The sequence below is a fragment of the Odocoileus virginianus genome, chromosome 14 (assembly GCF_023699985.2).
Source record: "Odocoileus virginianus isolate 20LAN1187 ecotype Illinois chromosome 14, Ovbor_1.2, whole genome shotgun sequence".
Classification (NCBI taxonomy): Eukaryota; Metazoa; Chordata; class Mammalia; order Artiodactyla; family Cervidae; genus Odocoileus; species Odocoileus virginianus.
Window position 1 is genome coordinate 6,990,344 of NC_069687.1, and position 72,089 is coordinate 7,062,432.

The 72,089-nt window shown below is 39.6% G+C and overlaps 1 non-coding gene across 1 annotated transcript; it reads left to right on the forward strand.

Moving 5' to 3' along the window:
* The first annotated feature begins 22,970 nt into the window (after positions 1-22,970).
* LOC139038311 (small nucleolar RNA U3) lies at positions 22,971-23,184 on the forward strand. Its single transcript, XR_011491308.1, has one exon. It is a non-coding gene; the product is annotated as a small nucleolar RNA U3 (small nucleolar RNA).
* Positions 23,185-72,089: the final 48,905 nt, after the last annotated feature.

The following is a 72,089-nucleotide window of genomic DNA, read 5'->3' on the forward strand; positions in this document are numbered from 1 at the left end:
ATACCTTTTAAGGCACTTCTGCTGTTTAGTAACTAAGTCATGTCTGACTCCTCGAGACCCCATGGACTGTACCACGCCAGGCTTCCCTGTCCATCACCATCTCCTGGGATCTGAATACAAGTTATGCTTGGATTAGTTTGAAGGAGCACCGAGAAGAGCAGGATATTTGCTGGAGATGGAGAAGGGCCAGATCTTGCCTCTCTTCTGATGGTCTGCGAGCACAGGATTCTCACAATCGGCTCTGGAAGATCTCAGAAAAGATGTCATTGCATCTTTCTTTCCTTCTAGAAGGTTTTTTCTTCTATTCCACTATAGGCTTATTCAAAGTTTCTGTCATAAGTATCAATTGTTTTCTTTGTGTTCAAGCTTATTTCTCTGGAAGTTTTTTTCTTGGAGAACTAAACTGCAATTTTTTTTCAAAAGCTGGGAAGTAACATATAATTGGAACATTGTCTATTTGTCCCTTCCATGGCAAATGGTCATGGTGGGGCAGGCTAGATCAGAGACGACCATGAGCACCAAGACCAGGGCTGGTCAGGGACAAGGTGGGTAGCCAGAGAGTTCCCAGGAGCCAGTAGTGGGGAAGACTGCTTAGGAGGAGCATAGAGGTGCCTCAGGCAAAGGAGAGGATGTGTCTTAGTATTTACTTTTATTTTGCATATAGGTAAAGGTTCTATGATGAGAACTGGACCCAGGAATAAGGCAGGAGACCCCTAATCTGTTGCAAAAGTCAACATAATAATATTGAACGCACTGTTCTTTCTCTTCATCAGGCTATGTATCTTACCAGATCTCCCTGTCTCTCTCCTGACAATGTAAAGCTTCCTTCTCAAATATTCTCTCTGACTTTACCAATCTCTCTGAGATGAATGAGTGTAATGAAAGAGGGGACTCTAATGATCATACTCAGAATTGAATGATTGTCTCTCACAAATCATGCAAAATAGACAGTAGTTCCTAGTCAAAAAGACAGTGGCAAACATAGCACAAAGCTCTGTGTGTCTTAGAATCTATTCCTTTCCATGATAGTGGCAAAGACCCAACACTAGCATTTTGTTACACATTAAGTGTCAAAACATAGCAGTTTGGGGCATCTTACATGACAAGCAGCATGGCAAACACCAACTGATATGCTGTGACTTGACAGGTTTTCAGCGTGAAAGTTGTTACCAGCATTAGCTCACTGCTGGAAAACGTGCCAATCCTGCAATAATCTGCCAACTAAATACAGGTTTTGCATTAGAAACAAATGACCTCCTACCTTCAAAGCTCTTTTGCTTAGAAGACTGCATGCGCAGAGTAGAAAAGGGTATGTCCTGCTTCTTACCCAACTTTATAGTGATTACGTAGAAGACAGGATGGATCAGGTGTGTGTGACTGGACAGCCAGTTAAAGTTGGACTGCATGGAATCAGATTCACTTCCAATAACTTTTCCCCAATGGTCAAAAGGCTTTCTCTTCTCACACATACTGATGTGACGTGTTCACTTTCATCTGGGCATTTCTTCCCCATCAGTTCATCTTTTGTCTCAAAAGAAGGTTTTTGTGTTTGTTTTTTTTAATCAAACAAGTAAAAGCATGAAGAAGACAACAAAATACCTCATACTCCCTTTTGTAGTGTGACTGTGAAGTTAGCCTCAGCTTGAAAGGTTGCCCCACCCAAAGGTGTTTTTCAGACTTCTCCACATCAGCCCTTAAGACACATACGTAAACCAACAAGCAAAATATCTCAGAAGTTCTAGCCTGAACTGAAGATTTAAGTTGAAATAACAAAGACGGACAAACTAAACATTTTTATGTTTCAAAACCTTGGATGCAAGTCTTTTGAACTTCCTGGCAAAGACAAAACACAATGTTTCCAGGAAGATGCATGAGCTACACCTGGGCTTAGAAGGAGATACACCCTTTCCTATAAATTTGGGTATGAAAATTGAAATGATAGGTACTTATTTAGATGAGAGGGTCAAACATTCATACACAGAAACACAGACACACAGAATTGTGCTGGAGAAGACTCTTGAGAGTCCCTTGGACAGCAAGGATAGCAAACCAGTCAATCCTAAAGGAAATCAACCCTGAATATTCATTGGAAGGACTGATGCTGGAGCTGAAGCTCCAGTACTTTGGCCACCTGATGCAAAGAGCTGACTCTGAAAAGACCCTAATGTTGGGAAAGATTGAAGGCAGGAGGAGAAGGGGATGACAGAGGATGAGATGGTTGGATGGCATCACCGACTCAAGGGACATGAGTTTGAGCAAACTCCTGGAGATAGTGAAGGACAGGGAAGCCTGGTGTGCTGCAGTCCATGAAGTCACAAAGAGTTGAACATGACTTAGTGACTGAACAGCAACAACTACAACAAAGAAAACTGAAATAATGTGCATTTATCTAGATGAAGGTCAAACATTCATACACAAACACAGACACACACAGACTGATACTCTTTTAGCTGATGCACTGAATGGAGTGAAATAAAACCAAGTTTTGATTGTAGATTCAAATGTGAAATTAGGTAAATTTTTTCTGACATTAACTTTTTAATGTTGAACTATTTGACAGCCCAATAATAATTACTTTCAGGAAGAGTTTTATTCACAAAAATTATCATAAATTATAAGCAATAAAAACAGGTAGCTGTAATAACTGTAATTTTGATCAAAAATATATTTTAAAAGACTTTCCAAATCAAGTATATTTTGTGGTTGCAAAAATTCATGATATCTATTCCACATCTTTCTAACTGTTGAACTCAGAAAGGATAACGGCTCACATTATTTTAAATTTTCCTCTATGAGAATTCAACTGTGTCTCTCTGTATATATAAAGACTACTTACACTCTCTGTATAGTTTATAAAAATTTACCAGTCACCTTCCTTTCTCCAGAATTCAGATATCTTGCAATATTTTTGGCAAAATGCTTTCACAAATAAGGAAAAAGAAATACACTTTGGAGGAATCATTGGAGAAACTTCTATTCTGACACAGAGAACTCAGCAAGAATATTGAGCTGTACTCGTTTTCAAATTTTCAAGGTTTTTCAAAGATGACAGGATCTCTGTAAATGAAGCTGATAGAGTTTCACTTGCCATTGTTCAGAACATAAACATTATGTACAATCATACAGCAAATAATTCTTCTTAGTCTTCATTGGCACATGATTCATCTTATGGGCCGGAGATCCAAAAGGAAAGTGATATTAAAAAATTTAATGCACTCCCACATTAACAAATCAGCTAGTAAAATCACTTCTGCAAAGGCAATCAACAACCCTCTAAAACCTAATCCTCCATATGAGCAATAAGACACTGGCAAAAATTGCCAGCACCAACATTTTCAAACTTCTGGAAAGTAACCAAGCTTTTTAAAAATTTAAGGAGTGTTTATTCTAGATAATAGCTGAATATTGGTGAAAGGGCTTCCTTGGTGGCTCAGTGGTAAAGAATCTGCCTGCAATGCAGGAGGCACAGGAGACATGGGTTCAATCCTTGGTTTGGGAAGATCCCCTGGAGGAGGAGGGAAACAGCAACCCGCCCCAGTATTCTCACCTGGGAAATCCCACAGACAGAGACAGAGGAGCCTGGCGGGCTACAGTGCCCAGGGCCACAAAGAGTAGGCCAAAGACTGAGCAGAAACACGCCTTAGTAAAAACAGTGATGTCTTAAGGTAATGCAACTTGACCCATTCCTATCACCCTCCTTAATAGCCTTAAAAATCAGCATTTTGGCAATGAAAAACAGCATTCTAGAAGTCACAGAAAGGAGCAGAACAGGTTGGAAATCCCCAAAATGCCATCCTAGAGAACCTAGATACCTCATCTCATCGGCCTCCTTATAACCCAGAGTTCATTTAGTGTGAACAGTCTTTTCCTCAGGATAGATTCTTAAAAACAATTAGCAATTGTTGTTTAACATTGCAGCTGCCTAAGGCCAACCAGTTAAAACAAACAAGAAGTTGACTAAAGAATTTAAAAGGAAAATCTCTAATCTGTCACCCATGGCTGGCCTTAACGCTCTACATAAACAAGAATCAAAAGGTAAAATCAATTTAGAAATTAAAGCATGTGCCAATATGCACACAGAACCTCTAGCAAATGTTTGGAGACTTACTGGTTTAAGTCATTTTGGAAAATGTCTGTCAAATAGTTAGGTGGCCACCAAGCTTACTGAGCAGAGACTGGTTGTTACACAATATAAAGAATATGGACTTCAGTGAATTCGTGCAGGAAAGTAAGTAAATAAGCAAAGAGACATAATAACAAAAATCCCTGAGAAGGGGGTGAATCTGATTTGCTTAATTACCACATTATGTTATTTTAAATATCCAGTTTTCAAAAATAAAGATAATATATTCAAAGAAACTGAAAAGGAAGACTCCTGAAGATGGGCAGAAACAGTAATGAACACTGCCCGAGCCAGCCCAGATGGTAGACTTACTATGCAAAATCTTTAATAAACTATCCTGTATGCAAAGAACTAGAGGGAGTGGTACCTAAAGAACTGAAGGAAAATGCAAACAATGTCTCACCAACTAGAAAATATAAATGAATCAATGGAATTTGGGGGAAGAGGGTTAGTGGAAAAACCTGGTAGAATTCTATATTTGAAAGTACACTAACTAAAACTAATAAGCGTATTTGAGGGGAAAGATAACAGAACCTGTAAATTTAAGACAGGACAATTTAGATCAATTCAGATGATCTAGTCTGAGGAACAGAAAGAAAAGAATAAAGAAAAAAAGCACCTCAGATACTGGCAAAACATCAATAAGAATGTACATATATGCATAATGGAAGCCCCAGGAGAAAAGGTAGAGAAAAGCATAGTGACATATACTAAATCGCTTCAGTGGACTGTGGACTGCAGACCGCCAGGCTCCTCTGTCCATGGGATTCTCCAGGCAAGAATCCTGGAGTGGCTGCCATTTCCTCCTCCAGGGGACCTTCCCGACCCAGGGATGGAACCTGGATCTCTTATGTCTCCTGCCTTGGCAGGCGGGTTCTTTACCACTAGCACCACAGGGGCGTCACATACACACAAGTAGCAGAGGGAAAACTGAAAATACCAATGACCTCCAATTTCACAGATGTGAAGACAACTCACATCTCACTGGAAACCATAGTGATCAGAAAGCACAAGAATGACTTATTTAATGTGCTGAAAGATTGTCAGCCAGTTCTATGTAAAACAAACAGAAACCTGCTTCCGCATAACTGAACATCCGCAGACAAACCAAAAAGAGGAGAATTAGTTATTAAGAGTCACGTCCTACTAATAATACTACACTGAGTCGTTCAGGGCCTTGACCTGTCTCCCTAAGTCCCTGATCATGACCTGACTCCTGGGCACAGCAGCTCCAGTGAGAGTATGTTCCTGCAGGTGGCCTGTCTTTTTAAGGAAAGTAGGGGAGACCTGAGATGCTGCAGTAGGTCTGTGGGTTGCATTTTTGAGATGAAGGTGGAGCCCAGAAGAAGGGGGAGTTTTGCCCAACAGACCAACGTCCTGGGCTTTCAAGATACGGCACAACTTCCCAGGCGGTAATGCCTTAACCAGTTACAGGGTCTGTCTTTTCTAGTTCCTGGAGTCCCTGAGATATTTTGTTCCTATAAAGCCGATGAAGCTCTTGAAAAGTAAGTGATTAAATCCTGAAAAACAAAAAGCAAATAAAGACTCTTTCTCTGTCTCCCCCCGATTCACCCATCTCTCTCCCTACACTGTCTCTCACCTTCTTACCTCCTGTTTCACTGATTTCAACTCTCTCACTTCTGGTTGCCCACCAGAACATGTAAAATGACAGTCTTTTACTCAATGAGAGGAAGGTACAGTTTAGATCCAAGATGGTTATCTCAGAATTTGCTTTGTTTGTGTGTGTATTGCTCATTGTAGCTGCGAAAATTACTTTATGTTTTGTGGGGTTTTTTTTCCTAATAATAACAGTGCTTTCATTCTCCACAATATGGATTAACTGACAGGACCTCCTGATGATTCTTGTATTCAGTTATTAGGTGGAGGTTTAGCTCCTAAGATACCCGATTCCTCATCTCTCTCTCCAGGCTTCATTACATGTATGCACAGCTCTCCAGGAAGATTTAGAATATAATCACATCATCTTTATTTAAAATATATGGTGCTGTTAAAACATACCTAAATGTTTATCATAAATAAGCTATTAGGTGACTATAGTGCCTTCTAAATTTGTTTTTAAGATAGCTATATCTATGTCTATTCTCTGGCTGGGAAAAAAAATAGCTAAGAATGTGCTTGGCTATTTTTTTCCCAGCCAGAGAATTGTAAGAGGCTTGAAAATGATAGCTGGAATTCCATGTCTAATTCATGAGAATGTAAAAAGGAGGAGAAAAGGCTTCAGTAATTAAATCCCCCGTGAATCCTATGAATGGAGGCAGTGATGCTATCCACAGCCTATCTGCATCCCAGCTGCCTGCTGCTACCAACACACCTGTCACACCTCCATGACACAGCACTTCTTTGCCACCACCTCTTTACTTGAAGAAAATCTGTGCTCTGAGTGACAGTTGCTCATAGGAAGCTGGGAACTGTCAGTCACCGCTTTGAAATGCTTTGGTGGTGGTTGGTCATCTGTGGTTTAATAGTAAGTTGTGTCCGACTCTTTGCAGCCTGATGGATGGTAGCCCGCCAGGCTCCTCTGGTCCATGGGATTCTCCAGGCAAGAATACTGGAACCAGTTGCTATTTCCTCCTCCAGGGGATCTTCCTGACCCAGGGACTGAACCCTCATCTTCTAAATCTCTAGCATTGGCAGGTGGATTCTTCACTGTGGAGCCACCTAGAAAGGCCTTGAAATGCTGTGAGTTTCTTCGAACTCATGTATGTCCATGATTAACTCACTTTGTATGTTTGTTGTTGTCATTGGGTGTTTCTCTTTTCATTTTTTCTTTGGTCTTTGAAATTTGATTTCCTAAGACAGAAAAGAGGGGCATCCACTATACGTACAACTTACAACTTCTGACTAGTTTAATGCAGTGGCTGAATGGGTGGACGCTGTGTACTGACTGGCTTCAAAATATGACTCTGGCACTTCCTAGCTGTGCAGCATTGGGAAAGTTACTTAACCTCTCTGTGGCTGACAGCTAATGTTATGCAACAACCTGGCTGGCTGCAGTGCCAAGTTGTTTGGTAAAACATCAGTCTAGATGTTATTGTGAAGCTGATTCTTAGATGTGACTGCCATTTAGATCCCTAGACTTTGAGTAATACAGGTTACCCTCATCATTATCCTATCAATTGAGGTTCCTAAGAGCACGGATTGAGGTTTCCCAAAGAGGAAATTCTACCTCAAGAATGAACAGATAAATCCTACCCGAGCTTCCCCCTTCTGTCCTGCAGAATTTCTATTCAAGACAGTAATGTCAAGTCTTCCCTGAATTCCCTGCCTGCCAGCCTGCCCTATAGATGTCAAAGGGAATGGCCAAACACTCCAGTATTCCTTCCTGGAGAATTCCATGGACAGAGGAGCCTGGAAGGCTACAGTCCATGGGGTCCCAACAAGTCAGACACAACTGAGTGACTAACACTTCACTTTCACAGTCGGATGAGCCAACCTCTTATAACTCTCCTCCCCTCTCTCTAGTCCCCTCGCCTAAAACTCAGACATTATCCCACAGAAGCAACGTAATGATATGTTGCCCTCATTTACATTTTTAATTTTTTGTTTATGCATGAAAAAAGCATTTCTTGGAACTAGAGTAGGGTTGTAGAAATTCAGGATCTAATTCAACAGGAGTGAACATAACACTACTTGTGAAACCTGGAAATAGACAAGATTTATGGATTATAATTAAGGCTACTGTGGTAGAAGAAGTCTTATCTCCCATTCCTCTCCCACATTCTGCAGATAAATTGGGCTTGATCATTGAGCTGATGGACACAGAAATCATTTGTGCAAATGTCTTTGAAGAGAAAGGTACAAAGAATCACTGCAGGTGAATTTTACAAGGGCAGAGTATGGTGCAGAGTGAGCTGTAGGAGGGACTAGGCACCAAATGTGCATGAAGTTTGCCAGTGCATCATATCCATGGGAATGTTTATGCTGCTGTTCAAGGTTAGACAGAACTGTAAACCTTAGTCCCCAAGGCAGGAAGTCTGTACTGGATCCAAACTTGTCCTGAGAGTCTAGAGTTTATCAATTGAATTTATATGGAAATGTAAAACATTGGCTATTTTATTGATTAACATGAAGATCATATAAAGAAGTTACAATGATGTTTGTTCAGACTCTTTGTCATTACTGTCTTATCTTACTCTTACTTCAAACCACACACAAAAATTTATGAGTCCCCCACCTACTTGCTCTACTTACCTACTAGACCCTGAACACAGCTTTGAAAATACAGCAGCTGAGATCTGATTTTGTTTCTTAGACTCATTGAAACTGAAGTTTTAGCAAATCAGCAGAACTCTCTAAGAGAGCCTTCTTCACTTATAGGCTCAGAGTTTAGTGGCTTTGCTGTTGCATCAAGAATTCAGCGTTTGTAATTTCTCCAGACTCAGTCATTCTGCACTTCCAAGCTGATATTTCCTTCTACCCTCTTGAGATTGATCCTAGTGAAAGACATATACTGTTTCAATGATAATTATACAATAGCCCTCAGTCATAAGAACTGATCTCCCAAGTGGAATGGAGTTGTTTTTAATAGGTAAGGGTTTGCCCATCTTTTATGGTAAATTCAAACTTTTCAGGGATGGAAGCTTACATTGCATGACTCCCAAGAAAACTTTATCAGAGGATCCAGGGGCACCCTCTTAGGAGTCAACACCTTCCCAAGTCTCGGGTGGAGTTGGAGTGGGGACAAGGGATCTTTTATTAGATCCCCCAGGGCCAGGAGGATTTGCTTGGATAATACTTATATCCAGCCTTTTTGTTATTGTTGTCCAAGTTATTTGTTGTGTTGGAAGGAACAAAACTTGGGCATCAGACCGATCTTTAGTTTGAGTTTTAGTTTCACCAATTACAATTTGTATAATTTTTAGAAAATTACTTATATATGGTAATCCTCAGCTCTTGCAGTATAAAGTGGCAATGAAAATATCTTCCTTGAAATACTTCGGTGATTAAATTATGGGTCAAGAACTGTAATGGTAATACCATGATCCAAGCTTGCACATATGCTGGGAACAGAAATGATCCACTTGGTGAATGGGTTTCAGAAGCTTCAGACGTGGGTTTGAGAGTTGGTGGCGAGACTGAGGCAGAAATATAAAACTGGAGGCTTCAGCATGTAGGTGAGAAGAGAAGACAGAGAGGAAATAAGAGATGAATCTGAAACCTTAACGGGCCCCAAAAGGAGAGAACGCAGGAGAAGTGGAAACCAGGCAGTGATAGTTTAAGACAGTGATCAAATCGAGGAAAAGTCTGCCAAGTACAGACAAAAATGTTCAACTAAAATACCCTTCAAGTTCTACCCACAATAAACTTTCACTACACAAATGGGGAAATATACAAGGGAAAAGTCACCTTAGATGTTTAGCTTTGGCCATTATAGCAACAATGTTATGTGAACATGTTGGCATTATTGATTTGATCCTTCAGAGCAGAGCATAAGATAGTTTATCAAAGCTATGATGAACTGGATTAAAGGATGAGATAATATAGAAATTCCACATTTCAATGGTCTATCCACTTCACTTATTTCAGTACAGTAGTCCAAGGCAGTAAAATGTAAGCAGTATGTATTAATTTTATAAAAACACTAGACAAGTACATTAGCAGCACAAACTCACATGTTTCACTGTTTTAATATGTATTTTGGCAAATAGAATATTTTCCAGGGGTGTAAAAATAATAGCAATAATTACTACAGCAATGTTAATTCACATTAAAGCTGTGAAAATTAAAATGCAGTAAAATAGTATCTTTTAAAAGTGATGGGCATTACCATACAAGCTAACCATTTTATTAAAGAATAATTTTTATTTGAAGATGTGTGCTGTGCTAAGTCACTTCAGTCGTGTCCGACTCTTTGTGATCCCATGGACTGTAGCCTGCCAGCCTCCATTATCCATGGATTTTCCAGGCAAGAATACCAGAGTGGATTGCCATTCCATTCTCCAGGACATTTTTCCGACCCAGGAATCAAATTTGAATCTCTTGAGCCTCCTTATTTGAAGATGCTTCAGTGATATTAGTAATAATATGACAATATGTTCCAAAATTCACTATTTATATCAAATTCCACTGGCTAGTTTGAGACTAATTATGAGTGCAAATATTCTAATTTTTCTCAGATAAATTTGGTACACAATTTCCTACCGAATGCAACATTTCATAGAATTTTTGTTGCTATTTTGAAAGAGTGAATATGGCCACAAATTCAAGATCTCTGTTACCAAGTTTAAACATGAGATTAAATAGTGATGAAATTGAAACATGAAATTTCCACTTAAGAATTAAAATATTGAAAAATAGAATATTTTTAAACTTGGACTGCTCATTAAAAATATCAAGCACTTGGCATCTAATAATTAAAAAAATAATTTTGTTAAATATTTTTTTGAAACTAGAGAGTCTATAATAATTTATTTTAATGTAATTTCATCATAGTTCTTATGAATGCAATCTATTACAAATATGATTAAAGCATATTTTTAAAACAAGCTGATAATTTTTGGAAAGATTTACAATGTGTATATTCTGTGGGCCAGTGATTACATTAGCAGATAAACTTTAGTTCATTTTATCAGAAGTTAAGAATATCAAGAAACTGTTCATAAGGGCAAACCATCCAGATGGCAATAGGAAAAATAGATTCACACCATAGAATATTAAACAGTCCTAAAAAGGAATTTACCACAGCTAAAACAGTGGCTTGAGTTAAATTTTGTGACATCCAGAAAAGAAAAAATCATACAAGGAAGCTTTTTGCTGTTTTTTAAGTTTAGTCGTTAAATTGTGTCCAACTCTGCAACTCCATGGATTATAGCCCATCAGGTTCCTTTGTCTGTGGAATTTCCCAGGCATGAATACTAGAGTGGGTTGCTGTTTCCTTCTCCAGGGGATCTTCCTGTCCTAGGGATTGAACTCACATCTCCTTCATTAGCAGGCATTGGCAGCCAAATTCTTCACTGCCAAGCCAAATAAAGACTAGATTCAGTAAATTTGCCTTGGATTAAAATTAAACTAAGTGGTAACAAAATAAAATGATATTCTTTTTGGTATATACATATATGTGGTCAGATGTTAATAATACACAGGTTTTAATGTTTGCTCTTGGAAGAGGTGACATATTTATGACATTCGTATTGTATCCCCTAATTTATCAGTACAACTTTGGTTGTAGCCATATCTGTTTGAACTAAGCCACCTGGCATTTAGGGAACAAAAACAGAGTTTCTGCATGCTTCTCAGTCATTCCTTGTGTAATCAAGTCCCTGTGACCTACAGCAGTGACCTTGGAAATCCACCCTTTAAGATTGTCCACTTTAGGGAGATTGGCATGGGTTAGGAATGGAAGGGGAAGGCGCTAATGTTAAAGAACCTGCCTGTCAATGCAGAAGACATAAGAGACACAAGTTTAAACCCTGGGTCAGGAAGATCCTCTGGAGTAGGGCATAGCAACCCACTCCAGTACTCTTGCCTGGAGAATCCCACGGACAGAGGAGCCTGGAGAATTCCACGGACAGAGGAGCCTGGAGGGCTGCAGTCCATAGGGTCTAAAAGAGTCAGATGCAACTGAAGCCACTTAGCATGCAGTTTTCTAGTGGAATAACCATTTAGATATCATAGAAATTAAAAAAAAAAACAGCTCTGAAAACAATTGATACCAAAAACAGTCTACAAAATATCTAAACTGAAAGAAAGCTGAGCACTGAATAATTCTTGAGAGTCCCTTGGACAGTAAGGAGATAAAATCAGTCAACCCTAAAGGAAATCAACCCTGGATAGTCATTAGAAGGGCTGATGCTGAAACTGAAGCTCCAATACTTTGGCCACCTGATGCAAAAAGCCGACTCATTGGGAAAGACTGATGCTGCAAAAGACTGAAAGCAGGAGGAGAAGGGAATGAGAGAGGACTGGGTGGTTTATGGCATCACCAATTCAATGGACATGAATTTGAGCAAACTCTGGAAGACAGTGGAGGACAGAGGAGCCTGGCAAGCTGCAGCCCATGGGTTGCAAAGAGTTAGATGCAACTTAGCTACTGAACAACAACAAAACTCTAGCAAGGAATGTTGAAAGCCTTTTGTTAACAAATATAAAACTATATAAAACTTATCTGCACCCTGAATACTTGAGAGATATGCAGTTTTCCCATTTGGGCAGACTCAAGAGTGAATAAAGAACAACCCTACCATAATTATAACATAAAATCAAATCAGCAAATTCTGATAAAATTGTTTTTTCCGCATGATCTAACAGAGGCATGCTTATTTACTAGTTAATATGGTTATTGACTCATACTGCTTATTTGCTTCATAATACGATCATTAAACTTTTCATTATACTTTAATAACAATAAAAATATTGGCCCGGAAATTCTTCTTGTGTGGAAATATATTTATTTATTCAACTTTAACCCTGAGCACAAAATCTTTGTTTTTGTGAGTTCATTTTATTCTGTGTGACTTTAATAAACTCCATGTTAATGAGCCTCACGGTCAGAACATCACACACTGCTTTGAATAGTGAGGGGCAAAGGTGGAAAATAATTAGTAACTGTTTTAGGCCTCAAGGTCTTTCAGTGACAATAGGCAGAGGAGAGGGCAACACAGAATAATGAGGAAAGAACTTTCCCCAGCAGGACACAGGCAAAATTAATTTGTTGTTGCTGTTCAGTTGGCAAGTTGTGTCTGCCTCTTGGTGACCTCATAAACAAGCGCAGGCCAGACTGCTCTGTCCTAGGCTATCTCTCAGAGTTTTCTCAAATTCATGTCCATTGAGTCAGTGGTGCTATCTAACCATCTCATCTTCTGCTGTCCCCTTCTCCTCCTGCCCTCAATCTTTCTCAGCATCAGTGTCTTTTCCAACAAGTCAGGGTCTTTTCCAATAAGTCAGTTCTTTGCATCAGGTGGCCAAAGTATTGGAGCCTCAACTTCAGCATCAGTCCTTCTAATGAATATTCAGAGTTGATTTCCTTTAGGGTTGACTGGTTTGATCTCCTTGCAATCCAGGGACTCTCAAGAGTCTCCTCCAACACCACAGTTCAAAAGCATCAGTTCTTTAGCACTCAGCCTTCTTTATGGTTCTATGAAGACTTACAAGACCTTCTAGAACTAACACCCAAAAAAGATGTCCTTTTCATTATAGGGAACTGGAATGCAAAAGTAAGAAGTCAAGAGATACCTGGAGTAACAGGCAAATTTGGCTTGGAGTACAAAATGAATCAGGACAAAGGCTAACAGAGTGTTGCCAAGAGAACGCACTGGTCATAGCAAACACCCTCTTCCAACAACACAAGAGAAGACTCTACACATGGACATCACCAGATGGTGGATACCGAAATCAGATTGATTATATTCTTTGCAGTCAAAGATGGAGACGCTCTATACAATCATCAGAAACAAGACCAGGAGCTGACTATGGCTCAGATCATGAGCTCCTTATTGCCAAATTCAGACTTAAATTGAAGAAAGTAGAGAAAACACTAGACCATTCAGGTATGACTTAAATCAAATCCCTTACGCTTATACAGTGGAAGTGACAAATAGATTCAAGGGATTAGATCAAATGGACAGCATAAGGTTCATGACCTTCTACAGAAGGCAGTGATCAATACCATCCCCAAGAAAAAGAAATGCAAAAAGGCAAAATGGTTGTCCAAGGAGTCCTTAGAAATAGCTGAGAAAAGAAGAGAAGCTAAAGGTAAAGGAGAAAAGGAAAGATTTACCCATTTGAATGCAGAGTTCCAAAGAATAGCAAGGAGAAATAAGAAAACCTTCCTTAGTGATCAGTGCAAAGAAATAGAAGAAAACAATAGAATGGGAAAGACTAGCCATCTCTTCAAGAAAATTAGAAGTACCAAGGGAATATATCATGCAAAATGGGCACAATAAAGGACAGAAATGATATGAACCTAACGGAAGCAGAGGATATTAAGAAGAGGTGGCAAGAATACACAGAAGAATACACACAAAAAAAGATCTTCATGACCCAGATAACCACTATGATGTGATCTCTCACCTAATGCCAGACATCCTGGAATGTGAAATCAAGTGGACCTTAGGAAGCATCACTACAAACAAAGTTAGTGGATGTGGTGGAATTCCAGTTGAGCTCTTTCAAATCCTAAAAGATTATGCTGTGAAAGTGCTGCACTCAACATGCCAGCAAATTTGGAAAATTCAGCAGTGGTCACAGGACTGGAAAAGGTCAGTTTTCATTCTAATTGCAAAGCAAGGCAATGCCCAAGAGTGTTCAAACTACCACACAATTGCACTCATCTCACACGTTAGCACAGTAATGCTCAAAATTCTCCAAGCCAGGCTTCAAGAGTATGTGCACCATGAACTTCCAGATGTTCAAGCTGGAATGTCTGTTGGATCATAGAAAAAGCAAGAGAATTCCAGAAAGACATCTATTTCTGCTTTCTTAATTACGCCAAAGCCTTTGACTATAGATCACAACAAACCATGGGAAATTCTTCAAGAGATGGGAATACCAGACAACCTTACCTGACTCCTGAGAAATCTGTATCCAGGTCAGGAAGCAACCCTTAGACCTGGACATTGAACAGCAGACTAGTTCTAAATTGGGAAAGGAGTGCGTCAAGGCTGTATATTGTCACCCTGCTTATTTAACTTCCATGCAGAGTGAAGGTGAAGGTGAAGTCGCTCGGTCATGTCTGACTCTTTGCGACCCCATGGACTGTAGCCTACCAAAGAGTGTATCATGTGAAATGCCAGGCTGGGTGAAGCACAAGTTGGAGTCGAGATTGCTAAGAGAACTATAAATAATCTCAGATACACCTACAATACCACCCTTATGGCAGAAAGCGACGAGGAACTAAAGAGCCTCTTGATGAAAATGAAAGAGGAGAGTGAAAAAGTTGGCTTAAAACTCAACATTCAATAAACTAAGACCATGGCATCAGGTCCCATCACTCCATGGCAAATAGATGGGGAAACAACGGAAGCAGTGACAGGCTTTATTTTCTTGGGCTCAAAAATCACTGCAGATGATGACTGCAGCCATGAAATAATAAGACGCTTGCTCCTTGGAAGAAAAGCTATGACAAACCTAGACAGCTTATTAAAAAGCAAAGTAATTAGCCTCCAACTAACAAAAATAAATGGAATAAAAAAAATAAATAAATAAAATAAAATGTGTCAAGCCACAAAAAAAAAAAAAAAAAAGGCAAAGACATTACTTTACTGACAAAGGTCTGTCTAATCCAAGCTACGGTTTTTCTGGTAGTCATGTATGGATATAAGAGTTGGACTATAAAGAAAGCTGAGTGCCGAAGAACTGTGGTGTTGGAGAAGACTCTTGAGAGTCTCTTGGACTGTAAGAAGATCCAAGCAGTCAATCCTAAAGGAAATAAGTCCTGAATATTCACTGGAAAGACTAATGCTGAAGCTGAAACTCCAATACTTTGGCCACTTGATGTGAAGAACTGACTCACTGGAAAAGACCCTGATGCTAGGAAAGATTGAAGGCAGGAGGAGAAAGGGCCGACAGTGGATGAGATGGTTTGATGGCATCACTGACTCAATAGACTTGAGTTTGAGTAAGCTCCAGGAGTTGGCGATGGACAGGAAAGCCTGCCATGCTGCAGTCCATGGGGCCACAAAGATTCAGACACAACTGAGCAACTGAACTGAACTGCACTTCTTTATGGTCCAGCTCTCACATCTGTACCTGACTGCTAGAAAAACCATAGTTTTGACTAGATGGATCTTTGTTGGCAAAGTAATGTCTCCGCTTTTTATGTGCTGTCTAGGGTTGTCATAGCTTTCCTTCCAAGAAGCAAGTGTCTTTTAATTTCATGACTGCAGTACTTAATTTACCCCCAAGTTAATCTGAAAACAGTGTAAAATCGACTCAAGATGCTCAAACTTGCATGCATATATTTTTTAATTGCTAAGCTTTTTATCAGAAATTTTGCTTTTTCCCAGTAAAGAAGTCTACTTACTTTTACAAAGATACACTATAAACCTGAACCAGAAAAAGAAACATTATCATTTAATCATTTTAATCCATTCATTCTTTTTTTAGCCAAATGATAAACATTAATAGTAAAGGCATAAAATATGAAATAAAATGGAAGGGAAATACTTCTAAATAAATATTGTTCCATGCAGTCACTTTCTACACGGTTTGTCAAGATGCTTCTTATGTGAATTTTCAGCTATACTTATTTTTAACTAGTATTTTGTGATATTTTCAGTTAGGGCCATGAAGCAGATGCAAGTTCCTATGTACATTTCTCTTGAGTGGTCAGGAGAAATTAGGGAGTACTTTACTAGTTCCAAAGAGGAGAAAATGTGAGTAGCATATGAGCATTACAAAGAGACTTGCTATTGGATTTGTAGATTTTTTCCAAGAAACCTTTCTGATAAAATTGCAACTCAAGACAATATCAAAGTGAAGAGGTAAATTAATTTTTCCTAATATGTCATTGAAAGAGACTCTGTGAAATCAAAGACTTCTCAAGGTCTCTTTTCACCTCAGTGCCTCACCTGGACACTTCACCAGAGCCCCTTGTTGTCTGTAGATCTCTTTATAAAGAATATGTACACATATACAAATGGTGCAGCAACATACAACAAGATAGTCCATGACCCATTGTATGGGTGTGTGATGGGTGACTATGATGCTGAACCAAACAGCAAGAGACTCACAATCACAGAGACTCGCTTTTTCAACTGTGTCCTTTTAGAAAGAGCTGTGACTTTCCTGGTATCATTTCTTCAATGGTAAAATAAACATTATTAGTCCCACTTTATCAGATTTTTAGTAAATAGGATCTTTTCTTGGAAAACTTTGCTTGTTATGATAGTACTAACTTTAATTAGATTACATCAAGCATTTCCTAAATTCCCATCTCACGGTACTGCCACTGATACCCTAGCGTGATGACGCTAATCACTTCTCACAAAGGACGTGCTACTGGATCGTATTCTGGGCATAAATCCGAGGATACACAGCTGTGCCTGTGGACTCCTGTGGATGGATGTATATTTAGAAAGGAGGGCAGTGTACTGCAGACCAGGAAAATGGTATCTCTATTTCCTTTCAGATATGAGATCATTGTGGATTCACATGAGAGTTAGGGCTGCTATAACAAAACATCATGGGTGGCTTAGACAACAAGCTCTCACTTCTCATACTTCTGGAGTCTGAGAAGTCTACTATCAAGATGCTGGCAGATGCAGTGTCTGGTTAGGACTCTTCCTGGTTCATGGATGACCATTTTCTCACTGTGACCTCACATGGCAGATCGAGAGAGAGGACGGGGGAGATTGAGAGAGACCACTAGCACTTGTTTCATCATAAATAAATTTCATTTATCTTCTTTATTTTCTTCTCAACTGCTGAACAGTGATAACTACCATCCAATTCTTTCATCATCTGATTACCAGCTTTTACTAAGATAAAGGCTCCTCTACCCATAGCATCAATTTTGGGCCAGGATGTTGCCATCTACCTTCCTGAATGCCCCTACATGACATCAGAGCTTCTGATAAACCTCACTGCTTACGACCCCTCACTTCTGCAGAGAAGGTTATCTACACTATACTTAATGAGCAGTGATCGCTGGGCTGACCTGGGAATGATTTTTCATCAGATCACGCTGGAAGCTGCCTTCAGATGGAATTTTTCTCATCACCATTAAAACCATCACCCCATTAAAGCCAGAACTCTAGGGCTTCCCTGATAGCTCCACTGGTAAAGAATCCTGCAATGCAGGAGACCCCAGTTCTATTCCTGGGTCAGGAAGATCCACTGGAGAAGAGATAGGTTACCCACTCCAGTATCCTTGGTCTTCCCTTGTAACTCAGCTGGTAAAGAATTGGCCTGCAATGTGGGAGACCTGGGTTTGATCGTTGGGCTGGGAAGATCCCCTGGAGAAGGGAAAGGCTACCCACTCCAGTATTCTGGCCTGGAGAATTCCATGAACTGTATAGTCCATGGGGTCACAGAGAATCCGACACGACTGAGCTACTTTCACTTCCACTTAGAGATGAAATGTCCTGAGTCCCATTATCCGTTCCTACTTCAGATATAAACTCTGAAATTTGAAGGCTCTTCATGTGGCTTCTAAGCTTAATGATGCCATCAGTATCTCCTACCTGAATAAAGGCTGTGCTAATTATGGTACTGAGAGGCACAACTCTGTTTAAGTTAATTGAGTTCACTGACTAGTTTGAAAAAAAAAACAACACACAATTAGAAAAGAAATTGTGCATGTGGTATTTTTTGCAGGTCAACTTTGAAATGATAACAGTTTGATCTGCTCTAAATAAAATGAGGAAAACTGTCCAAGTTGAACTATTCACAGGCTGAGGTGATGAACATATGTTTCTAATTTGAGCTAGGATAATAGCAAAAATACACAATTTTAGCAAATCTTAGTTCTTGACAAACCACTTGCAATCTATTTCAGCTAAGAAATGAGCATATGGTTCAAGGAATAAAGAAACTAGCTGGCTTGGTGTGGAAATGGAATTCCTAGGCTCAGAGTTTCATGATTGCTGTTTCTCTCTCTCCCTCTCCCTCTGTGTGTGTGTGTGTGTGTGTGTGTGTGTGTTAGCACCTTGCAGCAAGCAGGATCTTACTTCCCTGACCAGGGATAAAACTGTACCCCGTGCAGAAGAAGTGGAAGCACTGAGTATTAACCACTGGACCACTCTAGTGGAACCCCAGGGAATCCCGGCTCCAAGTTGCATGGCTGCTATAGTCTCATTTTTTTCCTGAGTTTGGGTCTTCAATATTTTCTGTGAATTTTCCCATCAGGAGAAAGATGCTCTTGATCCAGGCAGGTACAGGTGAGTACAGTGGGGATGACATGGATGCTGTCACTATTTTACATTACACTTGATGCGGGGCGAGTTTCACAAGGAGGTTATCAGGTCTGTTCAGCGTTGCCACATCTGGATGTGATCACGGAGCTTGATTTCCTTCAGGCAAGTGTGAAGTGTGATGGGAGGGGCTGTCGGCTGCCCTCTGAAAGGAAATACAGCTCGGAGTGGAGGAGGAGCTGGCACCAAGGTGCTAGGCTTCTTTTCTAGCTAGAATTGCTTTGTTCCAGTCAACTTATTTTATTTTTGACACATCTGTTATTTTCTTAATTCCTGACCTAGGTATGGGCTTCCCTGGTGGCTCAGTGGTTAAAAAGAAAAAAAAAGAAAAAGAAAAACAGTTACCAATGCAGGAGACCCAGGTTCGATCCCTGGATTGGTAAGATACCCCGGAGGAGGAAATGGCCACCCTCTCCAGTATTTTTGCCTAGGAAATCCCATGGACACAGGAACCTGGCGGGCTCCAGTCCCTGGGGTTGCAAAGAGTCAGACAGGACTGAGCACACACGCATGCACTTCCTCTTTAGTTGCAAGAGGACCTTTGTCTGGGGCTTGTCTTCTTCCCTGGACTGCTCACCAGAATTCAGGGCAGATTCTCTGTTCCCAGGACCTGGTTCTTAAAGAAGGTTCTGTAGTGTCTTCCCCTGGGGCCTGGAGGTAGAGGACAGATTCTCCAAAATGATTTTGATCTAACTCCTATCTTCTCCAAAACTATTTCTCTCTAAAACCTTCAACTCCATCAGGCAGAAGCCCCATTCTGTCTGCCTGGATTCCCCTCTAAGACCCTTCCATCCTCTCCAGGGTACAGCAAGTCCCCTACATGTGAATGAGTTCTGTTCCGAGAGCATATTGTGTAGGTCCGATTTGTCATAAGTCCAACAAAGTTAGCCCAGGCACCCGACAAGCACAATCAGCTGTGTGGTACTGAACTCTCATAGGTTTATAACACTTCTCATGCAGATAATACACAAAAAACACACACACAAAATAAACATATTTTAAAGATCTTACAGTATAGTACCTTGAAAGGTTCAGTAGTTCAGTGTGACAACTGGCATACAGGGGCTGGCATCAAGTGAACAGGCAAAAAGAGGTACTGACTGGGGAGAGAGAGGAGGTGGGAGATGGTAGAGCTGGAGACCCGTCAGTAACAGGAGACCGAAGGCAAGCTGCAACTTCACTCACACCTGTCCGTTAACATCTCTGAAAGTTCACACCCTGAAGATTCTTACGAAGCAGACTTACTGTATATACTAGCTTAAAGTGCTCTCACTCTTGAGCTGGAGATGAAGGGTCATCTCTGCCTCTCACCTGCACTGAGGTGGTCATGAAAGAAAAGAAACAAACATGTGGGCTATTTTCTCAAAGTTTCTCTCTCAAAGGAAGATTAAAGCATCTGACATGAGGGGTCCTGCCATATACAAAATAAATTTGCCAACTCTCTTATATAGATCCTCACTTTAAAGAGATCAGCACATGTGGGGTTTTAAAGAAATGGTTCCAGATACAGGATGAGAAGAAGCTCAGAAGAAAGACAAGACCAAAGAGTTGATGGCATTCACCAAGATCTGGGTCCGCATCTGCCCACAGGTACAACATAAGTGGGTTACTTGTGATAAATACAGCAAGTTAGTGTGGGTGAGGCTAATTGTGAGGCTCATTCCAATTGTGTACTAGCTTACTTATGTCATAGTAACCTTTGAGCAGCTGTTGTTGTTCAATCACTAAGTTGTGTCTGATTCTGCGACCCCCATGGACTGCAGCATGCCAGGCTTCCCCATTATTCACTATCTCCCAGAGTTTGCTCACATTCTTGTCTATTGAGTTGGTAATGCCAACCATCTCATCCTCTGCCATCCCCTTCTCCTCCTACCTTCAGTCTTTCCCATCATCAGGATCTTTTCCAGTGAGTCAGCTCTTCACAACAGGTGGCCAAAGTATTGGAGCTTCAACTTCAGCATCAGTCTTTCCAAGGAATATTCAGGATTGGTTTCCTTTAGGACTGACTTGTTTGATCTCCTTGTAGTCCAAGGGACTCTCAAGAGTCTTTTCCAGCACCACAATTCAAAGCATCAGTTCTTCAGGGCTTAGCCTTCTTTATGACGAAGTCCAACTTTCATATCCATATATGACCACCAGAAAAACCATAGCTTTGACAATAGCTACCTTTGGTGGCAAAGTGATATCTCTATGTTTTAATACGTTGTCTAAGTTTGTCATAGCTTTTCTTCTAAGAAGCAAGCATCTTTTAATTTCAAGGCTGCAGTCACCACCTGCAGTGATTTGGGAGTCCCCAAAAATAAAATCTGTCACAGCTTCCACTTTTTGTTTGTTTTTTTTTTTTTTTTAGCAGAGAGTTCCTCTACAGAGAAATTGCAATCCAAAAGATACTTAGTTTTCTATTGTTTTTCAGTCCTTAAAGTGAAGAGTGGTCTACTATCAGACTTTGCACACAGGCTTAACTCCCGACACCACACAGCACACCTGCTCACCAGGCCCTGAGGTTTGTTTGGGCAGGCGCGTCCAGGCCCTGAGGTTGGTTTGGGCAGGCGTGTGAAGCCCAGCTCCTGCGGGGAGTGTGGCATGCACCGGCTCTGGTGTCATACACGATGGGTTCCCCTCAGGGCTCAGACAAGGGTGGAGACCTCACTAGTAAGCAGCACTAGCCTTGCACTTCCTCAGAGGGGAGATCTTATCTCTGGATTTTTCCCTTCATCCCCTGCAAGGACGTTAGAGAGGACTCACTTCCCCTCATGTCTTCAATTAAAAAATACTACAGTAGGAAGGGTCAATCATCATCTCAACCTGTACCATAACTAACCCTTCCATACGAGGTGAGGAATTTGATCCATGAGCATTCCATAAACACATTTCCTTGCATAAAGCCGGACTCCTGGTGTGTAGTGACCAAGGGACTTTGTCTCACCCACGAGTAGAACTGGAGTAGTTTATGTTCTTGGATGGACGTCCCCAGGCTGTGCTCTCGAGGACATTTCTCTGAAGTGCCCACCCCCTAGACTGTACACGCATAGTGTAAATCTTTTCTCATCTGTGCCCAGAACCGTCTTCCCACCTGTGCTATAAATCTCCTATATGCTGAATTATTTATCATAATATGATGAGCAAAATCCCCATAAACCAAATTTGCTAGAATGACCTTCCCATCCATCAACCTGGCCCAACAGATTATCACAGTTAAATGTCTGGACAAAGTTTCTTGGAAACTCTAACATTATCTTCAGAGTATGTCCCTTGAAAATGAAGCAAGTTAGAACTTCTACAGGAAATCGGTATTTAAAGGGAATTAGGTGTGTAGATGTCACCAAGAATCAGGGACCACTGAGCACATAGCTAGTGGTAAAGAATCCATCCAGAGATGTAAGAGATGAGGGTTCCATCCCTGGGTCGGTAAGACTCCCTGGAGCAGGAAGCGTCACCTGTCCCCCCAACCCCCACCACCTCAGTATTCTTGCCTAGAGAATCCCGTGGACAGAGGAGCTTGGTGGGCTACTGTCCATAGAATCATAAAGAGTTATACACAACTGAGCAACTGAGCACACTCCCATGAGATGCATAGATTGTTTGAAGCCCATCCCTGAGGATAAAAATGACTTGTGATCTGTCACCTTCGTTTCACAGACAGGAGACTGGGGCTCATAAAGGCAAAATGAGGTGCTCAGAGGCTCATGAGAGTGTAAAAGTATGCTGGTCTCTAAATCAGTTACTGCTGGAAAGACGCGGTGCATTTGAAAATGACAAGAGCTGATGATTACCAGCATCCTGGATCACTTATTATTCCACTAAAACTTATGATTGTATAATCAAGCCATCTTTTAAGCCATTGAAAATGTATCACCTCTTGCTACAAAGCCAGAATAAAGTTTCTAGGAAAATACTTTTGTTTTTTAAAATCCCTGGTGATTCTGGAAGCAAAAATGAATTTCCACTTCACATTTTGTATTTAAAATGCATATACCTTGTATACTTTCAGGGATCATTTCTATAGTTCATTATTAGAGAGGTTTCTCTGATCATGTAGAGCACCTGAAACCACAAGGAGGAGATGCAGCGTTCTCTCCTGAGCGTGAAGTCGGCTTCCGGTGTTGCTTCTGCAGCTGTCATTAGCCACTGATGATCGTTCTTTTTTTCCTTTTTAGAGACAAAGAGGGAAGAGAATGTAGTCTGAGTGGCAAAAAAAAAAAAAAAAAAAAAAGAAAGAAAGAAAAGAAAAGAAATGTAAGCTATCCTTATACAAGGATATATATATAATATATATATATATATGTATCATATATAACTTACTCCTTAAGTTATTTGTATTATAAAATGGACTTTTAACATCTACTTCTATATTTCTTTATTGCAAGTGGGTAAATTTCTTAAATTTTGATTTAAAAAATTACTGTGGAGTCTTTGTGGGTCCTGGCTACCCACTCCAATATTCTTGCCAGGAGAATTCCATGGACAGAGGAGCCTGGTGGGCTATAGTCCATGGTGTCACAAAGAGTCAGACATGACTGAGTGACTGACACATTTATGGTATGTGAATTTATGGACTAGCTTCCTTTAGCGATGTGTCTTGATTTCAGTTATTTTGTAGGGTGTTATTTTAAGGATGCATGATATATTATTTTTATTTGGTTGTAAGATTATTGCCTCAAAGTTTCATCCTTAAACTACCTTTAATGCAGAGGTTCCTTTGTCATATTTTAGAATAACAGTATTAATAGATAGTCTTAATAGTATGATAGTCTTAATAGAACTTGGTAGTTGAGAAGGGAAAATATACTTTAGTGCAATCTATCTGAGGTTAAAGTTTGTGTAAGTGATTATAATAACAGGTCTTGTGAAAGCAGTTAAAAGATCAGGGAAAAATTAGTACATTCATCGGCAGTAGTAAATCAGTTAAGTTAGTAATATATTCAATAAATAGTTTGGGTTTCAATTATGTTTTCTCTCTTGTGCTCACTGCTGGATATAAAAACCTGGAGGTCACAATCTGTGCCCTTCTAAAGCTTTTAATTTAGTACGTGCCTGGGTCCTCATTTGCTTTGTCGTGTCCGACTCTTTGCCACTTCATGGACTGTAGCTCACCAGCCTCCTCTGTCCATGAGATATCCCAGGCAAGAATAGTGGAGTGGGTTGCCATTTCCTTCGCCAGGGAATTTTCTTGACCCAGGGATCAAACCTGCATCTCCTGCATTGACAGATGGATTCTTTACCATTGAGACACTTGGGAAGTCCCTTTAGTCCAATAGAGAGTTTCCCAAACTCGACACGATTGAGATTTTGATCTGGATGACTCTGTTGCAGTGGAGAGTGCTGTGTACACTGTAGAATATGTAACAGCATTACTGACCTCCACCCACTAGATGGCAGTAGAATTGCCTCCCCTACTTGTGACAGCCAAACAGGCCTTCAGTTCAGTTCAGTTCGGTCACTCAGTCTTGTCCAACTCTTTGCAACCCCATGGGCTGCAGCACGCCAGACTTCCCTGTCCATCACCAACTCCCAGAGCTTGCTCAAACTTATGTCCATCGAGTCAGTGATGCCATCCAACAATCTCATCATCTGTCTTGTCCCCTTCTCCTCCCACCTTCAGTTTTTCTCAGCATCAGAATCTTTTCCAATCAGCCAGTTTTTCGCATCAGGTGGCCAAAGTATTGGAGCTTCAGCATCAGTCCTTCTAATGAATATTCAGGACTAATGTCCTTTAGGATGGACTGGTTGGATCTCCTTGCAGTCCAAAGGACTTCAAAAGTCTTCTCCAATACCACAGTTCAAAAGCATCAATTCTTCAGTGCTCAGCTTTCTTTATGGTCTAACTTTAACATACATATATGACTACTGGGAAAACAATTATCTTTGACAAGAGGGGATTTTGTCAGTAAAGTAATGTCTCTGCTTTTTAATATACTGTCTAGGTTGGTCATAGCTTTTCTTCCAAGAAACATGTGTCTTTTAATTTCATAGCTGCAGTCACCATCTGCAGTGATTTTGGAGCCCAAGAAAACAAAGTCTGTCACTGTTTCCACTGTTTCCCCATCCATTTGCCGTGAAGTGATGGGACCAGATGCCATTATCTTTGTTATTTGAATGTTGAGCTTTAAGCCAGCTTTTTCATTCTCCTCTTTCACTTTCATCAGGAGGCTCTTTAGTTCCCCTTCACTTTCTGCCATAAACAGGTCTTCAGAGATTGTCAACTGTCACCTCGGAGACACAATCATGGGTGAGAAGCACTGTCCTAGTTGGACACAGAGTTTGATAAAGTCAAGGATATGTGATAAGTTTTGGAAGACCACAGGATTCCTAAAAAAGCTGTGAGCTGCCCCAAGCCATGGCTAAGAGAGGAAGAGTGACCTTGATGGTTCTGTTTGTTTGTAATTCAGTTTTATTTTGGGCCGTGCTGGGTGTTCATTGTGGTGCAGCTGCTTTCTCTAGTTGTGGAGCATGAGCTTCTTTCCTTGGGCTTATTTTCTCTGCAGCATGTGGGATCTTAGTCCCCCAACCACAGATCAGGGATCAAACCCAAGTTTCCTTCATTGGAAGGCAGATTCTTAACCACTGGACCACAAGAGAAATCCCTTTAATGACTTGTTTTGATGACAGTTCATTCAGGAGAACCAGGCTAAAAACTTTAACTTAATTTGGTGGAAATGGAGATATCTCTAAAGTCTTAGTCTCTGTGGAGTGATAAGATATATATTTTCATTATCAGCCAATTTCTCTGTTCTGGAACTTAAAACTTGTTTATGACTTTAAGATGGAGAAGATTTTCCTAAATATTGTCCTGAATTTCTTCACAAACAGTTTTGCCTCTTACTTTCATACAATATATTTCAACAATTTTAGACTGAGGCCTTGATCCAATTTTATTTTCTTCATATGGTGAGCAAGTTTTTCAGCCTGCTTATCGTGATCTTTGGTGTCTAATGCTCTAAACTGCTGTGGTTTGCAGGCTACACTCCCTGTATTCTTCCTTATTAGCCCATTTATCTGTATCTTTCTAAGTGCCAGTCTTTGATTTTGCAATATTATCTTCCATCTAGTAGAATAAGCCCTGTCTTTTTTCTCTTTCAGACTTAGCTCAGAAATCTGGAAAGACTTACACTGTCATACATTTGAAAACTGTCCAATTTCCCTAAAATTGCTTAGGTGTCTATCAGTCACATTAATTTTGTTTTGTTTTGTTTTACTTGGGAAGGATGGATATCTTAACAATGTCCATAAACCTTTTATCTAACACTTTATTTCACTAAATAAATTACTCTCTAGAGACCCAATATAGATAGGGTAATCCCTGCCTATGTGATAGTCTAAGCAGTATCTTATTGAATTTTCTAATTACATTTACTGCATTGCCTTAGGTTTATGTTTTGATATGTATAACTACTTTGTAGTCACATTTAGCAGTCTTTCTGCTGATTCTTCTGATTTTTGTATATGTCACATTTTATACCTTGCAGAAAACAATATTTGACTTTTTTCCTAAATCTTATTCTGTTTATTTTTCTTTTTTAATGATATTGAGTAAACATATCTCAAGTGGAAATATTTATAGATTCATCCACATTTAATTGAAAAAAAAGAGGCAAGTGATTAATCAGAAACTTATATTTGTTTCCTATATAAATTGACCAATGACTATTATCTAAAATATTGTAGAAAGTCCTAAAATCAACATGAGTAAAGGAACATAATCCTGTAATCAATGAATTTGAAAAGGCAATTCATAGTTTAAAAAATTTGGATATCCAGTAAGTTTGAGCATTTCTCCATATGTTCATTAATAAATAAGAGGAGAGTATATTTAAAATTGAAAGACCATGTTATGTCTCCCTATTGCTAAAGTTTAGAAAGTTAGATTCAAAATTCATTGTTAGCAAGCCCATTGGTTACTTTGCAATATGTAAACAAAATTTTAGTGAGAGCCTGAACTAATGAAGCAAATTTGAAGAAGGCTTCAAGCATTTAATAAACCAGGGTATATATTTAACTTAAAATACAGTGGTTCCACTACCAAGGTATATAATCAAAGGAAGCTCTGAGTGAATAATTTATCATGAAAAGTGGAATGAAAGGAGATGATGAAAATGTCTGATCTAAAGCAGTCATAAACCATGATTGCTGCAGTCAAACCTAGATATCTGGTCATGCTTCCCATGGAGCACACATGCAATTTCAAAGACATCTAAAAAATGCTAATTTCATCTTTGTAATATTAAAAACTGGAAAAGTGTAGATCTATCAATAAAATGGACCCAAAAAACCAATATATAAATACCTTGATATACTATAGTACATGTCTACAGATCATTATAGATTTACCTGAAAAGTATATTGGGAATGAAGAAATGTAGTTTTTATATATTGAATCACAGAATTACACATGCCTACACACTCACTCAGTGGTGACTGTCTCTTTGTGACCCCATGGACTGTAGTCTGCCAGGCTCCTCTGTCCATGGGATTTCACAGCAAGAATACTGGAGTGTGTTGCCATTTCCTCCTCTGAGGGATCTCCCTGACCCAGGAATCAAACCTGCATCTCCTACATCTCTTGCAACAGCAAGAAGTTTCTTTACCCCTGAGCCACTTGGGAAGCCCATATGGAATTATATATTTGTATAAAACATGTACATCAAAAACATTGCTTATTTGCGCATGTGTGTGCTAAGTCATTCAGTTGTGTCCGGCTCTGTGACCCCATGGACTGTAGCTCTCCAGGCTCCTCCATCCATGGAATTTTCCAGGCAAGTATACTGGAGTGGTTTGCCATGCCCTTCTCCAGGGGATCTTCCCAACCCAGGGATTGAACTGGAGTCTTCTGCATTGCAGGCAGACTCTTTACCATATCAGCCACCAGGGCATATTTTCTCTTCTCCAAGGGATCTTTCCAACCCAGGGATTGAACCCAGGTCTCCTGCTTCGCAGGCAAATTCTTTACCATCTAAGCTACCAGGGAAACCCCTAAATTAGGTCATAATGGTAGAGTCCTAATCCATTAGAATTTGTGAACTTATAAGAAAAGGAAGAGAGAGAGAGATCTCATGCACACGGAGGAAAAGCCGTGAAAGCAGATAGTAACACCGCGCAATCTACAAGCCAGGAAGACAGCGCTCTGCTGCTGAGTCGCTTCAGTCGTGTCCGACTCTGTGCAGCCCCATAGACGGCAGCCCACCAGGCTCCCCCGTCCCTGGGATCCTCCAGGCAAGAACACTAGAATGGGTTGCCATTTCCTTCTCCAATGCATGAAAGTGAAAAGTGAAAGTGAAGTCGCTCAGTCGTGCCTCTTAGCGACCCCATGGACTGCAGCCCACCAGGCTCCTCCGTCCATGGGATTTTCCAGGCAGGAGTACTGGAGTGGAGTGCCATTGCCTTCTCCGAAAGAGAGTGCTCAGCATTCATTATCTGACCATGCTGGCAACCCAGACTTCCAGCCTCCAGAACTGTGAGAAAAATTTCTGTTGTTTAAGCCACTCAGTCTATGGTGTTTTGTTGTGGAAACCAAACAGACTAAAATACTATGTGTGAAGTTAATCAAGTGCATGAATGTATGGAAAGGAGTCATAATGAAGGTGAGGAAAAAATGAAGCTCTTCTAAACCAGGAAAGTTGAAGTTATGAGAATTTACAATTGTACTCTAAATAAAAAATAAGGTCACATTTTCGGATATTAAGCAGTAGAAATATCCTACTTGAAGGCTAGCACTCATTCAAGATTTTGTCCCATTTAGATGAGAGCAAACCCATTAATATTTGTGACATTTGTTGCAACTAATAGCTTGAAGATAAAATTTAAATAAAATGAAGAAGTCTAGACATGGTGTATTTAGTGTGATTCATTTATGATAAAATAACATTTGACTTAAAGGATTACCAGATGCATTTGCTTTCTTCAATCCGGGACAATTCTTGTCAGCATCTCATATAACATCCATGTCGTCACGTCTCATCGTTACTTTCTTATTCCCATCTTATTCACCTTTTGTCATAGAAGATATTTCTCAAAATAACTTTTTCCCTACTTCCCTATCTATTCTCTCCAATCTCACTTGCTGGTTTTTTTTTTTTTTTTTTCATTTTCAAGCCTGTCTGAGGCTACACCTCTCTCTTCCCTTTGTCTCTGTGCTTTCTCAGCGAGTGGTTTAAATCCATCATGAGTTGCTGACTCACAAATCTGTGTCTATGATCCTGCTTCTCTCTGGAGAGGTAGTCATTTACAAACCACTGCACACCTGATCTCTCTCCTAGGATGTCAGATTCATGTATCATATCTAACATATCCCATATGTAACTCTTGACACAGTCTCCCAACTTAGTTCTCTGCCTTCTGCATCTTGAGAAGCGCTGGAATTCAGAGTTGCTAAAACCCCCTCTTGATCCCTCTTTCCTAACCCGCTCACATCTAGTCCCTGCACGCGTCCTGTGGAGCAGCTCCTGAATTACCCAGCTTTCTGCATTCTCGCTGCTCTCCCCCTAGTCTCCCAGTCCTTCTGCCTGGAAATCTCTTCCCTGAGAGCTATGGGCTGATGCTGACATGCCATTCGGTTCTCAGGCCAGATGCTTCCCTTAAGAGCAGTCTTCCCAGGGCTTCTCTGGTGGCCCAGTGGTAAAGAACCCGCCTGCCAATGCAGGAGCTGCAGGTTTGATCCCTGCTGTGGGAAGATCCCACATGCCATGGAGCGGCGAAGCCCAAGCATCGCAATCACTGAGCCTGTGCTCTGGACCCCAGGAATTGCAGCTGCTGAAGCTGCGTCCCCTAAAGCCGTGCTCCAAAACATGAGAATCCACAGCCAGGAGAAGCCCGCACACTGCAACGAAGAGTAGGCTCTGCTCCCCGCAACTAGAGAAAAGCCTGTGCAGCAACAGTGAGAGATAAATAAACAAACATTAAAAAAATTAAATGTAATAAGAATAAATAACATATAATAAGAAAAAATGTTTTAAAAAAAGAGAAGTCTTCCCAAATAACCCAGTCTTAGCAGAACCCTCACAGCCGCTTCCCCAAGTCTAGGTTGCTATCACATTGCCTGGATGTACTTTTTTCATATCACATTTTCCTTTTTTTATCATAATTGGGCTTCCCTAGTGGCTCAGTAGGTAAAAATCTGCCTGCTATGCAGGAGACCTGGGTTCAGTCCCTAGATCAGAAAGGCCCCCTGGAGAAGGTAACGGCTACTCACTCCAGTATTCTTGGATTGGAAATTCCACGGACAGAGCAGTCTGTGGCCATGGCTACAGTCCATGGGGTTGCAAGAGGCGAACTCTACTTAGCCATTGAGCCACACAACTGTCGTGTCTACTTTTGAAGTTATCTGGCATCTCCTTTATCCACTAGAACTAAATTTCATGAAGGCAAAGACTGACTCTTCTGTTCGATAATATATATTAACATGTTACTATTGTCTATAATTAACCCTGACACAGGGGAAAACAGAAGAACGGATATATTTGAAAGCTTGTTATGAACAAGATATGGTTCAAAGAGTGTTCGCCCAAATCACTCACTACTGATTAGTAGTCTGTATTCCAGAGGAGCTGTAGCAGACAAGGATGATGGGGGATATGCTAAGAGTAAAGATTTTAACCTAGTCTGTCCATATCCAGGGCCCATATTCTACCTGGAACATTGTTACTGTATTAAGTGTAATGAACTAAGTTGAATGAAAGAACAAATAAAACAACTTTCATTTATGTTGTGATGCACTATGTTCTTTGTTTTTTAATTGGAGTGTAATCACTTTACAACATTGTGTTAATTTCTGCTATACAATGAAGTGAATCAGCTGTATGTGTACATACATCCTGTCCCTCTTGGACCTCCTAGAGTGGTCATACGGAGTGAAGTAAGTCAGAAGGGAAAAACAAATATCACACGTTAATGCATGCATGTGGAATCTAGAAAAATAGTACTAATGAAACTATTTCTAGAGCAGGAATAGAGACACAGACATAGAGAATGGACCTGTATACACAGGAGGGGAAGGGGAGGGTGAGATGAATTGGGAGATTAGGCTTGACAGATATATGCATACCATGAGTAAAACAGCTAGTGGGAAGTTGCTATATAGCACAGGGAGCTCTATGATGACCTAGATTAGTGGGATTGGAATAGGGGGAGGACTGGTCTGATGATTTATTATCCTCAATGTTAGATGTTGGAAATGCCCCAACCACTGGAGTTGGAAATAATAAATATGATATAAATGAAACAACCAAAACCATAAAATCCATTGATAAAGTATTATGTACATTTATTTTCTCATGAGTAACTGGAAATGTTGAGAGCAATGGTTTATACCCCTGAACTTAATAACCAAGAAGCCAGAGATCCTTCAGTGAATCCTAAAATGTCTAACATTTTAATAACATTGTCCTGGGCATAGATTTTCCTTATATGTGATGATTCTGTCCCTTGTGGCATAGACTTCCGTATCTTCCTTCCATTTTTGGTGGGTGACTGTTCCTGGGGTGTGGCCAAGGTGCAGTTTAGTCCCATCCTCTTGAGGAAATTAGCCTAACACCCAAAGTGTGAGATGTGTTTATTCTTATCATTGCTCCAAATATACCACCTGCTGTTGCTACTAATAATAATTCATAAATAACATCAACAGGTAGATCCATGACTGTAAGTCTGTGCCTTTTGGTTCATAATTTATGCCTTGCATATCACAACATATATGGTGTGGATCCTCTGTGCAGTTTTTACTTCACTTTGCAACTCTATTTTCATCTGTGCATGATCGCAAGGAAGGCACAAAATGATTCCTGCCAACAACTGAATCTCAGCAAAGTTCCTGTAGAGCTGCTCATTTCGGCCCAAGTTTTCTGTTCTTTTCAGCTGCCAGTTAATAACATATATCGTCATGGCAATACACTCAAGGTTTATAGAGCCTAGATGAGACTGAGGCATAAGACTTCACCTTTAGCTACTGAAAAAGCAATTTTCATCTTAAAGAATATTGAAGTATGAAAGCTGTTGAATAGAGCTTTCATATGATTGTGTAAAAAAGGGATTGTAATAAGTATAAATCTATCTCTACAGACTCGTTTGCTTTTACTGAGCCTGACCTTATTTCAGGATATATTATTAATCCTAAAGACAGGCTTTATGCTTCCTTCTCTATATTGAGTTATTTAAGAAGGATGTCTCTAAATTGAGATAAGTTTAATGAGAAAAAAACATCACCTACAGCAGCTGAACCAGGGAAGGGACATAACCTCATGTCATTCTTTTTTTAAGTTTGGCCAAGGAAAATAAAGATATTCTGAGGTGGAACAGATAATACAACAAACCTCAGCCCTATATGTGTCACACAGCTGGACTTCAAGGTGATAAAACCCCAGCAGTGCTCACTAATACTGAGAACTTGGAAATCAAAATGAGGGTTCATGTTCACTTCCTCTTCTGACTGGGGGAAAATGAGTGAAGTTAGGGAAGGAGACGAGGAGACTGCTCTCCTCTCTCTGAGATGAGACTCTGCAGCTCCATGGAGAACTGGGCAGAGTTTTGAAATAGGGGATTAGCCATGGCCCAGATGGTAAAGACTCTGCCTGCAATGCAGGAGACACAGGTTCAATCCCAGGGTCGGGAAGATCCCCCGGAGAAGGGAATGGCAACCCACTCCAGTAGTCTTGCCTGAAAAATTCTATGGACAGAGGGGCCTGGTGAGCTACAATCCGTGAGGTCTCAGAGAGTCAGACATGACTAAGCAACTAACACTTTCACCCACTGGGAACACACACACACACACACACACAACACGATAGATGGTAACAACCCTCTCTAGAATATTTAACATACTCAAAGGAGAAGACCACAGCCAAGTGCTCTAGGTAAAAAGGAGATCACCACAGGGGGGTTCCCTCCTCTCCAGCACCCGAGTCTTTCCCACAGGCTATATACAAGGGCACTGCATTTCTTTCGAGGTGATAAATTGCTACCCAATAGGATGGGAGGAGAGTCATATAGTTAGCATATTACCTCAAGATCAATAGGATGCCTACCCAGATCTGACCATCACAAACAAGGTAGAATGTTCGAACACAGAAGAAAGAGAAATAGACTTCATAGGGGACAGGAGAGAATAGACCAATTAGGAGAAAACTTAACTCAGGATGGAGAAAAATTCTCATGTTTCCTAATATGAAACAATAAGAATATTCATATTAGAAGGAGCTTATATTTAAGGTATTAGGAAAATGAAATGCCAAAGGAGATTTCCAGTGAGGGAAATAAAGTTAAAAATAAAACACCATGATTATAGGTCAAAATAATGAGTTAGATCAAGGAACGGAATAGTCCAATAAACATGAAATCAGTAACATAGAGGAAAATTTTGAGATAAGGATGGAACATATATAAAAACAAATTAGGAAAATGTGAATAAGATGAAAGACAAACAATTATTTATAAATTATAGATTTCATAAAAAAAACTGATATACTTAGTGAAACATTAAAATTTTCTCCAAAAATTAAGGAAAACTGAATCAACATGCCAATTGATAACATTATATTCCTAGGTATTTTAATACAAAATGCTAAATACTAGCACATATTTGAGTTAAGTGATTAAACCACAAGAACAAAAAATTCTTGAGGCATCTAGGGAGAGAATTAGTCAGGTCATATTATCAGGATTTGAACATTGGTCTAGGAAATACCTATAAAGTTCTGGGTACATGTGACTTAAGGATACTCTGCATAGTCAAGCCTGAAATAGCGCAGGAAACATTACTCTGAAATAAGCACTTGAAAAAATAAAACTGATTTAAGAATGAAATTCTTCTAATTAGAAATAAACCAAAATAAATATCTTAGAGTTTGAGAAACCATGAAAAGTTGAGTAATAGATTCATTCAGATATGGCACTAATATACATTCCTATAAATTTTTAAAAGCTATAGAAATAAATACTAAATTTGATTAACATGATGCTGGAGAAAGTATAACTCTAGAATGTGACTGTTCTGTATTGATCATAGATCACTTTAATAATTGATTACACTAAACAAATAAAAAAGGGAAGCTAACATAATAAAAATATATTTTCTAGGTTTGGGAAATATGAGTGAATATTTATACTCATTTTTTAATTTCTAAAAATAGAAATGTAGAATTATTTTCAAGATGAGTAGACAACTTTATCTGTTTTAAGAAAATTAGGCTAATATATAGAATTTCTTACAGCAGAAAAAAATTCAGTGGATAGAATGGCTAATGATGATATCTTAGAAACTGGAATCTTCCCTATTGGTCCTGGGCTTAAGAATCTGGCTTGCAATGCAAGGGACACCAGCTCAATCCCTGGTTCCGGAAAATCCCACAGGCCAGAGAGAACTCAGTCCCTGCACCACAACTGCCGAGAACAAGACCTGGAGCCCACGCTCTGCAACTAGAGAAAGCCTATGTCCAGCACGGAAGACCCAGTGTCGGCAAAAATCAAATACATAATAAATTTTTAAAAAGAAACTGGAAATCCCAATTATCTAAATTATGAAAACAATTGGCCTTAAATATAGTCTTTTCTCTTTCCCATGCAAATATTAGTGATAGCTCTCTATACAGAAAATGGAGGTGAAGGTTAACTTTCATTGGCTTGCGAAGAGTGAGTTCGATTTGCCTGATTGGTTTGCGAGGGAGCCTGGCATCCTGTGTCATTATGTGATTTCTGCTGACTGGTTCCAGTGTTTTGGGGGGATATGGAAATGACACACAAATTCCTGATATTTCCAAAATGACTCTAAGCTATAGCCAACTATTGCCGTAATTAGGGTCACCAGGTGACCTGGTGTTGGGGTAGTCTGGTGTTGGAGAAGACTTCTGAGAGTCCCTTGAACTGCAAGGAAATCAAACCAGTCCATCCTAAAGGAAATCAGTTCTGAATGTTCATTGGAAGGACTGATGCTGAAGCTGAAACTCCTATACTTTGGCCACCTGACATGAAGAACTGACTGCTTCGAAAAGACCCTGATGCTGGGAAAGATTGAAGGCAGGAGGAGAAGGGGATGACAGAGGATGAGATGGTTGGATGGCATCACCGACTTGATGGACATGAGTTTGAGTGAGCTCTGGGAGTTGCTGATGGATAGGGAGGCCTGGCGTGCTGCAGTCCATGGGGTTGCAAAGAATCGGACACGACTGAGTGACTGAACTGAACAGACAGCCTGGTGAGTAAGAGAAAGGACAAGATTTCCAAAATCCCATAGTAAATTAACATAGTAAATTAACTGGAGAAGGGAATGGCAACCCACTCCAGCATTCTTGCCTAGAGCTGCTGCTGCTGCTGCTGTCGCTTCAGTCGTGTCCGACCCTGTGCGACCCCATAGACAGCAGCCCACCAGGCTCCCCCATCCCTGGGATCCTCCAGGCAAGAACACTGGATTGGGCTGCCATTTCCTTCTTCAATGCATGAAAGTGAAAAGTGAAAGTGAAGTCGCTCAGACGTGTCTGACTCTTAGTGACCCCATGGACTGCAGCCCACCAGGCTCCTCTGTCCATGGGATTCTCCAGGCAAGAGGACTGGGTGGGGTGCCATTGCCTTCACCCCTTGCCTGGAGAATCCCATGGAAAGAGGAGACTGGCAGGCTATTGTCCATAGGGTTGCAAAGAGTAGGACATGACTGATATCACTCAAATATTCGCTTAAATTCATTATTACATTAATAGTGATCCATCATGATTCTGTTGAAATATTGAACTTGATTTAATACCTTCAGAGGATTAGTTCAGGGGTTCCCTGGTGACACAGTGGTAAAAAATCTGCTTGCAATGCAGGAGACACAAATTCAATCCCTGGGTCAGGAAGACCCCCTGGAAAAGGAAATGGTAACTCACTCCATATTTCTTGCCTGGAAAATTCCATGGACAGAGAAGCCTGGTGGGCTACAGTCCATGCTGTCACAAAGAGTCGGACAAGACTGAGGGACTAACACTTCACTTCAGGATTAGCTCAATGCCGAATCAAGGGACTAATAGTAGAATCGGCCTCAGTTAAGAGCTAGCGTCTTGCTCTAGAGCCATCAGCATCCAGGTTTATAGTTGGAAGGCTGTTGTTCTTTCCAGAATTAACCTTAATACTACTGCTCTATCCTATAATTGTAAATGGATTAGCTTAAACTTCATTAGATCTATTTATATTTAAATATTTTGCCAAAACATTCTCAATTTGCTGTTATTAACAAAACACATGTTTCAGGTTATCTCTTCTGAAATCTACTTAAGAAATTTACAGATAGAGATGAATTTTGCTTTCTACCAATTTAAAAGAACTTTTACACAAAATTGCTTATCCTAAAATATTGTTAGAAGCATTCAGTGGAAATAGACATGTTATTCTGAGTAATTTTAGTAGGCAAAAATCTCAAGCAACTTTGTCTTCTCGTCTTCCTATCTTATTTCCAGTTTCCTCCAGTGATCCTGTATCTACACTCTATGCCAAATTTGGGGTGTCTTCTTGGACTTAGCTCCAACCAGTATCTCACACCAAACCAGTCACCTGAAAATGCATTTCCATTGTTCCTGGTGAGTTAAGACAAAGAAAGTCTCAAGAGCCTTCCTTCCGAAACCTTTTCTTCTTCATTCCAACTGCAATTGCCTCCCCCTCTTGTGAGTTTCTAAAGCATTTACAGTCACACTGAAGCCTAGTTCCAGGTCTGGCGTTCTGTTTCACTTTCTACTGTTTCTGGTGGGCCGTCCACGTCTTGTCTCAGAGGGGCAAGACCACATCGAAGAGGACAGGGCCCTTGCCCCTTGGATATCTGTGGCTCTGAACACAGAGCTGAGACCCTCTGTGTACTAGACTATCTTTACTGCACAATGTCACAGGCAGCAGGATTCTGAGCTAAAAGCTTCCTTGCTTGCGTCTCCAACAAGGCTCTCCTCAATATTTATGAAATAAAATAATGTCAGAACCTAAATAAAGCATCTAAATATACACCCTTGTTTTAGATAGCATGTGACTGGCCAGCCTCTGTTCACAAATCTGCATCTCAAAATAGGTCAAGAAAGTATTCTCTCATTTGAGAAACATAGCATTACATTTTTTTTTCATTTATTTTTATTAGTTGGAGGCTAATTACTTTACAATATTGTAGTGGTTTTTGTCATACATTGACATGAATCAGCCATGGATTTACATGTATTCCCCATCCCGATCCCCCTCCCACCTCCCTCTTCACGCGATTCCCCTGGGTCTTCCCAGTGCACCAGGCCGGAGCACTTGTCTCAGGCATCCAGCCTGGGCTGGTGATCTGTTTCACCCTAGATAATATACATGGAGAAACATAGTATTACATTTTAAGTCAGGTCCATTATGTCCTCTTTTAAAGTCCAGTATTCAGCAAGGGTGCAATTTTATATTCGCTGGTTTACAGATTCTAAACCTGGTTAGTGAAGGAAATATGACAAAAAAGGAGTCAGAAAATATGAAGGATTCCCCCCTGGACAGGAAAAGCAGAAATGAAGCAGCCTTGGGGTAATATGCCACATGTTGCCACCATAATGTCAGGTGTCTGCAGTCTAGAGAAAAAATATGTTAAGATTCACAAAGTTTGTAAATGATGAGTCTGTCCACTTATAAATCTAGATTTTTTCCTCCCTCAGGGAAATTCAATCTCACAGATTTCATTGGGAAACACATTTTTGAAATAAAAAAGGATGCTACTTTATCTTCCTCAGCAGAGCTGTCACCCGATTTTCTGCATGAGGAAAACACTTACGTTAGTGCAGTCTTGTTTGCCGGTTGTAAATGTTCACTTTCAAAAATTAAGCTACTTTTAATTTTTGAAAGTTGCTCTTCTAGAATTTATTATTAAGAAAAGACACTTTAAGGACTTCCCTGGTGGTCTAGTGGGTTAAGATTTCACCTTCCAGTGCAGGGGGTTCTGATCCAATTCCTGGTCAGGAAGCTAAGATCCTGCATGCCAGTCAAAAAACCAAAACACAAAACAGAAGCAATATGGTAACAAATTCATTAAAGACTTTTCAAATGGTCCACGTTAAAAAAAAATTGTTAAAAATGCACTTTAAGCCATCTGAATGATATCTTCGAAATTACAGTATCCTAAATTCTTCAGAGCTTTTTCTTAACTATTCACAAATATTTAAGATTCTAAGGAAATGATAGAACATAATCAATAGAAGCAATTTGTTAAGTACCTACGAGGTGCCAGGCGTTGAGATGGATGCTGGGGATGGGCTTTTGAACAAGACATCCCATCTTCCTGGAAGACACAATGAAACCTATAAGAAACCTATAATGCTCAATCGTGTGATAAAAGGGAAGAGCAGGGAACTAAGGAATGTGACCCAGGGCCAGCTGAGTTAAAGATCAGAGAATAGGGCCCTATTGAAAAGATATGTAAACTTGGACTTGAACCAGAAGTGAAGGATGCAAGTTGGGGAAGATTGTTACAGGTGGAGGACATGGCCAAGATGGGAGAAAACATGACATCTTTGGGATAAATGCAGAGGGTCAGTAGTCTTGAACCCTGGAGAGGAATTTTGCTGACACTGAGGGAGGAAAGGCCAGATCTGCAGGATTTGAGAGAGCCCCATAGTTTGTACATCTTCTGCACAGTGATAGGAGACCATTAAAGAGCTTAAGTACTGCAATTATGTTAATGACTGTCCCTCTGGTTATGGAGGCAGAACAGAAGGCACGGGATTAGTCAGAGAGCTAGATCTACAATCCAGGAAAAATATAATGATGGGTCCTGCCAGAACTGGATAGGGAAAAGGAGGGATGGAAGAGACAGTCGAGAAGTAGAGGTAAACATATTTGATGGAATTGTGAGAACTTGGGTGATGAGGAAGAAGTAGAGTATCAGCGCACCCTGTACCGCTGGGCAGGTTGTGCACTGAGCAACCCGTGGGAGTTTTGTCATCACATCCATATTAAAGTCTCTTGAGGAAGTTGTGCATTATGGTGGAACCTGAAAGCCTATGTCTTGTTCTCTATTCTGGCCAAATGCAAGTGGTGGTGCCATTTATTGCAAGGTAGGTGTCTAGTGGTGGCAGTGACTAGGTGAAATGCAAAGATGACTGCTGAGCAGTTTGAATGAAGCTGGATGCTGGCCAAGTGGCTGTATGCCCGCTATTCAGGATATTACCATGATGGTGTATGTTTAAGAAATCTCAGCATTCAGAGGATAATGGAAGCAAGAAAGTTTTCTGAGATTAGACAAAGAGTGTGCAAGGACCGAAAAGCTTTGGAATTTCAAAGTTTTTGGCATTTCAACATTCATTGGTAAGGAGGAGGCAAAGGATAAAGAGATAGGGGAGGTAACTGGAAGACCAGGGAAAGCTGGTGACACAGGGTTCATGGAAGAGAGGGAAGAAGGGACAAGCTTAATCCAGTGCTCTGTGGTGACCTCGATGAGTGGGACGGGGTAGAGTGGAAGGGACACTCAAAAGGAAGGGGATATACTTCATTGTACAGCAGAAACTAACACAAAATATAAGGCAATAATAATCCAGTAAAAAATAAGGGCAAGTATTCAGAAGGTATAATGTCACAAGGGTGGCCTTGAATAGAATGATTCCATTAGAAAAAAGAGCAGAATCCAGACTCAAATGGCTTGAAGACAGAGTAGAAAATGCAGAAATAGAAGCAGGAGGTGTAAACAACTCTTTCATGCTGTTTAATTTTGGAAATTAGAGTGACTGGCACAGTAGCAGAGGGAAAATTAGAGTAAAAAAGAGGTTTTAAAAATACAAAACAGAGGTAATCTTTTTTAGGAGGTTAAGCAAGCAAAGGTGAAGCGATTAGCTTCCTGTTAAGCAGATACCTATTGTCCTTTGTAATACAGGAGAATGTTACCCCACACACTTCTTATGTCTGTTTCACTTGAGTTAACACAAATCAAAAGGATATAAACTGGTTCAGAAAGACATTCAGAAAGAAAAATTTCAGGAAACAGCCAGAAAAATCATATGTTCCCTAATGCAATTACTATTTTATCACTTTTTGGAGAAGTTCTTTTTCCCTTTTCAATTTACCTGTTCGGTGGCTTATAAAATTTTAATGTTAGTGGTAGAGGAAACTCAAATGGTTATGCATATACAGCAGGAAAAGAATATCTGTTTTATAGCAAGTTATAGAAATCCTGAAGCTGAATTTCGAAGCAGTAGCTGGATTCTTGAAAGAAGCGTCCTCTGCTCTACATCTACAATAGGGCAACCAGAAGTCTATACTTTTTTTCTCCTAATATTCAAGGAAAGAGTAAAAATAAGTTATAAATAGAAATCCAACAAGTTTTGATCACAAAGTAAATTTCAATACTTTAGTACTTTCAATATACTTTAAGAATATGAGAGACTATAAATATTGTATTTATCCTCTCAAGAAATTATGCAAGGAAAGATGATTTCCGAAAAAAAGTATTTGAAGAAACGTTAAAGATTACTTTATGAAAGCATCATATATGATACTTTTGAAAATAGTAAGTTTAAATTACTGGGATTGCTTCTTTTGAAATAGTTTAACTCCTATTGAAGGAATTTTCGTGTTATAATTGGAGAAACTCATTATTCATTGCAGGTCCTAAATCAGGAATTCCATATAATTAAACACTACTATATTGTATATTTTATTTTCCAAGCCATTTTCTACCTCTTGCAGATTTGGCAATAATTCTTTCTTTTTCAAATGTCTGGTTTTACATATATTAAAAAGCTGCTGCATTAAATCAGCCCAGGGAATTTGAAGGTCCTCTGTGGGGTTCATTTTCAATGTCTGTGTTGGCACTTCCAACTGGATGACCCATTAGCTAGGAAGCATCTAGCCTGTCTGTGTTTGGCATCTTAGTCACTGGAGCACCACCTGTCATGCTAAAATGCTGGCCCTCTCTCATATAATCAGGTTACAAAGTCTTATTCTCAAAAATCAGTGAGTTCACTGTTTTATCTTGAGCTGATGTTAATGTGTGATGAATGAAATAACTTAACCCAAGTATGGGTTCAGAGACACTGTATTGTTCAGTAAGTCATTTTTATTTTGTAGATACTGTTCTGTTCTGTTCTCTTTTCTTCTGCAGTGTCAATAAAATTTTCTGTTTTGCTATATCAGTTGATCAAATTGGAGAGAAATGACAGAGTATTTAATGATAATACATGGGAAGGCAAATTATAAATAATTGATAGATAAGGTAATGCATTTATTATTGCCTAATTACTAGAGACATTGTTCATTTTGATTCCTTTTGCATTCTAACTTTTTAATGCATTTTTTGTCCTTCCACTCCCAAGCACAGTAAAATGTAAGCATCATTACAGGAAATTTTTCTTATGAATAAGAAGCCCTTTTCTCTCAACCCTCATCACCTGAAAATCAGTTCTTGGCTCTACACCTCATAATAATTGCTTCTAATTGACAAGAAAGGGCTTCCCTGGTGGCTCAGATGGTAAAGAATCTGTCTACAATGTGGGAGACCTGGGTTTGATCCCCGGGTTGGGAAGATCCCCTGGAGGAGGGCATGGCAATCCACTCCAGTATTCTTGCCTGGAGAATCCCATGGACAGAGGAGCCTGGTGGGCTCCAGTCGATGGGGTCACAAAGAGCTGGACACAACTGAGTGACTAAGCACAATTGACAAGAAGACGTAAGATTTTTATCTCCCCATAAAATTCACATTTAAAGTTTGTGTGATTTCTTATGCTAGAAGTTTTTGATATTCCGAACTAAAACCTACTCATTTTTGAGTAGCAAACCATGGAGGCAGGATAATTCCATATACAAAATCTCTCTAAAGATTCAGAATTTTATTTTTTTAAATTAAGTAAGCGGTGATGCAAAATGTAAAAGGCTCCTAAAGCATATTAACCTTGGTCAGCACATTATTCCTGCAGAGTGTCTCTTAATTGAGAGGACATATTCATTCTCAACATCAAGATGACTCTAGTAAAACAAATCTCTGCACTTGTTAGTCCACAAAATATAAGATACTTCCAGTCAATGAATGACAAAGCTGGTTTTGAGAGTGAAAGGGGTGGTAATTTGGCCCCATTCCCCTCTTTTACTAAAAGGAGGCTCTTATTAGCATCTCTTTTGCATTCTCTTGGAGCTTCCAAGGTGGCTCAGTGGTAAAGAATCCATCTGCCAATGCAGGAGGTGCAGGAGACGCAGGTCCTACTTCTGGGTGGGGAAGATCCCCTGGAGGAGGGCATGGCAACCCACTCCAGTGTTCTTGCCTGGAGATTCCCATGGGCACAGGAGTCCGGTGGGCTGTAATCCATAGTATCGCAGAGCTGGACACGACCGAGGACACACACTTATTACATTATTTTGCACTGGGTGTTAATATTTGGTGAAGACTCATACATAGTAAGGGTTCATGTATTTGCTGAATTGAAAATAACATTCACATTTCTGTTTTGACACTATCTGAGAATTGTGGGAAGAAACAAAGGAACCAGACAGACACTGTCCCCTCAGAAATCCAAGCAGAACCTCACACGACCCAGTAGATCCGAAAGGATGGGAGGAAGTAGCATGCAGATACTGAGAGGAGGGCCTAGAACCTACCTGAAAGACTAATACGGAGCCTCAAGTCCTCACACTGTCCAGTGTCCCGCTGGTCAGACAACACTCCAAGGTATTTGTTGACTCAGTGACCCAGATGCCCTCCATCTTGTCAAGCTGCCATCTCAACATAGGACTTGGACTCTTCCCAGGAGACTGTCATTTGTGGAAAGAGAGAGAGAGTGCCACTCAGTAGGTCTTAAATGCTTGGGCTCAGAAGAGACAAGGGGCCATGTTACTTGTACCACATTGGTTAGAATTAGTCACATGACTCTACCTGAGAGCAAGAAGACTGGAAATGTGGATGAAGCTGTGGCTATCCAAAAACCAAGGAACGTCTCTAATGCATCTGACGAATGTGCGTTCAGATTCAGACTCAGTCGTGTCTGATTCTTTGTGATCCCATGAACCATAGCCTACCAGGCTTCTCTGTCCATGGGATTTCCCAGGCAAGAATATTGGAGTGGGTTGCCATTTCCTATTCCCTGGCGTCTTCCCAACTTAGGGATTGAACCCTCATCTCCTCAGTTCAATTCAGTTGCTCAGTCATGTCCGACACTTTGCAACCCCGTGAATTGCAGCACGTAAGGCCTCCAGGTCTCCATCACCTCATCTCTTGGGTCTCCTGAATTGGCAGGTGGATTCTTTACCACTAGTCCCACCATCAAGTGTATCATCTCTAAATCCTCATCAAGATGCCATATGTGGTGTCTCAGATCTCTCCTCCTCTCACTATTAGTCAGCTCTGTGTGAAGTAGTCAGGCAAGGAAAGATGGTCATGCAAATTGAAAGTGAGATATCGTTTTCTCATTTATAATAACTATATTCTCTGGAAAGTGTTAATTGAAGTCTTCAGTTGAGGATGTGAAAGATTTAACAAATACAGAGAGTAAACATGGCATGGAGATCTGAGAAGAGTAGGGTTGTCTCACAGGGTAGAGTATCTTCTTGAGGTTTATCAGCCGGTCCTCATTTGAATTCAGTCTGGCCAATACAGATACAATTTTCTCAGTATAATCTTTCAGTCATATGTGTACATATGTTTTCAATTCTGGGCAACACACATGTTTTGCTTGATTGCTGTCTTCTCTTCATTGTTTTATTCCCTTCTGGCCCTCTTGTCAGAAAAATGTTGGAAAAACTATTCTTTCCTTATGCCTTAACTTTTCTTTCATTCTATCAGTTTAACACCCTTACTCTGAATTCTAAGAAAATCCCTTGCTTTCATTTTCCAGCTCACTGACTTTCTATTTTATATTTGCACTATCTATTACATTTCTGTTTTGTCGAAATCTTTAAATTTTCAAGTCCCTCTATGATACAGGTTCCTCTCAGACTGTATCCTCTTTACACTTTCTGAGATGTTCATTTCAGTTCAGTCCCTCAATCTTGTCTGACTCTTTGCAGTCCCATGGACTGCAGCATGCCACATTTCCCTGTCCATCACCAACTCCCAGAGCTTGCTCAACCACATGTCAATAGAGTCGGTGAAGCCATCCCACTATCTCATTCTCTGTTGTCCCCTTCTTCTCCTGCCCTCAATCTTTCCCAGCATCAAGGTCTTTTCAAATGAGTCAGTTCTTCACATCAGGTGGCCAAAATATTGGAGCTTTAGCTTCAGCATTAGTCCTTCTAATGAATATTCAGAACTGATTTCCTTTAGGATGATTGGTTTGATCTCCTTGCTGTCTAAGGGGCTTTCGAGAGTCTTCTCCAACACCAGAGCTCAAAAGTATCAATTGTTTGGCATTCAGCCTTCTTTATGGTCCAACTCCCCCATCCATACATGACTACTGGAAAACCCATAGCTTTGACTAGATGGACCTTTGTCAATAAAGTAATATCTCTGTCTTTTAAAATGTTGTCTGGGTTTGTCATATCTTTTCTTCCAAGGAGCAAGCATCTTTTAATTTCATGGCTGCAGTCACCATCTACAGTGATTTTGGAGTCCCCCCCAATATAAGGTCCATCACTGTTTCCACTGTTTCCCCATCTATTTGCAATGAAGTGATCAGACTGGATGCCATGATCTTAGTTTTTTGAATGCTGAGTTTTAAGCCAGCTTTTTCACTCTCCTCTTTCATTTTCACCAAGAGGCTCTTAGTTTCTCTTCACTTCCTGCCATAAAGGTGATGTCATCTGCATATCTGAGGTCATTGATATTTCTTCCTACAATCTTGATTCCAACTCGTGCTTCATCCAGCCTGACATTTTGCATGATGTATTCTGCATATAAGTTAAATAACCAAGGTGACAATATGTAGCCTTGATGTACTCCTTTCGCAATTTGGAACTAGTCCATTTTTCAATGTCCAGTTCTAATTTGCTTCTTGACCTGCATACAGATTTCTCAGGAGGCAGGTAAGGTGGTCTGGTATTCCCATCTCTTTAGGGAATTTTCCAGTTTCTTGTGATCCACACAGTCAAAGGTTTTATTGTAGTCAATGAAGCAGAAATAGATGTTTTTTGTGGAATTCTCTTGCATTCTCCATGATCCAACAGATGTTGGCAATTTGATCTCTGGTTCCTCTGCCTTTTCTCAATCCAGCTTAAACATCTGGAAATTCTCAGTACACATACTGTTGAAGCCTAGCATGGAGAATTTTGAGCATTACTTTGATAGAGTGTGAGATGAGTGCAATTGTGCAGTAGTTTGAACATTCCTTGGCAGTACCTTTCTTTGGGATTGCTTGCTCCTTTGAAGAAAAGCTATGATCAAGCTAGACAGCGTTTTAAAAAGCAAGACAGTACTTTGCTGACAAAGGCCCATATAGTCAAAGCTATGAAGGCAGGAAGAGAAGGGGATGGCAGAGGATGTGATGGTTGGATGGCATCACTGACTAGATGGACATGAATTCGAACAACTCCAGGAGTTGGTGATAAACAGGGAAGCCTGGCATGCTGCAGTCCATGGGGTTGCAAAGAGTTGGACACAACTGACTGACTGAACTGAACTGAATTTCTTTGAGATTGGAATGAGAGCTGACCTTTTCCAGTCCAGTGGCCACTGCTGAGTTTGCCAAATGTGCTGGCATATTGAGTGCACCACTTTCACAGTATCATCTTTTAGGATTTGAAATAGCTCAACTGAAATTCCATCACTTCCACTAGCTTTGTTCATAGTGTTGCTTCCTAAGGCCCACTTTACTTTGCACTCCATGATGTCTGGCTCTAGGTGAGTGATCACACCATTGTGGTTAACTGAATCATTAAGATCTTTTTTGTATAGTTCTTCTGCGTATTCTTGTCACCTCTTTTTAATATCTTCTGCTTCGTTAGGTCCATACTATTTCTGTCCTTTATTGTGTTAACATTTGCATGAAATATTCCCTTGGTATCTCTAATTTTCTTTAGGAGATCTCTAGTCTTTCCCATTCTATTGTTTTCCTCTATTTCTTTGCACTGATCACTGAGGAAGGCTTTCTTATCTCTCCTTGCTATTCTTTGGAACTCTGCTTCCAGGTGGATATATCTTTCTTTTCTCCTTTGCCTTTAACTTCTCTTCTTTTGGCAGTTATTTGTAAGGCCTCCTCAGACAACCTTTTTGCATTTTGCCTTTTTGCATTTCTTTTTCTTGGGGATGGTTTTGATCACTGCTTCCTATGCAATGTTATGAGCCTCCATCCATAGTTCTTCAGGCACTTTATCTATCAGATCTAATCCCTTGAATGTATTTGTCACTTCCACTGAATAATCATAACAAATTTGATTTAGATCACACCTGAATGGTCTAGTGTTTTCCCCTACTTTATTCAATTTATGTCTACTTTTTTGCTTGATAGAGTCTTGTTTCTTTCTTTACAAGTATGGACCCTTTCATTGACCTGTTTCACTCTTGGATCTATTCACATCGATTCACCATGTGGTGAAATTTCACCACATCACAAAGATGCTTGTGGATAAATGTCCACCAACTTGTCTCAGTTAATATTTAGCTTTCACATGTGTTAATATAGGAACAGAAATATTTGTTTCTTTCCCATATTTTGCATATTTATATACAAATATTTCAATCATTTATAGTTCTTTTATCTACCTTCTAGCTTTCCTAATGTATTCACTATATCTTTATTTTGGTTGAATTGGCCAGTCTCTTAATGAAACTGCTTTCTTCTATGTTCTTTTTATATACTACATCTCTTCTTTGGTTTGCAGTTTATAGCCTAGCATATCACATGCTTTCTGCATTGAGACTTGCAAATCATCTGTTGATGTTGTATGATTTTCTCTCTTGTGACTTTCCAGGTTTGGTTCCAGGTGTAGGATTTCTTTTGGGCTATTTTCAGATATTCTGCTTGGAACTTTACTAATTTCAGCAGACCACTTTCAACTTTCAAAATGTTAATACCCCTTTAGCAATAAGCACGCATGTTTGATCGCATGGACAGGCATAAGGACAAACATTCTTTGTCCTGAGTATTTTCAAACTATGATGGTTATGACCAATGACAGGCATGATATTAGATGATTCATTTAGAAACAAGACTTGGCTACCTTGTAGGTGAGTTTTTAGTTGCTTATGTTGCTCATTAAGGAAAACAGTGTTGGAGGGAAATTTATCTGAAACACATTACCCAAGTAAACAGGGAACACTCCCTAAGAGTATCTATGGCCTGGCCGCTGCTATTGGGACTCACCCTTCTCTTGTCTTCCTTCGTCTCAAACTTCCTCAGGGCTTCAGTTCATTGGAACAGGACTGGATTACTCTCTCTGCTCCTTCTCTAGTTCTACTTACTGTATCAGTGCTGTGAGAGGGTGGGGAAATCAGCTAGTCATGAACTTTCACTGACACATTTACACTTGATGCAGGGAGAAATCTTATGTCTACCATTGACTCAACTGCTCTGTCTAATTTAAGGAGAAAACTTAGGCAAATTGTGAGTTTTCTTGGGTCTAAGACTAGTTTTAAGGTCCCTCATTAATTTAATCAACCTCTTCTTGGGGAAGAAATATACTACAAATAATGTATCAATTATAAGGTAACATTCTAACTTTTAAATATGAAATGCTTTAAAATTGTGCTTTAGAATAAAGGGTGTGCAATTGTGAAAGTATGTCTCATTTTGATTCAAGATACATATGTATGCAAAACCTATCAATTATCTGAATTCTGGCACTTCAGAGAAAAGATCCAGAAACAATATTTGGCCAGAGCTTACTATATAATTTGTAGGACAAAATAGACAGTAAAAAGGTAGGCTTCTTGCTGAAAAGGCAGAAAAAATTTATGAGATACTAAAATATGAAGGTTTTTCCCTTTGTTCTATAGTATCTTTCTTGCTATAATGCTTTTTATATTTGTTATAATGTCATTCTAAGCAATGACAGTCAAAATTAGCAGGTAGTTTAACATTCATTTTTATACTATGCAATACCAGTGTTAAATTCAAATATAAAAGCATTTAATTCCTTTGCATAATCACCCAAATTATGTAATTCATATTTTATAGCTCATACATGCCTGCATTCTTTTCTCTTATCAGAACAATGGAAACTCTACATGACATTAAATCACCACCTGCCTTTTAGTTTCTGTTTTCACTTCTTGATGTGCATACTTTTTATCAACATTCTCTCCCTTTGGCTTATTGATGAGTGTGGAAGGCCTGAAAGGAAAATAGAACCATGTACACAAGGTAGTAGCATCCTTGCCAACCTCACTGTGCATTTAGATAACCACAAATAGAACAGAAAGAAAAAGTTCACCATTTAATAAAAAGCAATGAACCCACACCCTGGTGTCTTTTAATTTCTCTCCCGAGCTTTAAAGAACCTCCTGATTGTTTCCCCATGTCTACTGATGAATCAAAAGCAAAGTCTCTTTCCTGAGCAGTGCCTGAATTTGCCCCATTCTCCAGCATATCCTGCAAACTTTCTTCAAGGAAAACTTTCATGAACTCAGCTCCCAAACCAGCTACCTTCTGAATAATTTTCTGAACTAGAAATCTTAAAATAGAATTAACTCTTCTGGCTTTGATTTCCTCTAACAATTTTGATGATCTTAAAGGAACATAAGATATTGACTATCTTCTGCTTTATACATATACTTATTTTCACATATGGTTTGTAACTCTAATTCAGTGGTAAAGGAAACACAAAACAAAAATGTCTTTCTTTCATTTTATTGGTTAGGAAGCTATCTAATTTATCTCCCTATACATAAAAGGGAACTAAACAAATAATCTTCATTAGCCTGCACCTAATTTTAGTTCTTGTAGCCTATACCTGTGCCTTAAATCTCAAAAGACTCTTTCTGGATATGTGGAAAATAAATCTGCTTCCAGGATGATTGCCACCAGTTATATAATTGAAATAAGAACATAAAAAGTTGATGATTCACATATTTAAATTGTATTAAAGACAGAATGAAAACAAATAAGAACATTGCTGTCCTTCAAGTCAACACTAACTCTGAAGCTCTCACTCATGTTCAGGTTATTCTTCTAATATATCCCAAGTTCACCAGTTTCCAAGCAAAGCTGCATCTCCAGGGCTGGATATTCACACTCAGATTTGACATTCTCACCTACAGAGCAAGAGGAGACGTGGGTGACAGAGGATGAGATGGCATCACTGACTCAACGGACATGAGTTTGAGAAACCTCCAGGCAATAGTGATGGACAGTGAAGCCTGGGGTGCTGCACTCCATGGGGTCGCAAAGAGTTGGTCACAACTGAGCAAATGACCAACCGAGAGTTCAACAAAGGCAAAACATATTCACCATCTAACTCCTTCTCCTCTAACTCTTCCCTTTTGCCAATGATACAACTTCCAGTCCATCGCTCTTGGTTGAAACCTCATCATCTTTTTTTAAATCGTGATCCTCATTTTGTATTATCAATTTCTCTCACCCCCTTGGGCCATTCAGCCACCAGACCCTTCCCCTTTCTCCCACATCACCAGTTAGCATATCAGACCTGAGAATGTATGACTGAGTCCCTTTGCCATCCACCTGAATCTAGCACAACATTGTTAATTGGCTATACTCCAATACAAAATTTAAAAGCTTAATAAAAAGAAAGATTTCACATGAAAAGCTTCTGTTAAATGGTAACAGTGGCTTATTGTGCCTGTGCTGCTTGGACCAAACACTGTGGTTCTTTCCTTCTGGGAGTCAGGGATTATATGTGGTAGGTGGAGGATACCTACATGACCAGCCCCTCATGAAAACCCTGGGCCCTGAGTATCTAAGGAGCTTCTTTAGTAGATTGGCCCAGCTGCTTGCTGGAGGAATAGCATGCAACTTGTCCTCCACATCCTGGAGAGGACCGTGGAAGTTTAGGCCTGGTTTCATCTAGGATCAATCTAGATGCATCCATCGCTGCACATCCCCCCTTCCTCTTCTTGCTGCTTCCTTTTGTTGTATTACCTCTTAGCTGTGAGTTGAACTCTGTTCTGAGTCCTGAGCCTCTTACTAGTGACTCCCTGAAGCTGAGAGTGGTCTTGGAGACCCCCAACATCCCAGCCATTTTGTTCCACTGTTTCCACTCCTCTTTAGACCCTTACTGTGTGTCATACGTTTCTACCTTTTTGAACCGAAATCCTAGCTTGCCTCTCTGGCTCCTGTCTTTTCAAAGGAACCCTAGATTCTTCTAATTCTTAAATGAGGCTCACTTCTGTCTGTCCGACTCCATTCTTCCTCTCTCAGCGTGGTCACTGTCTCACCGGGGTTGATGAAATCCCCACCTGCAACCACCTGGCTCTCAACTTGCCAGGTCAGTCTTTAGTGCTTTTTCTAAATCACCCCTGAAAGACACAGGTACCATCACGGTATCCCCCATTTATAACACAACAAAATCTCCCTGAATGCCAGTCCCCTGACATGTCTCAGGAGGCCCCATGCCCCCAACTTATCACTTACTGAATCTGAACTTGTCCCCATAACCTGCCCATAGATGCCAGTCACATCAAACTGCTCCCTGTGTCCTGGACACACCAGATAATTGTTCAAGTGCCTGAAAAATGCCCCTTCTCACGGGAATATTCTTCCCCTGCAGCAATAACTGACTTTCCAGGATGTCCAGGGAGCTCAGCTAGGTGACCCAGATGATCTAGAGGGATGGGATGGAGGCAGGGTGGGAGGGAGGCTCGCAGAGGAAGGGGGTGTATGCATACATGTAGCTGTTTCGTATTGTTGTACAGTGGAAACAAACACAACGTTGTAATGCAACTACCCTCCAATTAATAATAAATAATAAAGATATAACATTCCCCTCTATGAGGACTTCCTGGAATCCCATTATTCTCGGGAAGATTTGACAATTTTCTGGGTGCTGTGCATCCACTCTCGGCATTGCTTCCTTCTGCTCTAAGACCCAGGCACGTGTGTGCTCACATTGGCAGGCACACATACGCCTTTTCTCACATGAAGGCCAGATGCTCCACATAAAGTTCATCCTACACCACTCATGCCAGCTCAGTTCCTGTTCTGGGTCAAACATATAAGCATCACTGAGGACTGAATGATTATGCCCACCTTCTTCATCATGAATTCATTAAGATTCAGGAAGAAAAAACATGTCAGCAACTTCAGTATAAATTAAAAATAGAATTAAAGCTGGGAAATAAAATATGTGTCATGTAGACAGGAGGCTGTTTCTACTTCTTTTTGACATAAATATATCTACGCAAATAGAGTGAAGCTATTTTCAATAGTCAGATAAATGATAAATGTTTCATATTGTTTCAGATGAAGCTGCTTATGATCATGCTTTCACAGTATCTTTCACTGTTTAAAGCAAATTGCCAAAATATATACAATGATTTATTTCTGTGGTTGAACTGGAGTAAATCTACAGTATATCATATTGAGAGTAATACAAAAATTAAGGACATGAATGATCCTGATGTTTTAATATGTATGATATACACATTTCATAACATAAATTAACACATTTTTTTTCTTTAAAAAGAACAAGAAGATACAACTTGGACCAGTAAATAAAAATATGCAAGAAAGCATTTTTAGTCATATGAATATGAAAAGCTGAATTATAACAATAGAATAACAAAAATTTTGAATTTTTATAGTAATCATAGTAAAAGATAAACTTTTACTCAACAGCCTTCTGGAAAAAGAATGGTGGTTGTATTGGTTGTGAATATTGAATTTAATGTACATTTTTAGGTCATATGTAACATTCCTTCACTGAGTTAAATGTAGGTGAATCCAGATCAATATAAAGGTTTGAAAAGCTATCAAGCTCATAAAATAAGCATCTGAAACAGTTTCACACTGTACATATAGAGTAGGATCTGATAGCTGTTGAAATTTCAGAAGTGCTATCGTTACAATAGGACCAACCCAGTCTTTTCAAATATACACGAGGTAGATGTACTGTGATTATTTTTATATATTTTTTAATTTTTATTATTTTTTGTTTGTTTGTTTTTCAAACTGTAAACTTTTTATTTGTATTGGGGTATAGCTGGTTAACAGTGTTGTGGTAGTTTCAGGTGAGCAGCAAAGGGACTCGGTCATCCATGTGTATCCCCCAACTGCCACACCCCATGTTTGATAATTAGTGACTTACATTTCAGTCTGATTGCAGCTAGCTAGACCGCTAGCTCCACTGGCCTCTCAGCTATAGCACCGGACTGTCACTCACCAACGGTTTCTCCAGAGCAGGGCACCCTGAGGGTCTTGACTGTGGTTGAGTAGGGTTTTGAGGTTCCACTCAGAGTGAGATTTGGCTGTCACTTATAATCACAATGGTGTGATCACTCACCTAGAGCCAGACATCCTGGAATGTGAAGTCAAGTTGGCCTTAGAAAGCATCACTATGAACAAAGCTAGTGGAGGTGATGGAATTCCAGTTGATCTATTTCACATCCTAAAAAATGATGCTGTGAAAGTGCTGCACTCAATATGCTGGCAAATTTGGGAAACTCAGCAGTGACCACAAGACTGGAAAAGGTCCGATTTCATTCCAATCCTTAAGAAAGGCAATCCCAAAGAATGCTCAAACTACCGTACAATTGCACTCATCTCGCACACTAGTAAAGTAATGCTCAAAATTCTCCAAACCAGGCTTCAGCAATACATGAACCATGAACTTCTAGATGTTCAAGTTGGTTTTAGAAAAGGCAGAGGAACCAGAAATCAAATTGCCAATATCTGCTGGATCATCGAAAAAGCAAGAGAGTTCCAGAAAAACATCTATTTCTCCTTTATTGACTACACCAAAGCCTTCGACTGTGTGGATCACAATAAACTGTGGAAAATTCTGAAGGAGGTGGGAATACCAGACCACCTGTCATGCCTCTTGATAAACCTGTATGCAGGTCAGGAAGCAACAGTTAGAACTGGACATGGGACAACAGACTGGTTCCAAATAGGAAAAGGAGTACGTCAAGGCTGTATACTGTCACCCTGCTTGTTTAACTTATATGCAGAATACATCATGAGAAACACTGGGCTGGAAGAAGCACAAGCTGGAATCAAGATTTCCAGGAGAAATATCAATAACCTCAGATATGCAGATGACACCACTTTTATGGCAGAAAGTGAAGAGGAACTAAAAAGCTTCTTGATGAAAGTGAAAGAGGAGAGTGAAAAAGTTGGCTTAAGGCTTAACATTCAGAAAACTAAGATCATGGCATCTCATCCCATTACCTCATGGAAAATAGATGGGGAGACAGTGGAAACAGTGTCAGGCTTTATTTTTTGGGCTCCAAAATCACTGCAGATGGTGATTGCAGCCATGAAATTAAAAGACGCTTACTCCTTGGAAGGAAAGTTTTAACCAACCAAGATAACATATTAAAAAGCAGAGACATTACTTTCCCAGCAAAGGTCCGCCTGGTCAAGGCTATGGTTTTTCCAGTGGTCATGTATGGATGTGAGAGTTGGACTGTAAAGAAAGCTGAGCGCCGAAAAATTGATGCTTTTGAACTGTGGTGTTGGAAAAGATTCTTGAGAGTCGCTTAGACTGCAAGAAGATCCAACCAGTCAATCCTGAAGGAGATCAGTCCTGGGTGTTCATTGGAAGGACTGATGCTGAAGCTGAAACTTCAATACTTTGGCCACCTCATGCAAAGTGTTGACTCATTAGAAAAGACCCTGATGCTGGGAGGGATTGGGGGCAGGAGGTGAAGGGGGTGACAGAGGATGAGATGGCTGGATGGCATCACCAACTCGATGAGCATGAGTTTGAGTAGATTCTGGGGGTTTGTGATGGACAGGGAGGCCTGGCGTGCTGCAATTCATGGGGTTGTATAGAGTTGGACATGACTGAGCGACTGAACTGACTAGGAGTTAGGGTGTGAAGCAGCTGGGAACTACCTATGACTATGTATTTACCATCTGTGCTCCAGGTCTGATATCTAGGTCATTACTGTTATTTTTTATTTATTGGTCCAAAAGTATGTCTTTTTTCTAAATAAAAAATATTATTTTACCTTAAGAAATGGATATGAGATTACATAATATCTAGCACAGCATATAAATTAGAACTTGAATAGCAAACACTTGTAGAATAGTAAATAAAATAATAAATAAAATACTTAATAACTTTATAACAAGAAGAATATTTTCAGCTATAAATGGGAACTTTGATAATAGTTAAAAAAACTGGAACTTCTTGAAAAGGATCATAACCAGTTCATAATTCTCCAACAAAGATCTTGACCAGGACAACCTGAATGTTTTAATCCTAGTGTCTTAGATTTCCATGCATTTCAAAGAGTACAAAAATAATCAAGTCATTCTATGATAAACCCATAAAAAGTGAATAAATTCAGTTTAACTTTCTTTATTACTCAATATTCCAACCTACAAGGGTAATCTTAAATAAATTTAAAGTGAAGTCATCATATATTTTTATAATACTCAGGATCACTTTCTTTTTAATGTGAATACTCTCGAATTGGAGCCAGCAAGTTTTTTTTTTCTTTCATTTGTTTATTTTTGGCTGTGTAGCATGGCTTGTGGCATCTTAGTTTCCCTGACGAAGGGTTGAACTAAAGTCATCACAGTGAAAGTGCCAAGTCCTAACCGCTGGACCTCCATGGAAATGAGTATATATGTGTAGATTTTAAAGTGTAGGAAAAAAATTGGTTAGAAAACACTTAGCACAAGCAGATCAAATAGTATCTTGTTAACAGGAATTCAACCTGAGGAAAACGCATAGGCATTTGGAGGGTTTTGAGTAGAGGATTTGTGTGATGTATTTATGTTTTAGGAGCTCACTCTGACTGCTGAGTTGACAGCAGACAGCACAGTCTAGGAAGTTATCATTGGAAATGAAGACCATTATTACTGTTACACGAACAATTTCAGAAATTCGTGTATGAAGTGATGGTGGCTTAACTCTGAATGATATCAGGAAAGGTGCTGAGAAGTTGTCATATCATGGGTTTATTTTGAGATACATCTGCCAAAGAACATTTCTTGACAAATCAGATGTGGAGTCCTGGAGAAAAGAGGAGAGGGCCAAAGATGAACACCATAACTTTTGCTCGAGCAAGTGGAAAGATGGAGCTTCCAGGAGAATTTGGGAAAGTGGGACGACTGTGCAGAATTATTGAGTTCTGTTGTGGACACATTAAGGTTAAAATGTGTATTTCATGTTCTAGTGGAGGTATTGAGGACAGAGTCAGTGATATGACCCTGGAAGCTTGAGGGACAGATGTGATCTGGTCCATAGATGGTATTTAAAGTAAGAAGAGCAGAGGAAATCCAGGGAGGAACTCCTGATTAAAAAGCAAAGAGAACCAGGGACTTGGAACCTTGCGTTTCTCCAACATTAAACATCAAGGGGGAAAGAAGGAAATATTAAAAGAGACAAGGAGGAAACTAAGAGCATAGGGTCCTCCAAGTCAGGTTATTAAAGATGAATAAGTTATCGACTATGTCAAATGCTGGCAAATAACGTAGGGACTGAGAATTAAATCTTTGGAGTTCACCACATGGAGATGATCACTGACACTGGCGAACAGATCTGGTGGAGAGGTGGGGAAAAGCCTGCTTGAAGGAGGTTTGACACATAACTGGATCAGAGGATTCCAAGACAGCACGTACAGAAAACTCTTTGGAGAAATGTTGTTATAATGGGGAGCAAGGAAAGAGGGAAATTGTTGGTGGGAAAGTGTAGTGAAGAGAGTATTACTTTTCAAGGTAGAAGATGAAACACCATGTTTGTGTAATTGTGTGGATGATCCTGTAGAAAGAGAAACTTGGATGAAGTGAGATAGAGGAGAGGGAAGATGTATCAATTTTTGCTCTGGAATAGGTGGAGGAGATGAGATCAAATGTGCCAGGGGAGACGTGTGTGCTAGAAAGGAGCTATTCATGATTGCAATAGGAAGCTGTGGCTCGTGGGTGCAGATGGTGATTGATGGGTGTGATTGCTGGTGGGTGTCTGTGAAAGTTCTGTCTTTACCAGTGAAGAGTCGTGGTCACCTGCTGAGGGTCAGTGTGGGAAAAGAAGTGGAGTATTTGTGGAGAGGACGTATTTTATACAATGTTCACATAGGAGACTGGCAAAATCAATGGAAAAGCATATGTTGTACCAACTCTAGGTAGCATTGGGAGTCCAGCTAGTGTTGGTGACCATGAATTAGACCCAATGCCAGCCAAGGTGTTATTATATTTGTACCCTTCCCTGATCAACTGATGTGAAAAACTGACTCATTTGAAAAGACACTGATGCTGGGAAAGATTGAAGGCAGAAGGAGAAGGGGATGGCAAAGGATGAAATGGTGGGATGGCATCACCGACTTGAGGGACATGAGTTTGGGCAAGCTCTGTGAGTTGGTGATGGACAGGGAAGTCTGGCGTGCTGCAGTCCATGGGGTCACAAAGAGTCAGACAGGACTGAGCGACTGAACTGAACTGAACTGAACTGAACTGATCAACTGCATGGGTGCAGTGCAGAGCTGGCAAAAAGCTCACTACCAACTAGAACACAGCAAGAGAGGCACAAGAATTTCCAAGATGTATTTTGCAGTAAGAATATAATTATACTGTTTTAGCTTATGATTTTATTTTTAATCTCTTCTCTTATTTGTTTTACTTCTCTACTTCACATAGTTTGGTCTTTTCAAAACTCCCTGTGTTCTTTTAAAAATAGCAAGCAGTACTTAGAAATGTCTTTCCTCTTTAAGAGCTCATTTTCAAACACATTATCTTGTTTTTGGTCTTCAGTACTTTCTCAGCAAACTGCTTTTCCTCATTTTTTTTTTCAGCTATTGCTCCAAAATCACTGCAGATGGTGACTGCAGCCTTGACATTAAGAGACGCTTACTCCTTGGAAGAAAAGTTATGACCAACCCAGACAGCATATTAAAAAGCAGAGTCATTATATTGCCAACAAATGTCCATCTAGTCAAGGCTATGGTTTTTCCAGTGGTCATGTATGGATGTGAGAATTGGACTGTGAAGAAAGCTGAGCACTGAAAAATTGATGCTTTTGAACTGTGGTGTTGGTGAAGACTCTTGAGAGTCCCTTCGACTGCAAGGAGATCCAACCAGTCCATCCTAAAGGAAATCAGTCCTGGGTGTTCACTGGAAGGACTGATGCTGAAGCTAAAATTGCAATACTTTGACCACCTGATGTGAAGAACTAACTCTTTTGAAAAGACCCTGATACTGGGAAAGATTGAAGGCAGGAGGAGAAGAGGACAACAGAGGATGAGATGGTTGGATGGCACCACCGACTCAATGGACATGAGTTTGAGTCAACTCCAGGAATCAGTGATGGATAGGGAGGCCCGGTGTGCTGCAGTCCATGGGGTCACAAGGAGTCGGACACAACTGAGCGACTGAACTGAAGTGTACTGAAAACAAGACCTGATGGCTTTAACAAGCTGTGGTCCAGCTGTGGTCATCAGAAGGCACCTTGGACTGTTCACTAATATACGGTTGACTGTTAGTTGCTCTTCTTCTTTCGTCCACGGTAGAGAGACAGAAAGATGCTCACAACTCCCATTCTTGGTACCATTTTCCCCACATACATTAATGGTAGTAATTACTGTATCTGATGGCAACTGGGTGTTTTTGAAGTTGTTTAAAAATGATTATTCCCATTTTCAGGGGATAAGAAAACTGCAGCTTAGAGTTGTGAAGCCACACATATTTGCTTACAAAGTACCTGAGTTACAGACGTGGAATTTAAACTTTCTTTGTGTTCTGTTAATGACCAGATCATCTTTACAGCCATCAATAATATTGGTTGCCTATAGCTACACCTACAGTTCCAAAGTTTTAAGTGAGTTTATCATCCCTACCATGGACTTCCAAAATTTCTGAGCCATGGAATCTGTGAGAATAACAAAACAGTCTGTCATAATGGAAAGATAATTGCTTGTAAATTCACTGTGATCTATGCTGAAGCTCCAACACTTTGGATGCGAAGAGCCGACTCATTGGAAAAGACCCTGATGCTGGGAAAGATTGAGGGCAAGGGAAGAAGGGGGCAATGGAGGATGAGATGGTTGGATGGCATCACTTACTCAGTGGACATGAGTTTGGGCAGACTCGGGAAGATAATGAAAGACAGTGAAGTCTGGTGTGCTGATGTTCATGGGGTCACAAAGAGTTGGACACGACTTAGCAAATGAATAACAAAGCTGACCACAGATTGCTTCTTCATGGACCAAATTTTCAGCTGTTGGCCAGAGATAATGTACTTGGCAAAACTTCTTACATTTGTTTACTTGGTTACAGTAATTTTAAATTTTCTTTTATTATAGTTTTCTATGAGTAAACATATGCTCATTTATCATTTTTTCTCAAATACTGAATAATGTTTTTCATTATGTTAAATCCTTCTTTATTTTTCAAACTATAAATCATTCTTTTCAAACTTATTGCCTTGAGTGAGAATATTTATTGTACATATTTTTGTGTTGCTGATGCCAAATTAACAAGTTTTATTATATAATGATAGCAATTATTTCTACCCAAGTCTTTTGGACATTTGAACATATGGCGATTCTGCTCATGGTTTTTCTTTGTGTAGCATAATTTTGCAATAAATCAAGAATGTTTTTGGCAAAATCATTATGGAAAAGCCAACGGGATTTTGAGATTTGTGTGGGTGACTCTGGGTTCAAGTTTCTGTCCAATATTTTTTAATTTTGAGACTGATAAATACTTAATTGTCACACTATATTCAGATACAAGGAATGTAAAAAACTGTAGTTGAAACCTAAAATGAATAGATGTGTTCTTTAATCTCATAAGTATTAAAATAGGAAAAAAGTCTGCACAACTATTTCAATGTTTTCTTGTATAAAATATTTAATTATTTTGTTTGCACTGAAAGAATATGGACTTTCCAAATCACAAGCAAGCTTCAAGATCATAATGGATTTAACTTTTTAAAAAGGAAGTTTCACAGATATTTGTTTGTTGTTGCTGTTTTTTTGCTCCTTGTTTTTGCTTTGAGTGGTTTCTCACCCTGATAACTTTGTTACTCTCAGTTCCTGGATTTGTAACCTTTATCTCAGGGGCTCTGAATTCCCAGAGCACAAGTATTTGAAGTGAAAACTAAGAATGCCATATGACCTTGATACTCTATCGTGATGTTAAAGAAGCTATGGTCAAAAGTTTAATCTTTATAAATTGAAATTAATACCACATAAATTAAAGTGAAACAAAGTGATGTATACTGTTCAGGTTAAAATTACCTGTAATTTTAAGCTCCATATAGCCCCTCATATCTATCAAAAATAAGTCAACAAACAAATATGTGTCTGTATTATGATGATCTGATAATGTACTTCTAGATGAGTTATCCTCAATAATTTGCAATAATGAAAATGAGGCCCTGTTAGGTTTACCTGTTCTTCTGAATATCTTTCCAGTATAGCAAACTGTTTTATTATTCTCCGGGATTCCATGGTTCAGGAATTTGGGGAGTCCCTGGTGGTGATCACACCTCTCTGTCTGGATGTCTGGGGCCTGGGGGCACAGCTGAGAAGACCTTCATGACTGGCAGATGGACACTGGCTAGAAACCCACTTTTGAAGTGGCTTCTACCCTCACCATCCTCATGCCTACAATGGCAGGACCTGAGGGCTGTTAGCTTTGAGCTTCTTTCTCCAAGGATCCAGATGCAGTGCACATCACTTCAGCAGAATAACTGAGCTCCCCAAACAGAGCATGTCCAGGTGGGACCTCAGGAGTGAGAGTTTCTCAATGACCCGAGTCCAGGTGATGTGACTTTCTTTTTTTTAATTTAATTTAACTTATTTTTATTGAAGTATGGATGAATTACAATGCTGTGTTACTGCTGCACACTAAAGCAACTCAGTAATACATACATACATATATATAAATGTATATATACATTCTTTTTCATATTCTTTTCTATTATGTTTTATCACAGAATATCGAATATAGTTCATCATGCTACATAGTCAGAAAGTCAGGTAAGCCAAGTCCAACAAGGTTACGTGACTTTCTGACCTCCCCTCAGAAGTCACAGTGTGGATTCCACTCATTCTATTCTGCTGGTCGCCAAAGACAAAAGCCCAGTTAACTCAAGGGGAAGGAACAAGATTCCACTGCTTCCTGGGAAGCGTGATAAGGTCACGTGGTACTAGAGATGTGGAAGAGCCGTAATGCTGCAACCACTTGGAAAACACAGTCTGTACCCTTGAATGTTATTTTCACTTGCTTCTATCTCCCAGATAGTCACATGTACACAGAAAATATTCAAACATCACCTATGAAGCCACAACTACACGAACAAGACAAATATCCTGAAATTTCCCTTGAGCCCTCTGATGCTGCCACTTGTATCTTGACTTATTCTTGAAATACCTTATATGAATTATTTATAAGAAAGTCCATATTAGTTATACTCTGACAGCAATTTTCTTGAGCATGTTAATAGCAAGTGTACACCACAGTTACAGTAATGAAGGTAAAAACCAATGCCAATGGTCTTAGTTACAGACAAAAAGTGGTGAGATACATTTTAAAGTGAACTGGAGACATCTTAAAGTGAATTGGAGTCAAATCAAAGGACATGTACTATGATATTAGGATATTTTTTCAGTGTTAAGAGGGAATTGGGGCAAATACAAAATGATTTATAAAATTTTCTATATGCACTGTAATTTATGTTATATCAAAAATAATCCAAGAAAAAATATTCAACAACAACCTACATGTATTTTTGTCAATTCCCATCTGCATGAGTATGAAGGATTTCTCTGAGCAGAGAGGAGTTTCTGCTAAGAGCAATTTGCTTTACTTAGCCTGCATTTTTTAGTTTACTATATAGAATATTTAAAATAAAATATGTTATATACATGAAATATGTGAAAACATACAGAATTCTACCATGCTCTATACTATTTTTTATTGAGTGAAAATCCCTCGCCCTTTAGGAAAATTTCTGTATATCAAGTGAATATATGCATTTAATTACTTGGAATACCAAAATAGAATTTATTTGATAAAATGGATAAGTATGTGCTTTGAGACTAAATGACTGTTCTTTAGATTATTGCATAAAGCAGTAGTATAGTAACTGCATTTGACATTAAAATGTGAAAAGTAATATAAGTAAAATAAAAATCAAACTATTTAAATAGGTATCATACATTGGTGACACATAATAAAACAATTTTTATGCAGAAATAGTTTATTATTTTTGATCATGACAGTTTTTAAACTAGAGATAAAAATACACACAAATATCTATACTGTTTAAAGAACATCAGTCTTCTCAGAACTAATTTGCAAATTGTCCAAATAAAGCTCTGACCTTGTACTTCTTATTCCATGCTGTGTAGGGTCAAAAGTTCCTTGTTCCTCTCTGCATCTGTATTTATTATTGGGTATTCCATCCTGTGTTATTACAGCTCACATGTTACTGCGTTTGATTATCCATTGAAGACAGGATTCATTTTTTTAACATTTTCCCATCCCCAGGATTAAGCACAATGAGTAACAGTTTTCTAACAAAAACAGGAACATCTAGTCAAATTTATTGGTTGAATGAATGAAAAGATTAATGTTAATTTATTTTTGAATCTGCTACAAAAATTGCTATCATCTACCAGTTTTCTAATGTTTTGTTTTTCTGGGAAAATTGACCTTATTAAGTTTACTAGAGTTATTCAGTTAAGTAACCCAACTAAAGCTATGTTTTAGTCATTTCTTAACTTAGACTGATACTAGATATCTATTAAGAGTTGCTTTATGAAGTCACAATGTTCCAAAGGCTTTCAGAAAAATACATTCCTTACCTTTCATTAACAAGTGAGTGAGGCAAACTTAAATATATATCTACTTTTCACATTTTATCTGATGTATGAGCTATTTGGTACAATACTAAACACACGTGTGTTCACCCTGCTTTTGGGGACTAAACCCATATGGTTGACCACTCAAAAATAAGATGCAGAGTTGTTTTCAGTCATTTCCATGACTGTACAGATCGCCATTGGGAGAATGTCTCATTATTCATGCAACCAGGCTGCCACATATGAACATATTTTTAGCCATTTTTGCTGTTACTAAAAGTGCTGCAATAAACAGATCTATGTACATATCTGTGATTTTCTGCTAGTTTATCTTTGGGATAGATTTTCAAAGAAGGTATTGAGCTCATGTTAAATTGTGCTGTATTTTCAAATACTGCCCCCAAGAATCTATGGTGAAATATTCAGAAGGAGAGATTAGTTAATAAACACAGGGAGAGACTGTTTCATGAGCCAGCATTGAAGAGGTAATAAAAGCATATATGGGGCTTCCCTGGTGACTCAGGAGTAAACCAATTTGCCTGCAATGCAGGAGATGCAGGTTCAATCCCTAGGTCCAGAAGATCTTCTGGAGGAGGAAATGGCAACCCACGCCAGTATTCTCGCCTGAGAAACCCCGTGGACAGAGGAGCCTGGAGGGCTACGGTCCAAAAGAGTTGGACACGACTTAACAACTAAACCAAAACAAGAGCCTATATGACATTTGTCCTTTCAACAACAAAAACATACCAGCTAAGTAGGATTTGGCTACACATCTTTATTATTACCTAATAAATCCAGTCAATGGCATTTCCTATCCCTTGGAAGAGAAGCTTACTAAACACACTTATGGGATAATGTGAGTACCTCATTTGCCTGAGCAACTTTTTTCAGGAAATAAACTAACATTTTATGTAGATTATTTTAAGTCTAACTTCGACAATGCTGTTTCCCATGACATTTTTTTACCTTTATTTACTTTTTAATATCAAGCACTTTGCCCTACATGTAAATACATGTGTATATATTATTTATATTTATGTGTGTGTCTGTGTGTCTGTGTAATTTACCATAGAGGCTATTGTACTTTTTATTCAAATGCTCATGAACAGCTAAAAATTATATTCAGATATCATCAATACAGTCTCGCCAATTTACATTCCTATCAACAGTGTATGAGGATTTTCTTTTCTCCATATCTTTGCTGACATTTGTTATTTATGGTCGTATTCAATGATAGGTGTGAGGTGATATCTCATTGTGGTTTTGATTTGCATTTCCCTGACAATTAGCAGTGTTGAGCTTCTTTTCACATGCCTATTGGCCATCTGCATTTCCTCATTGGAAAAATGCCTAGTAAAGTTCTTCGGCCCATTTTTAAACTAGATCGTTTGATTTTGGGTGTTGAGTTGCACAAGCTATTTATATACATTGGATGTTAATCCCTTGTGTGTGTCTGTGAGTGTGTGCTAACTCACTTCAGTCATATTTGACTCTTTGTGACCCTATGGGCCATAGCCTGAAGGGCTCCTCTGTCCTTTGAATTCTCCAGGCAAGAATCCTGGAGTGGGTTGCCATGCACTCCTCTAGGGGATCTTCCCGACTTATTCCAGCATAAACTGGTTTAGCCACAGTGGAAAACAGTATGGAGGTTTCTCAAAAAGAATAGACTATATTATCACATAGCCATTCCACTCCTGGGCATATACCTGAAAAAAGTCAAAAATATCAATTCAGAAAAATAACAGCATTATTTGCAATCGCCAAGGTGTGGAAGCAGCCTATGGATTCATCAACAGACAAACGTATAAAGAAGATGTGATACACAATGGACTACTACCATATGATATTACTTATACATGGAATCTAAAAAACACAACAAACTAGTGACTATAACAAAAAAGAAACAGACTTGCAGACATAGAGAACAAACTAGTGGTTGGTTACCATTTGGGGGGAGGGCAATGTAGGGGTGAGTCAGCGGCAGGTACAAGCTACTTGGTGTGAGATAGGCTAAAAAGATATATTGCACAACAGAAGGAATATAGTCAATATTTTGTAATAACTGCAAATGGAGTGCTACTTTTATAAATTGTATAAAAAATAAAATAATTTAAATATCACTGTGGTTTCAGTAAAAATCATAAATACCACTTTTCACTTTATTGGGTGTTTAGATACTGATGAGAAATTGAAATTGTAATGGAGTAATAACAGTTAAAACATACAAAACTGGAGGTGTCTGTCTTTGAGGTCCCGTTCTCAGACACATCCCCATAGCACTGAGAAGTTGAATTTTCTGTGAACTGTGCCTAGCCCATGGAGCAGAGAAAGGAAATCCACTCTGGTATTCTCGCCTTGAAAACTTCTGTGGACAGAGGAGACTGGTGGGGTCACAAAGAGTCAGGCATTACTGAGCAGCTGAGCACCCACATAACTAACCCAAGGTCACCAGTCTTTTAACCCGATATCTCCTACCTGCAACCTTGTTTCTCATGGTAGTTTCCCTTGTAACTAAGTAACCAATCACTTCAGGTCCCACCCAACCCCTACTTAACAAACACCCTTTACTTTCAACAGCTTTAATTAGTATTCTCAATAAACAACTTGCACAACTAACTGTAACCTTATGGGTTTTGCCTTTATAAGCCTCCCTAATTTTTTAGGCTGGCAGAATAAGTCAAGTGCTTCTTGAATCTGTGTGTCATGGGCTGCAGTCCTGCATGCTAAGTCACTTCAGTCATATCCAAGTCTTTGTGACCCCTTGGACTATAGCCCACCCAGCTCTGCTGCCCATGGAATTCTCCAGGCAAGAATACTGGAGTGGGGTGCTGTTTCCTTCTCCAGGGGATCTTCCCGACCTAGGGATCGAACCTGGGTCTCCTGTGTCTCCTGCATTGGCAAGGGGTTCTTTACTACTAGCACCATCTGGGGAGCCTGGGCTACAGTCCTAACCAACCCCAGATAGATACCTCTTTATTTCAATCATGTCTCTGTTTTTGTTTTGTTTTTTTAATTTAAAAATATTTAACATGACTTTATTTTCTATAACTGATTTTATTCTGGCCATCTGCAGTTATTGGGCTTTTTTTCCCCCCAGTAAACATATATAAAACCCAAGCCTATTGAACATGAACTTTGGTGGCTCAGGCACTCAAGAATCTGCCTGCAGTGCAGGAGGCCCTGGATTGATTCCTGGGTCAGGAAGATCCTCTGGAGGAGACAATGCAACCCACTCCAGGGTTCTTGCCTGGAGAATCCCATGGACAGAGGAGCCTGGCGGGCTACAGTCCATGGGGTCATAAAGAGTTGGACATGACTGAGAGCACAGCACAGCATAGCACACATCTTTATAACATGGAGTTTAACTTAGGTGTGAGGTAAGGAGCTGACTTTACCATCATGTTTATTCTCAAACAGGAGGTATTTGTTAGGTCACCTATGCTTCCCAGATGGCTCAGAGAGTTAAGAATCCACCTGCAATGCAGAAGACCCAGGTTTGATCCCTGGGTTGGAAAGATCCCATGCAGAAAGGAATGGGTACCCACTCCACTCCAGTATTCTTGCCTGGAGAACCCCATGGACAGAGGAGCCTGGCGGGCTACCGTCCATGGGGTTACAAAGAGTTGGAGACCACTGAGCAACTGATCATAGCACAGCATGTTGCTCCTCACTTTTTCAGCGACATTATTTGAAATAGTAAGATTTTATGCATGGGCTTCCCTGACAACTCAGTTAGTAAAGAATCCACCTGCAATGCAGGAGACCCCAGTTCAATTCCTGGGTCAGGAAGAACCTCTGGAGAAAGGATAAGCTACCCACTCCAGTATTCTTGGGCTTCCCTTGTGGCTAGGCTGGTAAAGAATTCACCTGCAATGTGGGAGACTTGGGTTTGATCCCTGGGTTGGAAGGATCCCCTGGAGAAGGGAAAGGCTACCCACTCCAGTATTCTGGACTAGAGAACTCCATGGACTGTAAGGTCCATAGGGTCACAAAGAGTTGGACATAACTGAGCAATTTTCACTTTCATGCATTATTTGAACTTTGAATTCTTTTCTATAGTAGGTGTACTAAGTCAATATTGACAATATTAGCAACTATTAACTGGCTTGCTTTACTTTTGTGTTAGCTCTGTCTGGATAGTGTTTATCCATAATTCATAGTTAGGAAAAAAATTGCTTATAGATGTTTCTGACCTATTGACTTCTTTTTGATAGTGCCAGTCTTTGTCATTGTTGTTTCTTGGGTGTGACTATGATTTTCATCACAATTTTTACAAGTCAAGTCATTGTGCCATTATGACCTGTGAACCATGACTAGATAAACTATGAAAATTATACATTTGTCTTTCTTTTAAAGACACGGTGTTTATTTGAAGGATTTTTACATTGAAGAATTCAAAAAGTGGTAGGTTTTTGGAACTTACTGACCTATATTTAAGAAAAGTTATGACCAACATACACAGCATATTAAAAAGCAGAGACATTACTTTGCCAACAAAGGTCCATCTAGTCAAGGCTATGGTTTTTCCAGTAGTCATGTATGGATGTGAGAGTTGGACTATAAAGAAAGCTGAGAGCCAAAGAATTGATGCTTTTGAACTGTGGTGTTGGAGAAGACTCTTGAGAGTGCCTTGAACTTCAAGAAGATCCAACCAGTCCATCCTAAAGGAAATCAGTCCTGAATATTCATTGGAAGGGCTGATGATGAAGCTGAAACTCCAATTCTTTGGCCACCTGATGCGAAGAACTGACTCACTTGAAAAGACCCTGATGCTGGGAAAGAGTGAGGTGGGAGGAGAAGGGGATGACAGAGGATGAGATGGTTGGATGGCATCACCAACTCAATGGACATGAGTTTGGGTAAACTCCGGGAATTGGTGATGGACAGGGAGGCCTGGCATGCTGCAGTCCATGGGTTCGCAAAGAGCTGGACGCCACTAAGTGACTGAACTAAAAGGAACTGACCTATATTTAAGAGGAATTGTTGACAAAAATTCACCAGAAATAATCCGAACAGATGAGACAGTGCAGTGAATATTATTGAAACTCACTAAAAACATTCCAGAACATATGGCTTGAAAATTCTATTTTTCATTACATGAATTATTAATCTTCATTTAAAATTTTAGTCTCCTTGGAATCTGGGTATTTTTTGGTTATTGTTAGCTAACTTGACCTTTCCATTATAACAACTCAAAGGGAAGTATATTAAAATCACTGCTACAGCTATAACTTTCTTTAATTAATTAGGACTTCAGTCCCTATTCTTGTTCATAAGTGAAGTTAAAATTTTGACATTTAACAAAAGCGTGGGAGAAAGCTTTCTGCTTTCTGTTAGTTTTAAATACTTTGGTACATACCAATATGTTCAATGACTATTTAGAAGATAATGTAGAATATTTCTATGGCAATTATCAATTACATCCCAGAATGTTGTCTCATGAATTGACTACTGGTACTCAACTACAAAAATAGCTATGATATGGAAATACTATGTCATTGGCCCACTCTTATTGTCCCCATCACTATGGTGTTCTTCTTAGAGTATCCTTTAATATTCAGCTTGGTCCTTCTGTAAAATACTGGTTTGAATACATAAAATTGGTGCTTACTTGTTGGACACCTTGCTCATTGTCCTTCATCCCAGGAAGGCTGCTGTCTCAGAATTTCAGTGCTCTTTAATTCTCTGTTTAAAGCTCCCCCTACAGTTTTTGAGATTCCTTCCGCAAATGGAAGAGTCTAATTTCTCTCCCCTTGAATATGAACATCTATAATGGGGAAGAAAAAGAAACAAAATTAATTACATCACCACTGAGACAAGGTTAGAAAAAGTGATGATGCTATTGCCTGGCACTCTCTCCCTGTTCAGCCATGTGCCTTGACATGTCTAAGACATGTCAACTGCTAAGACATGTGCCACGGAAACCTAAGCCAACTACTAAGACAACTGCCTACCATGAAGCCACCATGCTGGGGAGACCTCATGGAGAGGACACACAGAAAGAGAAATGCCCAGGCTTATCAGTGCCCACCTGTCTGAGTCTTAGCTCAACTCTCTGACATGGGTGGGCAAACCTTCAGATGACTCCATCCCAGTTTAAGGCTGCCCTTCTTACTGAAAATTCAGACATGACCCTATCCCTTTCAGCTCTGTCCAACTTCCCAATCCATAGAATCTGTTAGTATAAAAGATGAGAGCAATGTGCCAATTAAGTGTCCATTTGCTTTGCAGTCATAGTAAATGAAATACCTCTAAAATATATTCATTAAAACACCTGATTAACCCATTGATGCTGCAGATCCCTTCAGCTACTCTTTCTCTCTCCCATCTCTTAATTTAAATCAAGTTGCTATTCAATAATGGAGTAAAAAGGACACACTTGAACAAAAAAATAAATTATTTTATTTTAGAAGCTAAGTATAAAACTACTAACCTTTTCTACACTTTGAACATAATTTCAATAAAATATAATCTTTACATTTATTTTTAAATATCACCTCTTCCCTTTAACACAATGATTATTTAAGTTGGGATAAAGCCCATAAGTGGGGCTCCACAGGTGGTGCTAGTGATAAAGAATCGGCCTGTCAATGCAGGAGATGTAAGAGACTCGGGTTCAATCTCTGGGTCAGGAAGATCCCCTGAAGGAGGGCATGGCGACCCACTCCAGTATTCTTGCCTAGAGAGGAGCCTGGTGGGCTGCAGTCCATGAAGTTTCACAGAGCTGGACAAGACTAAAGTGACTTAGCATGCATGCAAAGCCCATAAATATCTTCTAAGAGACACATTTTATAAGCAAATCACTGAGCTTCCTTTTTCCTAAGTTTGCCATTCATTGTTCAGAGAGGTGAAATTCTTCAACAGTGAGTACCAGGTGCTGTGGAATATTCACAAAGATGAGAATAAGAGAGACTAAAGGCTAATGGCAGGTTTGGTGAGAGTCACTTGAGTGGAATTTCATGATAACCGAGAGTCTGAAGGATTAATAAGAGTGAATATAGCCAATTCAGGATGTTAGCTCTGAAGTTAAGAAGAGATATAAAACTGCAGTTCCTAGCAAACATGAAAGCAAAGAAAGATGTCGATTTTCTTTTTTGTTCTTTTTAAGATGGCAGTTCTTTATTGAAGGACTCAATGGAGAGCAAGATTGACAACACAGATTTTCATAAAGACAGAAGAGAGATCGAGGTTCCTGTGCTCAGATGCTCAGTCATGTCTGACTCTTTGAGACCCCATGAACAGTAGCCTGCCGGGCTCCTCTGTCCATGGAATTTTCCAGGCAAGAATGCTAGAGTGGGATGCCATTTCCTACTCCAGGGGATATTCCAAACCCAGGGATTGAACCCCAGTCTCCTGCATTGCAGGTGAATTCTTTACTGCTGAGCCACTGGGGACGTCCCTTATTTTTCTGCCCACAGTCTAGAAAGGGTCTCTGCATCTCCTGCGTTGGCAAGAGGATTCTTTCCCACTGCACCACCTGGGAGGACCATCAGGGTCCCTAACTAAAGGGAAATAAGCTTCTTCATCTCCTGTTGGGCTTATTCGGAAGGATTTATTTAGAGACAAATAAAGGACACCCCTTTATGTAAGACAAAATAATATTAAGTGCTAAATAGAAGATTAAACTTAATTTGCCAAAAATATAAATCCTAAAGTCTTGTTAGGACAAAAGGAGATTGAGACTAATCTAGAAAAGTATTTCTATATTAAAGAAATAGCACTAGAATGCTGAGGAATATAACATTAAGTAAGATAAAAGTTGGCAGAACTCTTCCATCTCCAGCCCTTCCAAGGGAAGACCAAAGAGGAACAAGTACATACAGAGGACACCCTTCACAGCCAACCAGGAGGTCTTCTAGCGGAGATGTCCATCACATGTCTTTCTTCTTTTTTCCTCCTAAAAGAAGTAAAAATGATATTTTCATAGTTTTTTGGAAATCAAAACCCTCAATTTCAGGAATGTACTACTATGGTGACAATATTTCTCTGACATGGAGCAATTGACTAAACCTTCTAAACATGATAACATTTGCCACTACCTTTTTGTTAAGACATATAATAAAGAAACCTGCGCTAAATTGTATACTTTAGATCATCTACTTTTGTATATACAAAATGGATATTCTGTATATGTACCCATGAATCTATGAAGAAAAATAAAATATACATACAGCATTTTCACTTACATTGTCAACTGCTTTGACAAGTAAAGCTATGAGTTTGCTTAAAATTCCTCCCCAGAAAAAGTTTGTGGAGAGTGAAGAAGTGCTATAAGACAGTGACATTCTGGAGCTATTTCTATTGCGCATAGGGGTCTAGGTAAAATTTATTTCCCAAACAGACTTGTCTACTCTCAAAAACACTATGGAATAAAAGATTCTAAAACATCTGTCTTTGATATTTATAAAATTATTGGTTAAAACCCCCAGTTGTAATACAGAAACCAAATTATAAATAAGAATTTATGAAATTCTAGACAGTTACAAACATTTACAAGTCCTCCATCACTTCATGGAAAATAGATGGGGAAGCAGTGGAAACAGTGTCAGACTTCATTTTGGGGGGCTCCAAAATCACTGCAGATGGTGACTGCAGCCATGAAATTAAAAGACGCTTACTCCTTGGAAGGAAAGTTATGACCAACCTAGATACCATATTAAAAAGCAGAGACATTACTTTGCCAACAAAGGTCCATCTAGTCAAGGCTATGGTTTTTCCAGTGGTCATGTATAGATGTGAGAGTTGGACTATAAAGAAGGCTGAGCACCGAAAAATTGCTTTTGAACTGTGATGTTGGAGAAGACTCTTGAGAGTCCCTTGGACTGCAAGGAGATCCAACCTGTCCGTTCTAAAGGAGATCAGTCCTGGGTGTTCATTGGAAGGACTGATGCTGAAGCTGAAACTTCAGTACTTTGGCCACCTGATGCGAAGAATTGACTCATTGGAAAAGGCCCTGATGCTGGGAGGGATTGGGGGCAGGAGGAGAAGGGGACGACAGAGGATGAGATGGCTGGATGGCATCACCGACTTGATGGGCGTGAGTTTGAGTAAACTCCTGGAGTTGGTGATGGACAGGGAGGCCTGACGTGCTGCGATTCATGGGATCACAAAGAGTCAGACACGACTGAGCGACTGAACTGAACTGAAGTAGGAAATATTCTTCACTTTCACCAATTTGTGTTGTGTCATGCAAGTAACCCCTACTTCCTCCAAATATCATTTGGGCGTCAGTGTCTTGAAAAAGTAAACTAATCTAGGCAGTCTTAATATTTTCCCAGCATAAAGCAAATAACTGTAACTTTTTTTTTCTGTTAAACTTTATTGTTATTACATTTTATTTCTTGATATCATTCTGAGTTTGAATGACAGGAGTCTGCTGAGCCTCTAGCCCATAGCCCACACGAAACTCCCTAACTCTAAGTACCTTGTGGAAGTATAACCATAGTTAGTAGCATTTATCTGCTTGTTCTTGCTCCTCATACATAACAATATACAAAGCATAAAACAAAGGCAAGATGTAGAAAATTGTCAAGAAAGGAACTCAGGTGAAAAGATAAGGTAGTACCAGAATTTCAGCAGTCTCTGGACACATACAGCCTTGAAATGGGAAGACAGGATCCTGCAGGAACTAGAGTTGCCGCTGTTGTTTGGTCACTAAGTTGTATCTGACTCTTTTGCTGCTCCATGGACTAGAGCCTGCCAGGCTCCTCCGCCCATGGGATTTTCCAGGTAATAATACTGGAGTGGGTTGCCATTTTCTTCTCCAATGGAAACTAGAGTAACAGATGTTATTTGAGAGGTAAGAACCAATACCTGTGAGTGCAAAGGTAGCTGGTTCATCTCTAGGGGACAAGATTGACAAGGTTCATTTGCTATTAGAATTTGGTATTGTTGAAGGAGCCTTTGGCTTCTCAACTAACTGGTTGTTAAAATCAGCAAATCACTCAATCTTTGAGGTTCAGCTTCTTCATCTGTAGAATGCTCTGGTGAAATATTTTAAGAGTTCCTAGAAAATATAAAATTCAATTGCAATAGTACAGGAAAGAGAAGTTCAAAGAGTAGGCATCAGAAGCAGAAATTCTGCTTTGCCTGCTTCCTCTTCAACATTGCTTGGATGTGGTATCATTTACCTATCTATCTATGGGTCTATTTATATATACTTTTATGAACACATATGCATATATATTGATTTACTGAAATTTTGTTTAGAATATGTGTCTTAACATTCATAAAGGATTCTGGTCAGTGGTTTTCTTTTCATGTGACTTTTGGGTTTTTTTTTTTTTGGTTTTGATATCAGTGTATTAGGCATTATATAATGAGTGGAGAGGTATTTCCTCCTTTTCAATTTTCTAGGAAACTCTGT